This window comes from Populus nigra, chromosome 17, assembly GCF_951802175.1.
Source record: "Populus nigra chromosome 17, ddPopNigr1.1, whole genome shotgun sequence".
NCBI classification, from domain to species: domain Eukaryota; kingdom Viridiplantae; phylum Streptophyta; class Magnoliopsida; order Malpighiales; family Salicaceae; genus Populus; species Populus nigra.
The window spans coordinates 6,751,782-6,815,558 of record NC_084868.1 but is presented as its reverse complement, the minus strand read 5'-3'; the positions used below and the strand labels follow the sequence as shown (position 1 = coordinate 6,815,558).

The window sequence follows — 63,777 nt, the reverse complement described above, 5'->3', positions numbered from 1 at the left end:
GCCACTTGAGTTGCGTTCACCCTCTTTCACTCAAGTACTAGTTAGCATTTGGTTCGACAAGTATAAGATTAAATGTTTTTAAGGATAATTTTAAAGTAGATTTTTGTATTTTAAAAATATGAGGACAAGTTTATAGAGATAATATTTATTGTTTTTGTTTTTAAAATATTTTTATAAAAAGCTTAATTTTAAGTATTATTATTATAATTTTAAAATTATCCAATATTTAGGATATAAAGTATTATTGTTATAATTTTAAAATTTAATTTGAAGAGAACTAAGATTCAAGTTATAAATTAAAAGAATTAGTTTGGGTTATCATTATAATTTTAAAATTTTATATTTTATTTAGAGATATAAAATATCTGAATTATCAGGTGAAAATATTGACCTGATTTGATATGGATATAAATAAAAATAATAATTATTTTAATTTAATTCAAAGATCTGCTGCTCAGATAACTGGGAAGGAGTATGGTTTAAAAAATTGACATGACAGTGCATAAAACGATCAGGGACTTGGGCGTAAAACGATCAACCGCACAAGCAGTCAATTTATTGTTGACATGGACGTTGATTTATTATTATCCTACGAACCGAAAGGCTAGGCTTGCTCCGTAGCTACCACATGCAGGCAAAGCGTCAATGGTTTCGGCTATTGCCGGTTGGTTTTTCTACAGAGAGGTAATCCGATCGATCGGGTTATCATTTTCTTTTCACTAAAGTAAATTAGGGTTATTTTGCGCGATATCACATGGAGGAAGACAACACCTGCGTTGTTCTTTGTCTGACCACTGTTCCCGAACTGACATTCCTCCGGTGCCGTTGATTTTTTGTATTAGACGAGGCCCTCCAAAAGCTATTCCTTTGTGGCTGGCCCCAGTGCGTCAGCTTGCCTCCACATATGAGAAGTAAGCCAGCCGTATCATACATATAGCTCATCAAGTCGCCTTAACGCACTGTCACTATAGAGGGCTGGACAGCCTGGACTTGCGTACGATATCACTTGACTAACGGCTGCCAGAAGCGGAAGTTGTGATGTTGATCGACGTTCTTCTCATCTCCTTGCAAAAGGGGAAATGAGGGAAAAACCAATTGATGATAAATACATATATTTTTTAACATTTTTTTAAAATTTATGACGTAGCAGCTACAAGTAGCAGCTATAAGTATCAAGAGTTTACTAACTAGAAAATAAAAACAAGAAATGAAATGTGACTTGGTAAAGAAGTTTGCAATCTGCAAAGAAAAAGAAACAAAAAGCAGAATAATGGTATTATGCTTGAGATGATGACAAGTTAGACAACAATTGATTTTAATGTGCTTAGTTCGTTTATAAAAAACCGAGTTGTGAGCAATCTGAAAAGAACTCTGGTTGTCACAATACATAGGAGTAGGACGAGAGAGAGAAACTCTCATATCAGCAATTAACCAACGTAACCAAACAATCTATTTGGTAGTGAATGCCATAACACAATATTCTACTTCGGTTGAAGATTGAGAAATAATAGACTGTTTCTTGCTCTTTCAAGAAATAAGAGAATCACCTAGAGATACAAAAACCAGTAATAGACTTGCGATCTGTGGGATCACTACCATGATCAGCATTAGAGTATGCACATAGCTGCAAGGAAGAGGTGGATGAAAGAAAAAGACTCTGAAAGACTGTACCACGAAGATATCGTAAAATACGAAGAACAACTGCTCAGTGAACTGTAGTAGGAGAAGCAACAAACTGACTAACAATATGAACAACATATGCAATATCTAGATGAGTAATAGTGAGATATACCAAGCTCCCAATAATAGTATGATATAAAATAGGATCTGTCAAAGGTAGACCATCAGAAAAAAATACCTTGCGTTTATCTCAATGAGAGTATCTACAGTTTTGTTATCAATAAGTCTAATCCGCTGAAGAATATCTACAAGATATTTCAACTAAGAAGGAAGGTAACCTCTAAGTGAGCAAGTTACCTCAATACCCAGGAAATATTGAAGATAACCCAAATTCTTCATTTCAAACTGTATAGCCAATTCTGTTTTCAAAACTGAAATACCATCAATGTCATCATCAGTAATAATCATATCATCAACATATAAAGACAGAATAATATGACCTGCATTAGTGTACTTAATAAAAAGAGTAGAATCATGACTATTAGAAATAAATTCAAGAGATGAGATCACAATAAAAAATTTCTCAAACCAAGCACAAGGTGTTTGTTTGAGACCATATAACGTTCTTGAGCTTACAAACATACCTAGAGTCATGTAAAACACCAGGAGAGGGTGTCATATAAACATCTTCTTGAAGATCTCGATTCAAAAAGGCATTTTTAACATTTAGGAGATATGTCACTGACGAATCGAAGCCACAACAATAAGAGTACAAATAGTAGTCATTTTTGCAATTGGGGTAAATGTCTCCTCATAATCATACTATACTGTTGAGAGTATCCTTTTGCAACTAACTTAGCTTTGTATCGCTCAATAGACCCATCAAAATTAGTCTTGATCTTATACACCCAATGACAACCAATAACACTCTTACTAGGAGGTAGAGGAACCAAATCCTAAGTATCTGTCTTATGCAAAGTAGAAAGTTTCTCATCCATAGCTTGCTGCCAAATAAAATCAAGAATTGCCTCCTTATAGAAAGAGGGCTTAGAGAGACAATGACCAAAAGCTAAAAAAAAGTAAAGGACAAAGAATAATAAGAGCAAAATCTGGTAGTTTTGTGAACTTACAAATGTGTATGGATTGACGTAGATGTGGATCCACAATTTCAGACGAAGCTTGAGGGGCTATAGATGAGAATGAAGCTTCAGGTGTGCCGTAGAGTAAAGTGTCAATACATGCAGAATAATGAGTAGAAACAGAATGAACATGGGAAGGGGTATCTGAGGTACTAGGAACTTAAGATGATAAACTATCAAAATCTTCAGAAAAGGAATCTATAGGAATAATATTAGGTCTAGTCAAGCTATAAGTAGTGAATGGAATAGAAAAAAAAAAGGTATATGCTCGAGAAAGACAATATGACGAGACATATAAAGTTTCTGAGTTATTGGATCAAAACAAAGATACCCCTTTTTACCTCACCATAACCCATAAAGACACAAATAGCAGATTGAGAGGATAATTTACTGCGTTCTGCACGAGGACGAAGAACAAAACAAGTACAATCAAAAACTTTAAAGGAGAAATAATCAGGAACATACCCATATACCTTTTCAAAAGAAGAAAAATCTTAACTATGATAAGATGAGATTGTATTAATCAAACTTAGAGTAGTACGCACAGCTTATCCCCAAAACTCACTAGGAACTGAAGTAGACAACAAGAGAGAACAAACAGTTTTGACAATATGCCCATGTTTTCTTTCAGCCACATCATTTTACTTAGGAGTATTTGTATACAACATTTAGTGAATGGTTCCATCTAAGGCAAGCAACTCATAAAATTTATTAGAGGTGTATTCCCCCCTAAAATCACACATAAAACATTTAATAACAGTAGAATATTGAGTTTTGATAAGAGCTCGAAAGACTGTATATATCTTAAAGAATTTAGAGCAATGTTTCATTAAATAAACCCAACAATAACGAGTATGATCATCAATAAAAGAAACATATTATCGAGACCCTCCTTTTATGGCAATAAGAGAAGGTCCTCATACATAAGAATGAATCAAGTTAAATGAGGAAGAAGAAATAAAAATACTTCGATTAAAAGATAAAGCAAAAAATTTTGCTAGTTTACATCCACTACAATAAAAAATATCACAAGGTTACAAATTTCCTAAAGCTCTCGTGGATGCAAAAAAATCTCAAATGAGAAGACAAAACATGAACTAGAAGAGAATGCCATAAATAAAGACTAGAAGAGGAATGACTTAAACGAAAAAAAAGACAAATCAACAGTAGCAGCAGCAGCAGCAACAACAACTGACACTTTTAACTCATTCAAAATATATAGTCCATTCTCCCTACAGCCTGTACTAATTAGCTTCTGAGACTGTAGATCCTGTACACAACAAAAAAGAGAGGAAAAAATGACTAAATAATCACCAGAATCACATAATTATCTAACAGAAGTAAGATTCAATCTAAGTTTTGGAATAAGATAAACATTAGGAAGAGTGAGGTGTGACAACAAAACCAACACCTACTAAGGGCATTGAAGTGCCATTAGCAGTCATAACATGAATGGAGGGTGAAGGAGACATAGAGATAAAAGATGAAGAATCTTGAGACATATGATGTGAAGTACCTGAATCCAAGACCCATTCAGAATGTGACATACTTGAGAACCTATGAGGCAACTAACCTATGAAAGAAGAAGCAGACATTGATTGTGGCTGTAAGGAGAGAAACTTTTGAAATTGCTTAGTTAGAATAGTAGGATCAGTGATAGGGCCTGATGAAACTAATGCTGCAATATTATGGTGTGGTGGTTTATAACTCCGAGGTGGTCTATGAGCATTAAATTGTGACTGACTGTCAAACTTCCAAGCTTGATTCTGTTGTCCCAACTTGAGACATTGAGCCTTTCAATGACGTTTCTACTTACAAAAACTGCACTCATCGAAGGCAACCCTTGTGTAAGGCTTATTCTGATGATTAGAGAATGACTTAGAGGGTACTGCTAGTACAAATGGATTCAAAGCAGAAAGAATTCTCTTTTCAAAATAAGATTGGAGACGTATTTCTTCAGCCAATAACTCACTAACAACAGAGTCAATAGAAGACAATGGAGAACAATGTAAAATTGAACCTCTGAGTCCTTTAAAATCACTGCGAAGTGCTGTTAAAAACTGTACCAAACGTTGTTGTTCCCTACGATCAATATAGGCACTACATGCCTTTAATTCTGTCAATTCTGTAAGAGCTATTTGATCTCAAAGATCTGTCATTGTAAAATAGAACTTTTGAATACTTTTATTCTTCTGATGAAGAGCTCGCATGTCATTCTCTAACTGATACTGTTTTGTAAAATTTGATTGCGTGAATAACCTTTGCAGATGATCCCAAATCACATATGTTGTCTCACACTTCGCCAATTATGTACCTATAGAATGCTCAACATAATTGTTAATCCAAATAATAATCTTTGCATTGTTTGCTTCCCATGCATTTATCAAAATAGCATCCCCTTCCTCGGTATTCTTAGGTACTACATAGTTTCCACTGACATATCCCTACATCTTTTTATCCTTGAGAACATTTTGCATTACATAACTCCAATACGAATAATTCTTCCCATCCAACCTCACACTCATATACTGAAGCAAATCATCTCTTTTAGTAGCCATAATCAACAATCACAAAGAACCAGAATGCAAAAGTAGCGAAAAACAAAATACCAAATTGTAGAAACTGAACAGAAATTGCAGAAATTAAACAAATATATTCTTGAAGTTATACGATTACTCCAAAAACAAAAAAATTGCAGAAATACAACGCACATACCAAGTTAAAGAAACTAGAAAGATGACGAAATAGTAGATTAGCAAAAACTGAAGGGAAGAAAAAATACCAAATTTGTAGAAACAAAATGAATATCACTCCAAAAAAATTTAAGCCACATTCCATGAAACCAGTTTTGATACCATGTTAAAGCAATTCAAATTAACAGAAAACAAATACAAACATAAGAGAAAAAGAAGCTAGGGTTTTTATTAATCACAATATTTTGAAAGTGTGTCTTCAACCTAAATACAAAGAGATTATAATAGGTTAAACTGAAAATACTATTCTACCCTTAATAAATAAAACAAGATATATATATATATATATATATATATATATATATATATATATATATATATATATATATATATATATATATATCTTAACAAGATCGACAACCCTTCCATCATATATCCTAGGAAAGGGTGTTTAAAAAAACTAATCAATTGAATAAACCAAGTAAACCAAAAAAATTAACCGAAAACACCTAATCAAGAGATAAAATTCATTTAACTAATTAAACCAATTTTTATAACCATAAAATCCACTCAATTCGGTTCCATTTTATTTTAAAAACTGAAACCATTAAAGTGAACCGAAACTTAAAGAAAACCTAATAGCTTTAAAAACAAATGAAGTATAAATATTAAATACTTACTGGCTAACCTAACCCTAAGATAATCCTCTCCTTTCACAAAACATCAACCAACTAAAGAAACCATTTCTCTCGTTCTTCCTTTTTCTTTTGTATATGGAATACCCGTATCTCATAATCCTCCTCTTTCATTTGCATCTTCCATGTCTCTCTCAAGTGTAACCAATATGCAATTAAGGAATAACATTTGGTTGTAAGCAATGTTTCTCACTTACTTCACAATTCACACTTCACAGTAGCCAAACCAAACCCACTTCCCCATCTCCCCCTAACCTCTCTCTCTCGTCCTCTCTTTTTGATTGAAGGCTTCTCTCAAAGGCAATCTTTTTTAGAATTTACCGGTTACTAGATTTGTAAGGTTTTTAGCCTCTTTTTCTTTTTCTTCTTCCTTTTCCTGAAAGTGTGTCTTCAACCTAAATACAAATAGATTATATATAAGTTAAACTGAAAATACTATTCTACCCTTAATAAATAAAACAAGATATATATATATATATATATATATATATATATATATATATATATATATATATATTTCTTAACAAGATCAACAACCTTTCCATCATATATCCTAGGAAAGGGTGTTTAAAAAAACTAATCAATTGAATAAACCAAGTAAACAAAAAAAATTAACCGAAAACACCTAATTGAGAGATAAAATTGATTAAACTGATTAAACCAATTTTTATAACCATAAAATCCACTCAGTTCGGTTCCATTTTATTTTAAAAACTGAAACCATTAAAGTGAATCAAAACTTAAAAAAAAAACTAATAGCTCTAAAAACAAATGAAGTATAAATATTAAATACTTACTGGCTAACCTAACCCTAAGATAATCCTCCCTTTTCACAAAACATCAACCAACTAAAGAAACCATCTCTCTCGTTCTTCCTTTTTCTTTTGTATATGGAACACCCGTATCTCATAATCCTCCTCTTTCATTTGCATCTTCCATGTGTCTCTCAAGTGTTAACCAATATGCAATTAAGGAATAACATTTGATTGTAAGCAACGTTTCTCACTTACTTCACAATTCACACTTCAAAGTAGCCGAACCAAACCCACTTCCCCATCTCCCCCTAACCTCTCTTTCTCGTCCTCTCTTTTTGATTGAAGGCTTCTCTCAAAGGTAACTTTTTTAGAATTTACCGGTTACTAGATTTGCAAGGTTTTTAGCCTCTTTTTCTTCTTCTTCTTCCTTTTCTTATTGTTCCTTTTCTTCTTAAGGATTTGTTAATTTGATGCAGGAAAATGATGGTTATTCATTGCTTTTAAAAAGCTATTATTTTAAGTAGAATTCATATGAAAAATAATTTATACTTTGATTGTATTGAAATTTAATTCCCCTAGAGACTTATTCCACCAAAAGACAACAAATAGGTTTGAGTTATTACTATATTTGCTTTTGATGTTACTTGTGTTCATGAATCCAATAAGCATTAGTCCTGCTTGATCCTTGAATAAGCAGGGTACTTGTTGTTTGTACTTCTCTAGTGTCCAGTCTCATGAAACGCAATCTATCTCCATGATAATCCAATTTGTTGGGATTAGGTTTCTTGGTTTTATAAAAAAAAAATAGCCTTAATTGAATTAAACCTGTTCGATTTGAACTGGTTTTCAGTTCGGTCTAGTTTGTATTCTCTAAAATTAGTATATCTTGGTTCAGTTGGTTTTTTTGGCCCAAACCAAACCGAACTGTGAACAACCCTAATCATAGGGCTTTCTTTCCAATCCTATGAGTATGTAATAATCCTTAATGAAGGAAGACCTCTCCTCTCTATTCATCCCACCATTGAGGGCCAACCACGGTTGACTCTTAGGTCTTGCCCTGATTTTTTTTTAAAAGAGAATTAAAGGAACCTCATTTCGAGAAAGAAAAACAATTTGAAAAAAGTCAACGATTATTGACCCATGTTTTATTCTAGGTCGACTTAAGTTTTTTATCGAGTTAGGTGAGGTCAATTCTTCTTTTATTTTTTCTTAAACCTAAACTGATCAAGTCCCAGGTTGATCGAGTCCTGGGTCGACCCACATGGCAAGTCCAAGTTTTATAACTAGGGTTTTTATAATATTGTTAATTTCAACATTCAATAAAAACTAATACATATTATGAGTGAAATATAATTTTTTTCCATATATTATTTTGTCTTGTTCATCATAACTAAACATGATACAAAAATAATCATTTTGTCTCGTGTACCACTACCAAACATAATTTTATCTGTCTCTTTTCATGTCTTATTTGCTTTGTCTCCATCTCTTTTGTCCTAAGACAATAACCAAATGTTACTTAAGGGAAGGGAAGGGAATCAATTAGTAACTGAAATTCTTTTAAAAAAATCTGAATTAGTTGGAAACTTTAATTATACGAAGAGAATTGCATTTTGTATTTGTCTAGGTTTTGCAATTGTCATAACTTATTTTTAGCCTTTAATTTTTTAGTATTTAATTTAATTTTTATTATAATAATTTTAAAAAAATTAAAAGAGTTTAGAGAGTGAAATAAGAAGAAGCGAGAACAAGGGACTAAGAAAAGTATGTAATAAAAATAATAATGGGAGATCAAATAAAAATAGAAAAATAAAAATAAATAGGAGGATCAAATAAAATTAGAAAATTATTGAAAGAGATCTTAAACATTAAGAAGATAAAATTTAATTAATTAAGAATCCATGATCAAGAAAGAAACAATATAATTGCTTAATATTATTTTTTTAGTTTAGTTTTTCTTGTTTCACAGGGGGTTCTTAGATAATATATATAAGAGACATTAAAAAAAAAGACACACATTGAAAGAAAAAATTGTATAAACAATTAGAATACCCTAATTTTCAATTCTAGGGTTCATGAAGGAAGTTGAGAAAAAAAGTATACTGTTAGAAATTGATTTAACAATCATGGAATGAGTGTTAATTAGGGTGAAAACAATAAGAAATTATGGAAAATTTTGAAATGAACTGAGAAAGAACTCTCCCTTTTAAAACCAAACATGATGAAGAAAATGAACAAATAATAGAAACTTATTTAAAACTTATGAATATGTGTGGTCTTGTCATGAGTATGAATGGAAGATTGTGTTAAAATGAGTTTTTAGTTGTGTTGAAAAAATATATGTTCTTTGTATGAGAAGAAAATGTTAGTGTTTTATGTCAGGAACACATTAACTTGAATTTATATGTAGAGGCAGTTTCAATAACCTAAAATAGTACAAATATGGGATTTCATGACCATTATGAATGCATGAAATTAAGGGCTATAATTGAATTGAATTGTTTCGACATTTTGTCTTAAAGATTATTGTGCGAAAAAAAATTAGAAGAAAACTTATGTCCCCTTTAAATGTTGTGTTCAACCAACCATAGATAATAGGGGAGGGTTGAATTGTGTCTTGAATCATTTTGATGTTTGTCTAAAATTATATTAATTAGAGTAATTGGTAATCAGATTTAGACATTGAAAATTCATTAACAAAAAATCAAGTCATTGGACATTTTAAATTTGTTGATGAAAATTTAAAGCATTTGGATATTGACAAAATGTGTGGATATGAAAATGACTTCTGAAAATGAATAACAAAACATCCAAACATTAAATTAAAAGATATGAAAAATATGTATGTGTATAAGATTTTAAGAAATATTTCTTGTTAAGGTTTGAGAATACTGGTTTTATTGTTTGTGATAACAATATCCCTAATGATACAGGGGAGGTTACAAGGACAAGACAACAATAGGGAGCATGAGCTCATTCATAGACTCCAGGTAGATGCTTGTCACCTCATCTTTTTTAATTTATATCAATTTATATAAGTCTATATTTTCAGTATTAAGATAATGATTTGTACATATTTGTTGTGATGAATTGATAAAAACTAATGAAGTCTTAATATGGTGATTATCTTCAGACAAATGTTGTGTGCATGAAGTCGACCACATGACTGGGGCGTGAATTGATAAGTTTCTATTTATATGATGATTGAGTTGTATGAAAAGTCAACCATATGAATGAGGCTTAGGTTGAGAGACTTGAATTGGAAAACGAGATACACATGGTTTATGTGCATAATAATTGGTCATATATATGGGGCTAGGGTCTAGGTCCTTTGAAGGACATTTTTGATGTATTTTTATGTATAGGAGTCGCTCACAAGAGTGGGGCTCTAAATTGTTAACTTTAAAAGATGTTCAATCAATTAGCTTCTTTATTTATGCATTAACTTTTAAATTTAAGGTCCTAAATGTGTATTACTTCTTGAATATAAAAAACTAAGGATATAACATGGATTGATACTTAACATTTATAGTATTAGTGACTAATGCTATCAATTGATACTAGGATAAAATTGATTAGTATGTGAGACTGATGGTATCAGTTGATACCAGAATGAAATTGATTAGTATGTGAGATTAATGGTATTGGTTGATACATGGATATAAATGATTATCCTATGAGACTAATGGTATCAATTCATACCCGGATAAAATCGATTGGCCTATAAGACTAATGATATCAAGTCATGTAGGGATAAAATTGATTAGTCCTTTATGAAGTGGAAGCTAATTTTGTGATCTTATATGTTTCAGTTTTTTGGGAGGTCGTTTTTTAAGGGGAAACTGCTGAAATTCCATTGAACATGGAATGTATAATACATAATAATCGGATGTCATTCTAGGATCTAGACCAATGATATGAGTAGTTTTCCATCTCGGATGGAGACCAAGGAAACGTATGGTCTACCATCTTGGACGAAGACCCGTGAATTAATACAATATTATAGTTGATGTTGAAATGTAATTATTAATACAAAAGGATGAATAAATGGTCCTTGGTAAGAATGTGAATATAATTGAATTGAAAATTAGTGAAATTATATGAAGGCGTGAATTTGAAAGCTATAATATAAATGCTTATGTTGAAGAACTACTGGTCATGTCTTTTAATGATTGTATTTGAATTATGAAATTTAATAATATTATGCAAGTCATATCAGTAGAGTAGAGAAAAATATTAAGATTTGTTATATGTGTGGTGATTATAAAATGATCCGTATTAATCCAAAAGAAAAGTTTATCAGTGATTGACGAGGAGATATTAAATTGATAAGGACAAATTAATATGCTTGTAGAATGGATTAATGATATTGGTTATGTTCATATAGTTATACAACACAATGATCATGATGAGGTAAGTACTTATGCTAATTTTTTAAATCTTGTATGTTTTACAGGTGTTTCCTTTTAAGGCCCCAGTTCTTATAAAAAGATTGTTGAGTTGTATGGTCCTTCATGTTGGGTTTCCCAAAAACACATGTGGTGCGAAAATGGAAAATTTAAAATTTTTTAGGAGTTCTAAGGTTCATCCATAATTTTTTTATGAAACTAAACTGTTTGATTATCTCATCAAAATGAATACTCCAATTCATTGAAGCTTGTTTGAGCCAACAAATGGATTTTTGTAGCTTGCATACTTTTTTGGTAAATTTTTTAGATTCAAAACCTTTAGGTTGTGTCATCATATATACATCTTCGTGAAGATTTCCATTTGGGAATGCTATTTTGGCATTCATTTGTCAAAACTCATAATCTTGGTATACAGTTATAGCAAGTAAATTCCTTATGGATTTTATCACAGCTAACGACAAGAAGGTTTCATCTAAGTCAATTCCCTGTCTTTATTTGTAACCTTTGGCAACTAGTCTAGCTTTGTACATTTGTACATTGCCATCCATGTTGGTCTTTTTTTTAAAAGACTCACTTACATCTAGTGGGTTTTATCCCTTCAGATGGATCAACCAAAGTCAATACCTAGTTGGTGTACATAGAATCCATTTTAGATTTCATAGCTTCAAGTCATTTCGGAATCAATATTAGATATTGCTTCCATATAATTGGTAGGCAAGCCTTGGGGCTCTTGTTTCATTTGAATGTCTGTTTGTGGTTTTTAAACTTCATTAACTCTTATTTTCCTCTCACTGTTCCTTTCAAAAACAAATTCTTTCTTTATAAATGTAGCATATTTTGAGACAAATATCTTTTGCTCAATATGATGGTAGAAATAATATCCAACATATTCTTTTAGATATCCTACAAACTTACAATTATCTTACTTAACTTCTAGATTTTTAGATATTATATACACTTCACATAAACGTTACATCCCCAAATCATTAAGTATGATAGGTTTGGTCTCTTACTATTTCATATCTCATATGGAGTCTTATCAATAAATTTTGATGGAACCCTATTTAAAAGGTAAGCAGCAATTTACAAGGCATATCACCAAATAAAAGGTGAGAGGTTTGTATAGTTCATCATAGACCATATCATATCCAACAGGGTATGATTTCTCCTTTTAAAAACTCCATTAAGTTGTGATGTTCTAGAAGGTGTTCATTGTGAGAAAATCTCATTATTTTTAAATAATCTTGAAATATTTGACTCAAGTATTCACCACATTGATTCGATCAAAGTATTTTGATACTATTTTCAATTTGTATTTCAACTTCATTTCTTAATTCTTTAAATATTTTAAATGTTCAAACTTGTGTTTCATTAAATACACATAATCATAACCAGAATAGTCATCAGTAAATGTACTAAAATAAATATATCTGCTTTTGGCATAAATTGTCATTGATCGATATATATATTAGACCTTTTACTCTTTATCTAAATACAAGTCTTGGTTTGATAACAAATTGGCTTGGAGAGTGGAGTTGATTTAGTCTATGATAATGATGATCTCATTTTGTATGTGTGCATGCCTGCGATACGACTTGCATAATTTTAATAAAAGATTATAGCATAGGAAATGGTGCAGGTAGCCTTTAAAAAGTAAGGAAAATGATGGAGTTACATTCATGTTAGAAGAACAATAATCATAGTCTACTTTGATTTTTGTAATTCAATTATTGGTTTTCCTTGAAATTACCATTTCCTATTAAATGAAAAGAAACAAAAAAAAAACAAAAAAAAATGACTACTTGGCAAAAGTAGACCGAGAAGGGTTTCAAATGCATGGAGAAATTAAGTTGAAATTTTGTACAAAATTGAAAGCCCAATCCTACCTCAATATGCCCAAGACTGAAGGATAATATAGATTCAAAATCAAATCAAATAATTATTAGATGAATCTGTATAAAAATTAAGTCTGATGACTTAATTAAACCTCTAGCAGGCCAATCTGAATTAATCATGGGCCTAATTAAAGTTTTTGATTAAGTTTAATAATTAATTCGGGTCAAATTAAAAGATTTAATTAAGTGCAAGGACTTAATTGAACTTTTAATGAGTTAAAGTAATTTTTATTAGGGACTTAATTGGTGAGAAATTAAGTTTAGAAGCTTGATTTGGGTTTAATTGAGAAGACAGAAATTTTAGAGGATCAAATTTAATTTTTTTCAAACTCAGTTGGGTGAAATCATGGGTGAAATCACAAGAAGATAAAAGTTTAGGGGTCAATTAAGGTCTAAATTAAAGAGATTCAGAACCAATGACCAACTTGTAAAATGCGCAAGACTTCAGAGATTGAAATTGGCGAAATTAAAGGTTAAATGAAAGAAAATTAAAAGTTAAATGATCAAGTGGGGATCAATTTACATAAATCAAAAAATCAAGGACCAAGATGAAAAAGTCGTTGAACTTCAGGGTTAGTGTTTGAGTTTGGCAGGGGTTAAATTAATATGTTTTAATGTAATTAAGGGTGCAATTAAAAGAAATCAAAAGATCAGGGATTAATTTGACTTTTGGTCAAATTTCAATTTTAGAACTCTAATTAGCCAGGAGTTATCAAAATGATGTCATTTTAATAAATCCAAAATAAATAAATAAAACAAGTAAAAAGAGGGTTGATTGACTTGTTATTTGGCTACTGTAAATCTTCTTCCTTAAAGAACTCAAGAAGGTTGGTTTTATTGCTACCTCCTAAACCTGAAATCCCCCTCATCTCTTTCATGAACAAGACAATGAATATATCCCCTCATACTCTACATGTTGCACTCCTACCTAGATAACATAAAAGCTCTTTTGCATCCCTAAAGACCTATTACAAGAAGCCAAAACCCATGCCCTTACCAGAAAGCTTACTAGTGTACCTGTTTTATAGGCTTTTTGTCGGCTCTGAAACACTACAAATCCTGACCCTTAGCCTCAATGAATAGCTTGGATTGATTCTTCTACATCAATGGGAGATAATGATCTAGCTCATTACCCTTAAAAGGATGTCAATGGCCCTTTAAAAACTCATGCAAAAGGCCATGAAAAAGGGAGAAGTGAAGAGAAAAAGGGGTATAAACATAGATTATATTTTGAACCATCCATCATCATCATTATTACCAAGCTCTCTACCAACTCTCAGACACAACTCCACTTCCACACACATCATCACAACTCAAGGAAAGATAATAAGGAAGCAATATCCTTAGATAAGGTAAGTTTTTAACTTTGATGAAGGGGTGTACCTTAATGAGCATACCCCCTTTCTTTCCATTATGTTTTCATTGTTATCTTCTGCATTAAGTGTTCATTATGCTTTCTCTTAAAGTCTTTTGTTAGTTTAAATGCAATAAGTGTTTGCTTTTTATGGTAGCATGTTTCGAAGTTTGATTGTTGTTTTGTTTATGTTGTTCTTAGGCTATTGTTAGTGTTTTGATGGACTTGCCTGGGCCAAATACATGTTGTTTATGATTAAAAATGTGAAAGACAATCAATGTAACAGTGCTTATACATAGAAATAGGTGTTTTGGTAGCCTAGGTTATGTTTATTGTTTTCCTCTTAATCTCTATGTTTTTTTTGTTGGAAGGTCTAAGGCAATTATAGGTGTTTGGGCCTTGGTTGCTAGGTTTAGGTTGTTTTTCTTGAGTTTTAGTGTTGTTTTTTGGATTGACGTCATTTCTAGGTTATTCTCTGTATTTTTTCTATATTTTGTCTAGGCAATGTTCTTGAAAAAAACATTTTTTTGCTACATGATTTGGACCCATTTTGATTAATTTCTTTGCACTGGCAGCTTTGCATGACCCTTTTAGCCAACAATCTAGGTTTCTTTTGCATCAATAACATGTATTTTAAAGTTTTAATTTTAGAGTTTTGGTTTTTGAACTAAAACCTTCTCTGACCAAATCGTAACGATTCAATGATAATAAAAGTGAATAAACGTGAAATTTTTTATCCTTGCATGATTTCTAACCTCCGTATACCCGTCGATTCTCCATATATGGTCTGGTTTAGAACCCACATTTCTGCATTCTTCAATGATGTTCTTCGTTAGATTCAAGCAAAAATATTTGTTTGATCTTCGCTTGTGTTGTTTCTGTTATGGATTATAATTATGGGCTGCCTACGTGGCTAGGTTGAGCCTCTTTTAAGTTTTGTCTCTGAGCTTGGGCTTTAGGCCAGGAGGCCCAACCCATGTAGTTGGGCCGAGCTAATTTCAACCATAAAGGCATGTTTGGCTAGACAAGTTTTTAGCAAAGGAAAACACATATTTTGTGTTCTTAAGGCAAGTTTTTCAAACACACCCTGAAGATATTTTTTGTGCCTCTGATTTTTAATTAAGAGCCTATTTGGCAAACATGCTATAGTGATTTTCCAGCAAGGTTTATATTTTTGTGTGCTTTTAACAATCAGTCTAAAACATTTTCTAAAAATTCTAAAAAAAATCAAGGACCATTTCAGAATTTTTTTGGGTCCCTCATATTTTTTATTCAATTTTTTGACTTAATATTGGAGCTATAGACTTATACTGTAAGATACTGATCTAGTATTAAAAGTACCTGTTTTTCACTGAAATTTCAAAAAATTCCAAAAATTTCTAAAACGTTTCTTCATTTCAAAAATTCAAATTTTGTCTGCATACAACAAAATTCTAAAACTTTCAGTATATTTTATACAAAAAAATAAAAATTGCATTTTCATTATACTTTGAAAGAATACAAAAACAATCGAATCAATTAATAAGTATCACGAAAAATTTGTGATTATCTATTAGGATTTGGTCAAAATTTCAAACAAATAACCTTGTTTTTTCTAGGATTGTAGATTGTTTAGTTTTTAACCTGGTAAGATAAGAATCTCCTTACTAAAAAGAACTTTTCTTAAACTTTAGACAGACTTAGCTAGGTTTTTTAGAATGACTAGGTTTTAACCTGATGAAATAAGAACCTCCTTACTGAAGAAGACTTTTCTCGAACCTTAGATAGACTAATGAATAAAAACACGACTTAAAACAAACAACAAAACAACTTACCATAAGTAGGATACATTGAGAGTGATACGTCTTCTCCTTGCACAACTAATCTCCTTATCCAGACTCTCAAAAATCATGACAAACACCATAATGCTGCACACATTCTAAACTGATGCTAAAGGAAGCCAAACTTGTTTTTAGTCTTGATTTTTTTTTCCCGTTTGCTTTATGCAATTACATTGTTTAATCATGTGGCATTTGTTTATTGCAGTTTTTTTTGGTTATGTCTGTGGCTGGCCATGGTGCACTTTTCTACAGAGGCTCCAAGTTCTTCACTAGAGGCAAGAATGATAAGAAGGAAGAGGCACTTTGCATAATTAAATAGCTTTCGTACCTAGTTAATATTTGATCATTGCCAACCATATAATAATTAAATCATGTTAATCACTATATGGAAAATTTACTATGAAAGCTCAATTATGATTTGATCTTTTGTATTATTTACTCAACTAACTGTATGTATTGATTTAAAATAAGTTAATTTTTAATATAATAAGAGAATGTGTTAATATTGCAAGTGTATTTTATTTTATCATATTGTTTTCTGATTGAAATACTCAAAGATGTTTATGTTTCATAAACTAAATTTTAAAAAATATATGAAAAAATAAACTAAAAAAATGTGTTAGTGTTAATTAACACTAAAATAAAAGGCTAATATTTCTTCTAAAATCAAAATGATAGATAAATAAATAAATATTTAACATTAAGTTTTCCTTTAATTAAATTTGCACTTATTTTTATTTTTTTTCAAGGCTCATTAAATTAAAACCTGTTAAAAATAGTCCAACCAATTTAATTTCTTAAAACATAAAACCCAGCTGAATGAATTGATTGGATATTTTTATCCAGACCGAACCGTGTTTAAATAATTGCCATCAGATAGTCCACGGCGCTACAGGCAATTGTTTTCTTTCTATGAATTGCCGGTAGTTTTCAATCTGAAGTACTCGCAGTCCACCTTTCAACCAGACTAAAAACAATATTCAAGCATATCAAGGTTGTAATTTCTTTCTTGTTTTGCACCTTCTTTTTTTAATGTTATTCAAAGCATTTAGACGTGTTATTTCTAGATTGTACCCCGTGTGTGTACGAATATAAATGAAAAAAATAAAAATAAAAAAACTTCAAGTCAATTGGATGGCTTTTAAACTTGTGATATAGATGATAAAATTGTGATAACCATAAAAAATCAAACCATAATATATTATAATATTCAATCTTCAATAAATTAAGTGTTAAATGATGAAATTAGAAGAAGAAAAACATAGAAATGTTTTTAAAAAAACACTATTTAAGTAATAGACAAAATGAAACTAAAATATAAAATTAGTTAAGAAATCTAGAATGAAGTGAGATTTAAAATGAGATAAATTTATTTTATTTTATTTTATTTTTTAAAATAGAAAAATATATTTCAAATAAAATTGAATTAACAAATTTGGTTAAGTAAAGCAAGATCAGCTAACCCACGGCTCCTTAAACTTATCGCTCCCCCTTATCGGTATATACCAAGGGAATTGCAATGAAAAATGAAGGAATAAAAAAAATCAGAAAAGTACGATGAGGAGTAACTTTTACCAACGATGTTACCATCAAAATTAACCCGATGATAAAGTGTGTCCTTAGATATACTGACAAAAATAATCCCTCGGTATATACTGATGGAATTACATATGGTATTACAATGGGGTTAAAATGGCAAATCGTATGGTGACATGACACTTTTTACCGACAAAATGACCGATGAAATGACCAACAAAATAATTATGTCAGTAAATCCATCGATATTATTTAATTTATGACCTGACAATCGATCTTCCTCACCCCTCCCCCATTTCTCCTTGTGCATTTTTTTCTGTAACAAACAGCAGAAAAAGCCACCCCCTCCCCTCAATCTCAATCTCAACACAACTTAACCTCTCACAACAATGTTAATTGTTTTTACATATTTTTGTAGTAAATGTATTTTGTTTGAGTGTTTACTCGTTTTATAATTTTTTTTTCATACAAATTTGTTGTATGGATTTGTTATTTGTACATGTTAGGGTTTGTTTTAGATTTTGTAAAATTATATTTGTTTGTAAATTGATGAAACTTATATCAAGTTTTTGACTTTGGTGTTTTGTGATGAAATAAATAATGACTTATTTAACGAGTTCGTTTTATGTCCTTGTCAATTTTATTGTTGAGTTGAAATTTTCAATATATATATAGAAATTTAAATTTATATAGATAATTGATAATGAAATAATATTATTAAAACAGATTGAATAAGTTTGAACTAAACTAATATTTTTTTATAAATTTATTTAGTTAATATAGTTAATTAATACATGTTGTCATCATTATTTAAATAGATTTAATATAAGTAATGGATGATCATTTATAGATATATCGAGATTCACCCTAAGAGTTGGGGAGGATGGATTATTGTAATGGGATTCAGGGTTTTATTAATTACACACCATCTAATCCAAGAAATATTAGTAGAGACGATATTAAATGTTCATGTAAGAGGTGTAAGAAAAAAAAATTTCTAGTTCTAGATGTTGTAACGATGCATCTTTTACAATAGAGTTCATGAAGAAATACTTGTGCTGGCGATGAGAGTTGTTCCCCTTCTTTCTATCATTGTTCATGGTGTCAATTACACATGAATATACTAACATAAAGTTATCGTCGGTATATTCCAGTAGCGATGAGAAATGTTCCCCTTCTCCCTGACATTGTTCATGGTATCAATTACAAACGAGTATACCGATAAAATGTTTTTGTCGGTATATTCCAGTGGCGATGGAACTATTCCCCTTATCCTTACACTCTTAATGGAGTCAATTACAAATGGGTATACTGATGGAATGTTTCCATCAATATATTCCAGTGGCAATGGAAATTATTTCCCTTCTTCCTGGCACTCTCCATGGTGTCAATTACAAACGGCTATACCGATGAAATGTTTCTGTAAGTATATTCCAGTGGTGATGAGAATTGTTTCCCTTCTCCCTTAAATTGTTCATGGTGTTAATTACAAACTAACATACCGATGGAATGTTTTCGTCAATATATTCCAATAGTGATGGGAACTGTTCCTCTGCTCCTTGACATTGTTTAGTGATAATTAATATTTTTTCCCCAATAGAATAACCAACGAAATGGAAACTCCAAAACTCTGAAAATTAATGCTCTTTTTGATTGGGGTACACTTTCCCCAACGAAATCACCAACAATAGGTATTCCAAGGCAATGGTAATTAATGCTCTTTTTGATAGTTGATTGGTTACTTTTTTACCGATGGACTCACCAACGGAATGAAAAACTATCGGTAATATTTGGAGGGTATCTGAGAATTTTCGTGCGAATTGAAAATCTCAACTTGACTTCACCGATGGAAGAATCAACAAAGATTTTAAAAATATTAATATTTAATATTCCATCAGTAATTCTGTCGATATAAACATAATATAAAAGACTATGGGCACAGCAAACACGACTTCATCTTCTTTATTTTTCTCCTTTCTTGCTCTTTCTTCTTCTATCTTATATTCTCTTATTTGCTATGTCTCAACTATGCACATTATTTTTTCTCTTCTCACCAAGCATCATCTTCTCTTCTCGTCCCAAGATATGTTGTTTTTCTTCTTTTTTTTTCTTTTGGTTTTTTTAAGAATCTCTTTTTTCTTTTTTCTTTTAACTGAAACTAAACATACAATAAATGTAAGAATTTTTCATTCCTTTTTCTTCTTTATGTGTTTTTTTTTTGTTTTGCATTATTTTTGTTCAATTTTGTGATCTTAATAATTAATTGAAGTTAATAGTTGTGTTGAATATTAGTTGCTATTGAAAAAGGGCAAAAAACAATATGTGAGAAAAAACGAGCTTCCAGCTTGGAATGACATTATGGTTTGGAAGGATTTTAAACTGCCATATATCTTGAAGGCTATATAGATGGAGTACATTCAACACATGATGTCCGCATGATTCACATGATAGTCACAGTCTGGTGCAGAGAACCAGAACCGGCATGTTCACGGATTCGTTACCATCAACATTGGCAGTTTCGTTCCATTCATTTCACATGTGAAGTGAATGATAAGATTTTTTTTCTTCCATTTTTTTAATTTGTTATTTCTTATAAATATATTTAATTGACAACATTTTTATCTTGCATGTTATGGTTCTTAGAGCCAAGCCTGATGAAGCTTTTCATTGAAATGCATGTGCGGAGTGATGACTGCTAAAAAGGGGTGCATCAAGTCATGGATAGTCGAGCTCAGCACTTTGTGGTATGTTAGTTTTCAACCATTAATTTTATTAAGTTATGATTTCCTTCAATTTGATGAATTTATTTTTTCTTTCCAAGATACATATAACAGTCTCTTGAAGGAGAGATACATGGACAACCTTTCAACCCATCCGGATCTCGATCTGAATTTGTGATTGGAGACAGGATCGTTTGGTGGCCTGGTAGTAATCGAGTGTACGGACTCTCTAACATTACGATCAAGAACTTGTGGATGACATGTAGTGTTTCGACCATTGGATGCTTGCAATAGGTCTCGAGCACTCAAACTCCAGAGTTTAAAGCGGTGTTAGACCAACGAGTACATGATCAGACGGCTCATCTCAATAAAAAATATGAACGACTCACTACGAAATATGAAGAACTCCACCAAGTGGTAATGAAGATGAAATCACACATATGTGGTCTTTATGCTCCTTTTTATTGGCCCCACGATCTCGGCAATGACCAGTCTCCTCCTCTTCCTTCAGCGTCGCCTATGTTTTAGATTTATTGTATTTGAACGTAAATCACACATGGGTGGTCTATGTGATCCTCTTTATTGGCCCCACGATCCCGGCAGTGACTAGCCTCCTCTTCCTCCAGCGTTGCTTTCGTTTTAGATTTATTGTATTTGAACGTGTAAATGTTTAAATTTGTAAAAAAATATTTAATTTTTATATTATTTTAATTTATTTTTATATATTTGATTTTAATTATCTTACTACTTCTGTTCAATATAGTTTTTTAAAAATATTACGGACAGGGTTACTAAGGGATCACGTCCGTCTGTATATTCCAGAGAGTTGAAAAAGAATTACTGTCAATGTCACTGCTACTGTTATCTCTCCAATGGAATTACAGATGGTATTATATATGTGATATGTTATATTTATAGATGGATACATTGACATAAAAATACAAACACTAGTGAAATTGCATACGGTATTTTTATCGGTTATATAGCAAACTTTTCAAGGGAAATACCGACAAAAATAAAGCTGGTAAAAAAAATTGGCATGCTTTGTCTTTTTGTAAATCTATTAGTAAATTTATTATATATAGACTCACCGATAAACTAAAAATTACTAATGAGAGTTTTTTTTATAGACTAGTTTTGTCTATGTGCTCGTCGGTAAAATATATATTATTGTACTATAAGTTTAGATAGTTAAAAAAAAATTATGTCGGTAAAATTATTAAATTTAAGAGGAAATCTGCTTACAAGAATAATTCAGTGGTAGAAGCCAAATTTCTACTGTATATTGTTTTTCGTCGGATTGTGAGTGGATAAATCTCATGCATGAAATTACAAGCTTTTTTTTTGTTTTATATAGTTCGATATTTAATTTAACGCTCAGTCGAGGTAATGTACAGGATTCGACGGCTTGTATAAGCGTGTCAGATTGTGGATAAATGATGAGGTAAGTAGGTGGCATGGCATGCATGGCGTAGAACCAAGACTCGTCTTTATGGACCTACCGTCCAACACCTCCTCCTCCTCTCCAGCTGGCGTGTCTTTTATTTTATATATAAATCACTATGATAATGATTGATTGGCCAATTGAATTGAAGTGTTCAAAAATCTATGAGCAGTGGAGACTGTGGGAGCGTTGGACATCATCAGCTTTCACTTGTAAGCTTTGATGGTTTCTTCTGAAAGTCTGCTGGTTTTTTCTACTTCTAACAAGTCTTATCCACACCATATAAAAACATTATTTCGAGAGAGATGTAAATCTCATGTCATTATAACAATTATAAAAATAATAACAAAAAAACAAATAATAATTATAAAAATTAAATTTTAAAAAATGAAATTAAAAAATAAATATTCAAAATAATATATATATATATATATAGCAATCAAAAGTTTGAGGATCAAATTTGATATAATCAAAAAATAATATGATATTTCTAAATTTTTCACAACTTCCGGAAAGTGTTTTCCGTCAAAAATATCAGGCTAAATTTTCCGTTGACCAGAAAATGTTTTTTGTTGACCGAAAAGTGTTTTCTATTAACTAACTTTTCTAATAACAAATAAATACAAAAAAATTTTAAAAATAATTTTTTCATAAATCATTTTTTATGAAACAAACACCTTCTAAATTACATCTCTTTGTTTCATCTTTTAATTTATTTGATATGCTATTAATATATGTCATTATTTCCATCTCTGATTGGATATCTCTTTGTATCACGATCCTATGTTTTGAACGTGGCAATTTCGTCGTAAGCTGGGCTTTCTCTCAGCCACCCCCATGGGAAAAATAGACGGATGTTTTTATTTTTTCACCGAATATTTGTTTCTTGATAAGATATACCATATTGACTGTATCCGAATATTAGTTTCTTAAAATTATACAAATAATATTCTTATCCTAAACCATTTCATTAATTAAATCCACAACTTTAATTTCAAGAGCTTTTATTGTAATTGTTTCAACCTTAATATTACATCTATTTGATAACCTTAATTTCTACATCAATAGTAAAATTAAAACACACAAACAAAAGAAATATAATAATGAGAAATTAAATTTATGATTCACTTCAAAAAAAGAAAAGGATCGAAGAACGTAAATTTTCGAGGAAGGACAGACTTGAAGGACTTCGTAGTTAGTACTCTTTTCTTTCTACAAGAATTTATTAAGCCCGAGTTCACAATTCAAACCTAATAAAAATAAAAATAAAAATAAAAAACCCTTCTCCTCCTCTACACTCCTAAAAGATATTCTAGCGCAGCCTTCATTTTGATCTAATTTTATTATTATCATTATTAAGCTGACACATAAAGTTGATAGGTTAGTAGTTCATATATACTTTATACTTTCAAAATTTACAAAGAATGAAAATATTTTGATAACTAAAAATATTGTTTCATAATTAAGGGTTTAAATTCGAAGTTATTGAAACTCACGAAGGTTAAATTAGGTGGAGTTATGTTGTGTCCCGATCGAGGAGGACATTTTAATTGTTTAATCTTAATATATTTAAAACATAAATAAAAAAAATACTTACTTAAAATAGACTCTAATATCATGGAAAACTATCTCTCTTTTTTCATAAATGAAATTTCCTAGTTGATTTTAATAGAAATATAACAAAAACAAAGTGGGATCCTTGCTGAATCCAATACTCAGAAAAGAAAAAAAAAATTAGTTCTTTTATTCAAAATCAATATTAACCAGTACATTTTGCTTTATTGTCTTTCATTATATATGTTTGGAGAAAACATTATAATATTTGACATTTTCCCTTTACATAAGGAATTACATATATATATATATATATATATATATAGGCTTATTTCATGAAAATATACATTTTTCACCTCCAAAAATTACTTATAATCCAACAATTATCATTAGTTTATTTTAATTTGAAAGCACTAGCTAGTATTCTGTGTTATTAGCACCCGCATTCCTACCACTCCAGTACCACTGGTTCCCTTCTTAAATAAACAACATCATTACTTGTGTGTGTACATATTAGGGTTTGAAAAATTATTTTTTAAAATATAAAAAATATTTAGGTATTCTTAATATTTTTTAATGTAATTCAGTTAATTTGATAAGTCTAAAAACAACTCGAATGACAGCTAAACATATAGTTTGACTCAAGACAACAACACAATAAAAAGTAAATCAAAACAAATTATGAGATCCAATTTTCAATAATAAGCACAATGTTGAAATATGAAATTGAAAGAAAAAATTAATTAAAACAAAAAATAACTCGATTCAATCTAGGTTAACTTGTCAAACTCATGACCCAAGTTAACTTGACAAACCTGTAACCTGGGTCATCAAATCAGGATAATCAATAGAAAAAAATTAAAATAAATTATGAAATACAACCTCCAATAAATCTAATGTTGAATGATGCAATTAAAATTTAAAAAAACTAATTAAAGAAAGGACATAAAAAAACAACTCGAATTAGCCCAGATTAACCTATCAAACCATGACCCAAGTCATGAGATATGGATAACCTCATAGAAAATAAATTAAAACAAATCACGAAACCTAATTCTCAATTAACTCAATGTTGAAGGATGTAATTAAAGAAGAAAGTCAATTAAAAAATAAAAACTCGAGTCAACTAAATTAATCGGTCAAACTCATGGTTTAAATTCTGAGATTGAGATAATCTTATAAAAACTATAAAATTCAATTTTAAATAATCTAATATTGAAGGATAAAATTAAAAAATAAAAAAGAAATAAAAAAAGATATTATTCAAGTAAATAGTGTTATGGAAAGAGAAGTTTCTCTTTTAATTTTTTTTGGGTTAATAAATAAATAAAATCAGAGACTTACAAGAATCTTACTGTTATAAAGAAATAAGAATTTAATTAACAAGACTAAATTACGAGTATAAGTAATGATATAGACCGATAGAGATCCGGATATTATGGTAACATATTTCCACTCACTGTATTTCCATAATGTAAATTATTATATTATATTATAGAAAACACTAAAAAATATGGGTTTTTCACCTTACATATGTGTATTGTCCAGTCTCTCGTATTTTACTGTGATTCATTGCTAAAATTTTCTTTATTTTATCTTAGTATGTTTACCATTTAATTTTAATATAAAGTTTAATTTTATTTTTATTTTTTCAGTTTTTATTTTAAGAGTAGAGAGAAAAAGGAATGGCTAGATTTTGAATGGAAAGAAAATTAGTTTCAACACCAATTCTAGACACCAACATAGTTAATTTTATTATTAACAAATTTTATTTGATTAAAAAAATTTTATTTAGATGTTTGTTCATCTTGAAATTGCATAAAAAACCTAAATTTAAACTCAAAAAGAATTTTAATTTCAAGTTGGATTGAATTTTTATTTATTTATTTATTAAGGTCATTTATAAGTTTGTTAATATAATTTTTCTAGGTGTTTTTGAATAAAAAAAACATAAATTATATTTTTTCAGCCGTTAAAGTGACTATGGTAACCAAACAACACATCATCTAGAATTTGTTTTTCAAAAAATAAACCAATCGTTTTTTTTTAAATATAACCTATTTTTTTTTATTCATGTGGGGTGTCCAGACCAGCTTGCGCGCACCACGACTATTCTCACGGGCCCTAACAATATTTAATTTAGAAAAGAAAAAAGAAAAAAAAGGACTCAGTCAAGTCTGTAATAAAGCGTGGGTCAATAAGAATCGTGTTGGATCACTAAATATGAGCGGCGGAGTTCTTGGCAGGTCAAACAATTCCAACGCACAGGATGGAATATTTTAGTTTCTCATGCACCACGATCAAATCTCGTTCATGTGCTCCTATCAAGTTGTAGATATATAGCATTTATAAATACCTTTGTTTATAAGGGATTATGCAAGGTTTAATTTAGTGTAAAAAAGTTTATATTTGAAGGAAAGTGCCAGGTATTAATATAAAATTCGTCATGAAACTTCACCAAAAAAACATAAACTTTGAGTTGAGATATTTAGTTTTGACGCAAGACAACTTCATGCCTAATTAACTGTAAATAATTATTTGAACAAGAATTGAGATAAGTTGTGGGCGTCCGTCGTGATTTATATATGAATTAGGATGAGTTGAAGAGTAGATAATGAGAGGAAAAACAAACTAGTAATTAATCACATGACTGCTACAACTACCAAGCCCACTAATAATTCAAGGGCATCTTCCTGGTAGGTATGTATATATTTTCGCTGGAGGCGAGACTCGTTCAAATAATAATTATAAAAAAAAACTATTTAGGTGGTGTTCGGTGATAAAAATTTAAGATTAAAAGGTTTATTTTTTCTATGGTTTCAAGTTTAAGCTTTATGATTGCTTATATGATGGCCACTGGAGATTTACATGGTCGTTAACTTCAGGGCCCGTGAGATTAGTTGAGGTGCGCACAAGCTGGTCCGGACACCTACGTTAAACTAAAAAAAAATAATTATAAAAGAAACATTGAATGATATAGTTAAGCTGATTACATTTTAATTTGTTTTTTAAGGTTATTAATTTAATTTTTATAAATTTTAGAGTCATTAGAAACTTATATTATCGTTAACTTCGTAACTCATAAAATTAATTAAAGTTCTAGAAAAAAGAAATGATAAAAGAAGAGCATTTCCACATTCAGACAGACATAACTATACAACCATTCTTAACCATCAACATGATGTCGTATATACCGAACATTGCTTTGCTTAAGTAGCCTGTGTAGAATAATATGTAATAATGTTGGTGGAAACGATTAATTACACCTCCTTTTAATTTATGAGATCCCCTTAATTTTCCTTGGCTTGAATCCGGCAGTACTAATTAAATACTAGCCAGCCATGTTGTTGATGAACATGCAATCATCAGTATACTTGCCTCTCCAACCTCTATATATATATTGCTTTGTTTTTTCTTAAATAGCAATATTTCGTTAGCTGGGAACTAGTCGCACGTTTATTTTAGGTTGCTGACTGATTCTAGGTAATAATATCATCACACGGCATGGACAATGATTATATATGACTTGAATTAAATATCCAAGAGATAGATTATTTGTTGGGGTGTAAGAGAATTTCACTCGTGAGAATTACCGATGATCATGACGACATGGGAGCCCAAGTCAAGGATTCAAGCCATTTGGTGAAAGAAAAATGCATGATTATTAGGTGGATCCATATGGTATTTGCTTTACAGCCCCGCGAGACTATGTACTTTATGGACACCAATATTATTCATTTTACATGGCAATACGAAGTTTCCCGTTTCTCACCAACCAAAACCTCGCCACCATGCACCCCTCCCACGAGTCAAATTTACCCTTCTAAGCCAATCGCCAATATTGATCCACAAAGACTCCACGCTCCGTGATTTGTACCCTTAGATTGTTCCATATCAATGGCCACAATTCAGTCTCAACAAACCCACTTTGTCACCTCTTGCCGGCCCTCATGCTTACCTACCATCTCCTGTGCATGATATTCAAGACTCCCAAGTCCCACCCCTCTATTTAAACCCCCTACACCTCCCCTCTATTTCTCTCAGGAAATCCCGTACTCCAGAACTCAAGATTTCCTCTACAGCAACTCCTCTTCCTCCATTCTTCAAGACTCCTTCTCTCTCATTTAAGCTTTTCTTTGGTCTAACATATATATAAATAAGAAATGGAGACAGTCACCAAGAATGGCTACCAAAATGGTTCTTTGGAGAGTTTGTGCGTCCACCAACTTGATCCACTCAGCTGGGGAGTTGCTGCCGAGGCAATGAAAGGAAGCCACTTAGATGAAGTCAAACGTATGGTGGCTGATTATAGAAAGCCTGTTGTCAAGCTTGGAGGTGAGACCTTGACCATTGCTCAGGTTGCATCCATTGCTGGTCATGATACTGGTGATGTCAAGGTGGAGCTTTCTGAGTCTGCAAGGCCTGGTGTCAAGGCTAGCAGTGACTGGGTCATGGATAGCATGGACAAGGGAACTGATAGTTATGGCGTTACTACTGGTTTTGGTGCCACTTCTCACAGAAGAACCAAACAAGGCGGTGCTCTTCAGAAGGAACTTATTAGGTGAGCAGATTTAAAAACCTCCAAACCTAAGTAAATGTTTGTTACTTCAAGTACGGTTTTCCTTTTCCTCTACCTTTTTTGCCTTTTTCACTGACGTGGTTGGTGTGAGGGTAGAGACTTGTTCACTCGAAGAGTTGAGTCTTCACTTTCACCATAAGAGAATACAGAAAAGGAGAGAGTTGGTAGCTAGGTCGAATTGACGCTATTATGACTTTTAAATGATCTCTTATATCATGAGAAATCCATGATATTTTGAAGAAGAGGTAGGTGGGCATCGAGTGGTGGTGGGCTATGGCCGTCCATTCAATGAGTTGTCTAGTAGAGAGAGACCGATGTTCCCATTTATAGACTTTCTACGACCCCATCTGACAACTCATCATCAAGTTCCATGAAAGTGGGGGAAAATATTTATGGACCGGAGTTCCTTATTTATAAGATCGGTAGTTAAAACTGATCAAGAATTATTTTGTTTTGGTGAGGAGTATTATGAATTTTTAATACAAGCAATCTAACTTTAAATAAGAGCTAGGAACTTCAATTTTTATCTTCTCACATGCCAACAAGCACCTTCATATTTAGGAATATTCAATTGGAAAGTTTAGGCGAAATTGGTCACCAGAACTGCATTGAGATTTCCGTTTCAACTTTATTTTATTCTTCCAATATCTGTTTACATCTTTTTGGTTAACCTTCTCTAGCTACCAGGTAAAATGGTCAATGCATGCTTTGACTGCTTAGCTTCGTGTGGAACTCATTGTTTAATCTTTTTTATATCTGACAGATTGATACTCACCAGTTTCCTTCTTGTGAGTTTGTGCTTTTGAAGCATTAACATAAAAACGTAATTGATTTGTTTATGGTGTTTTCTTCTTTCCCTCTTCAGATTCTTGAATGCTGGGATCTTTGGCAATGGAACGGAAACATGCCACACACTGCCTCACTCAGCAACTAGAGCAGCAATGCTTGTCAGAATCAACACTCTCCTCCAAGGTTACTCTGGCATCAGATTTGAAATCTTGGAAGCTATTACCAGGCTCCTCAACAACAACATCACTCCATGCTTGCCACTACGAGGCACAATCACTGCTTCAGGTGATTTAGTTCCACTATCCTACATTGCTGGATTGCTGACTGGCAGGCCCAATTCCAAGGCCACTGGTCCCACCGGAGAAGTGCTAGATGCAGCTGAAGCCTTTAAAGCAGCTGGCATTGAATCTGGATTCTTTGAGTTGCAGCCTAAAGAAGGCCTTGCTCTAGTTAATGGAACTGCAGTTGGTTCTGGCTTGGCTTCTATGGTTCTTTTCGAGACCAACGTTCTTGCTGTCTTATCGGAACTCTTGTCAGCGATTTTTGCTGAGGTTATGAATGGTAAACCTGAATTCACTGACCATTTGACACACAAATTGAAGCACCATCCAGGTCAAATTGAGGCTGCAGCTATAATGGAGCACATTTTAGATGGCAGCGCTTACATGAAGGCAGCTAAGAAGTTGCATGAAACGGACCCCTTGCAGAAACCAAAGCAGGATCGCTATGCTCTAAGGACTTCACCCCAATGGCTTGGTCCCCAGATTGAAGTAATCCGATTCTCGACCAAGTCAATTGAAAGAGAGATTAATTCAGTGAATGACAACCCTCTAATTGATGTTTCAAGGAACAAGGCTTTACATGGTGGTAACTTCCAGGGAACTCCAATTGGAGTCTCAATGGATAATGTACGTTTGGCTATTGCATCAATAGGCAAGCTGCTATTTGCTCAATTCAGTGAGCTCGTAAATGATTTCTACAACAATGGATTGCCATCGAATCTCACTGCTAGCAGGAATCCAAGTTTGGATTATGGCTTCAAGGGAGCTGAAATAGCAATGGCCTCCTACTGTTCTGAGCTTCAGTATCTCGCCAATCCAGTCACCACCCATGTGCAAAGTGCCGAGCAGCACAATCAAGATGTTAACTCGTTGGGGCTTATCTCTTCAAGAAAGACAGCAGAAGCTGTCGATATCTTGAAGCTCATGTCCACAACCTTCTTAGTGGCTCTTTGCCAAGCTATCGACTTGAGGCACTTGGAAGAGAACTTGAAGAGCGCAGTCAAGAACACAGTTAGTCAGGTATCCAAGAGGGTTTTAACTACAGGTGCCAACGGAGAACTTCACCCATCAAGGTTCTGTGAGAAGGAGTTGCTCAAGGTGGTTGATCGTGAATATGTCTTTGCCTATGTGGATGACCCCTGCAGTGCTACCTATCCATTGATGCAGAAACTAAGGCAAGTTTTTGTTGACCATGCGTTGGAAAATGGAGAGAACGAGAAGAATCTTAGCACTTCAGTCTTCCAAAAGATTGAAGCTTTCGAGGAAGAACTGAAGGCTCTTTTGCCAAAAGAAGTTGAGAGCGCAAGAGCAGCATATGATAGTGGGAATTCAGCAATTGACAACAAGATCAAGGAATGTAGGTCTTATCCACTGTACAAGTTTGTGAGGGAGGAGTTGGGAACTGTATTGCTCACTGGCGAAAAGGTCCAATCGCCCGGCGAGGAGTTCGACAAGGTGTTTACAGCTATGTGCCAGGGGAAGATCATTGACCCAATGCTGGAGTGCCTTGGGGAATGGAATGGTTCCCCTCTTCCTATCTGTTAAGTGTTTTCTTTTACCAATAAATTTGTTGCATTTTTTTGACATTTGTTTCGACGGCTTTTCTGTCCTTACAGTTTCTTGGCTATGTAATATATATATATATATATATATATATATATATATATATATAATGTCATGGAAAGGAAAAATCAGTTCCGAATATTTCTATTTCAATATATCTTGTCTCTTAAGGTTTTGTTTTGAAAGGGAGATCAAGGTGGTTAAATTCCCCACTGCCATGGATGCCTGTGGAATGAATATAAATAGCATGCCTGTGTTAGTTGTCGAAGCAATTTCACCGGAAAAAGCATCTCAGATGAGAATTCACAACTGATTCTCTCTTCTCTTGGGATATGAATAAATAGTTTTATTGCTAAAACTATATATACTTGGCAGATAAATATTCCTTTAACAAAAACTTTCCTACAGTTGTGAGTGGTTGCAGATCAGCATTGCAATCCTCTGTTTATCTGGCAATACCAGAGGTCATGGATGCACTTTAATGATGTCCACACATAATGTAATTTAAGTCAACTAATTGGGAGGTGACTGTTATTGTATATCTTGAATGGCAAACTGGTAGTTAGTTGTACAGGAAACTAGCTTCATTCGTGTAAAATATATATCTTTATATACAAAGATATTTTTTTATTTTAATATTCATTAAAATTTGATTACCGAGTCTTTAGCATAGTTATCAAACCTGATCTAAAAATTGACTCGGCTAAGAGGGTGGGTCCCGAGTTATACAGGTCAACTCGAAAAAATTAAAAAAAAAATATTTAAAATTTTAATATTTCATATGAAAAAATTAAAAAATAATTCATATGAATATATACTATACATGTTATAAATAATGAAGTTTAAAAAATTATTTCAAAAGGACTTTTATCTCACATTGAAAAAACATAACTTTTTTTTCTTGTGAACATAGAGTATATATACTAGAGGGCATAGTTTTTAAACCCGACCCGGCGGTCGACCCGGTATAATAACTGGGTCACGGGTCAGATGGGTTGACTCGGGTCAACCCAAAAAAATCTATTATTTATGGGTATAGTTTAATTTTCTCTCAATTTGTTGTTAACATAAACAAAAATAGTGCAAGAAACAGAACCTAGATTCAAGCAAAACGCTGGCAAGAAACAGAAAAGGTGTTAAGCTCAGCATAGAAAGAATAGAAAGAAAAGAGAACAGCAATTGAGAAAGAACAGAACAAGAGAGAGCAGAGGAGAATGAGCAGAGAATTGAGAAGAGAAAGGAGAACAGAGGGGTAAGCAGAGATCGAGAATAATATTCTGTATTTTTCTTCCCCCTCACACGTTTCCATACACCAGTTTATATACAAGCTTTTATTCTTCTACTGACTGTAACTATATTCAAGCCTTTAGTGTTATTGTTGTTTCTTGTTGCTCTCCTTCCAGCCTTCATCATGTCTCCTGGTTCGTAACAAAAGGATTGACATAGAACTTACATCCATGAAGAGAAACGAAACCAGTGAATACAAAAAGGAAAACTCATTTTAAACAGGTATGGATCAACATCCAATAATATGGTAGATCATCTTCTTAATTTTCAAATACAAAAAGAAAAACATGAATTACCCATGTAATTAAATACAACAAATTAAAAACCAGAAAACCCAGAAATCAGAAAAACCAAAAAGCCACAATGGAGAAAAAATTGGTAAAGAAGAAAAGGATATATAGTTTACCTACAAAACGCGGTTCTCCAAGTGTATAGTTACTGGTTTGCTTCATCAATCAGTAAAGAACAAAAATTTGAGAGAGAAAAAAACTGAAGAGAAACAACAAAAGTTAGTTTGTTAAGGGCCTTTTCTTGTTATTATAACCAAAAGAGAGACGGGAACTTACCAGCTATGGCTTGCCTTGAAGTTTTTTGTGGGTGGAGATTCATCTGCAACTGATATAGCTTGAACTTTGAAGAGATTAGGTTTATGTGAATTGTGAATTTGTGATTCTGTCTTCACTTTGTAATGCAAATGGTTTGATAATTAGACAGTGAAAAGATAAAACGATGACGTTTTATTTTTATTTATATGCTGGGTTTCATCCGGGTTTACCCGGGTCGACCGGGTTTCTCCGGGCCAATTCCCAAGCGGGTTTTTGCCTCCACCCGGACCGGTCCCAGGCCCGGGTCGGCCGGGTCCCGGGTCAACCCGCCGGGCCGGGCCGGGTTTTAAAACTCTGCTAGAGGGTTTCAAATCTCATATTTGAAAAATAAAAAAGGTCTCCACGGGGTTTTGCCGGGTCAACCCGAACCCGGGTTCCGAGTTGATTAACAGGTCAAACAGTTTTCTATGAGCCAATTGTTCGCCCGAGTTTTGAATGAAATAGACCCGACTAAGGCCCCGGGTCCTGAGTTGACCCACCGGGCCATGTTTGATAACTATGGTCTTGAGTAAAGATAAAGTCATTTGGATAAAAATATTTTGCAAAGAATACTATAAAAATGATTATAATTATGAAGATTTCTATTACATCAAAGCATTATTCAAAAATATTCATGGTTAATGCGCTCTTTTAAGATTAAATATTAATTAGAATTGTTGAGATTAATACATATTATATTATTATTATTATTATTAAATAGAGCAGTTGTTCCCATAAATTGAGGTATGAGGGATATCCGAAACTAATATGTGATTGCTTATTAAATGACAAGTACAATGAACCAACCCAAATGAGAATTCTATATGAAGAGATTGTTCATGCCTATGGAAATACTCACAAAGTTATGTAGATGATTCTTAGACTTGAGATCCTCAAGTTATTTTATATAAGAAATGTTATATTTTGATTATAACTGCACGTTTCTTGGATCAACGGTAACAAATGAGTAGATATTTGATATAGCATATCAAAGGTAACAAATCGGTAAATATTTGGCATAACATAAACTAAATAAAGGTATTTGAGTAGTTAAGAGAAGATTTATTATCCTAGATGAATTAGAAATATTATTTCATATGTTTTTAAATAGTATTGATTGATAAATTCTTGCGCAATGTAAAAAGTATCAAATTTTATTTAAATAATTAATGATTATGATATTGAGAAGAAACATGATTTGATAAAAATAAACACCTTTAATGCTCAAATATTTAAATCAATCAATTCTTGATAAAAAGATAATGGTTACATTGAGAATCTAGTAACTGAAAATTTAAGTCAACCTACATATAACCTTTCTAATATTTGGGGGATCATGAGACATTACTAAACAATGTACTTGATCTTTAAATATAAATAAATCAATTTATTGAATTGATAATAAGTTAAATTATTTAATTTATTTAATCATATTTTAATTATGATTATGATTTATATTTGGATCAATATATTAGAAATTTAGTGAGTCACATGTACTAAGAAACATTAGTAAGAAATTAAAATATGAGGACTAATCAAGTATGAGTTAATTGTAAATAAATTTTAGAAATTAAGGATTAAAGTGTAATTAATACATGAAATTACAATCTAGACTTTGAAAAATCAAGCATAAACTTGATTGCATAAATTTTTAATAATTGCTCTGAGATAAAATATGTTATATTTTTTAGGTGACAAAGTGATATTTTACAATTAATAGGATTATTAGGTTTTTCCCTTATATTTTTCTCTACAATATATAATGCATAGAAAAACATTAAAAGAGCTAGCTCTCAAGACATAACACTCAATCCCTCTCTTATAAAAGAATTTAGGAGATTTTTGATTTAGTGATTCATGTGTATTACTATTAGATATTGGAAATTAAATGATTTTTTGTTTGATCAAACTCCAAAAAAAATGATATTTAGATAATTTTCATTGAAACCCTATAACTTTATATTATGTAAATGGATTCGTAAAGGTTTTAAAAAAATTAAAATTATTATTTGTTTGTGTTCATGGTTTTTGCTAAACTCAATATAACATCCATGTTAAGCAATCCATATGTTTGTAGCAAACAAAGGATAATATATTAGGACATAGATGTACATTTTGTTGTAGGCTCCGCACAATCTTTTCTTTTCTTTTAATTACATGTGCTAGCAATCATGTTCTTCTTGATCATCCAGCGTATCTTGAAATAGATGCACATCATGAAAGTCTGCTAAAAACAAGTGTTAGAAATAATAGTTTTATAACTAAATTTAAAAGTAAAACGAGAAAATTCTTTACATTAAATGTTATTTGTTCAATTAAGGTCAAATAACGGTTATAACTCTCATCAGTTATCATTAAGATGTGTGATGGAATGATGTGAATCTTCTCCAGCAGTCTCACCACCTTAAAACTATTCTTTCTAAAACCTAACCTTTCGTCAACAACAGTCTCCATAAGTTACTACTCGTCATCAATCAACGTGATGAAATTAAAAAGAGCTCAACTAAGAATTATGTTTGCAAAAGCACCCTTAAATTTAATTTATACTTGTCTCAATCTAAAAAAAGTATAAAAAAAACAGATTTTTATTATTAAGTATTAAATAGTAAAATAATGGTCTTATGGAGGCAGAGATATTTATACTCAATGAGTGAGTCAGCGTGGGTAGCACCAGTCTTGATTGACTTTCCTTCTTTCAAGTCAGAATGTGTTCCTGCTGCAAGAGTGGCAGAAAAGGGCCGTTGTCTACACTGATGTCAGGAGAAGAGGGGCCCGGAGAAGACGAAGAAGCGCCCTTTTTTTTTTTTTATTGAATTTAGTACCGGAGCGGAGGACAAGGCCTCTCTTTCTTAGAGCTCTACCACTTCTAGAGGATGAGCATCTTTTTCCACTGATTGGGAGAAAGCATCAGCCGCTTCGGATACGTAAGCTGCTATTGACAAATATAGCTATTCCTTAGCTCAGTTTTAATTTTAATCCAAGTATGACCTAAACTTTAATTATTCATGCATTTGATTCAAGCCATTTTGAATTAATTGGATCTTTTTTAAAATAAAATTATAAGTTTAATGGTGAATTATAAATATTATATGAGATTATTTTTCACAACTAAGATAAAAAAAAACTTTAATTATTAAAAAATGTATTAAAATAAATAATATAATATTTTAAATTAAGGGATGAAGTGAGAAATAAGAAATGGTGAATTAAATGTTTATATATTATAATAATTTTGAAAATGTTATAAAAAAATTTATGTAACTTTAAGTATACGTGAAATAAAATTAAAAATAATTAATTATTGTTAAAACAACATTTAATTTCATTATGTGTTTTAAGGAAAAAGTAAAAATATATCATATTTATCTATTTAAAATAGATTGAAGGGAGATAAATAATTTCAAAAATCTGCAAAGATCAAATCAAATAATAATGAATAAAAAAGAAGAAGAAAAGAGAAACAAAGCAGGAAGAAGGAAAAAAGGGAGAACAAGAAAAGATAAAAAGCAAAAGGTGAGGCGGGCCTGGCTTATATTTTAGGCCTTCACTTGTAGGCTTGATTTTTGGGCCATCACTGTGAGGCTGCGCATGCCTAGGCCCAGTGTGTCAAGCCCAACACAAAAATAATAATTATATACCACATCTAGAAGGTTAGACAAAATAACAAATCATGGATAAATTATTAAAATATATTTTTTATATATTTAATCACACTTATTTTATTATTTTTAAATATGGAAATTATGAGTATCAATAATATGTATCAAAGATAAATATATTAAGTTAATCTACAAATTACTCCAACAGCGAAAATGATTGAAATTATGCTTTATTAATAAAAACATGCATGAGGGGTATTTGCGTAAAATATTATATAACAATATTTTCTAACTATTTTCGTAAACTACAGCTAGCACTCCCGTCGTCATCCGTATCACTAAACCCCTGCTGCTTCACTATTTTTGTAGCTGTCATCGTCACAAGTCACAACACTGTCTCATAATCATAATATATCATTATTACTTTAATTCTATCATATTTTTTCATATTATTAATTACTAAACATGGTAAATTTGTTTCACATGAAATATTTTACATAGAAAATAATTATGGCAAAGTATCATAAAGGAATAATCTTACGTTGTAGTGTTATTTTTTATTTAAAAATTTATCTAAATAATATTTTTTATTTTGTTTTTAACATTACTATATTAAAAAAATTAAAAAATAATAAAATAATTTAAACTAAACAAATTTAATTTTTTAAAAAAACCAAGTGTCACCAAACACTCTATAAGAAGGTGTTTAGATATGCTGGTGTGGCTCCGGCTGAAAGTAAAATCAATTTACACATGTTTGATTAACACCTGCCATAATTTTTTTTAAGTGGGTCCCAGTCCAAACTGAGTTTGAACTGCTATATGTGAAAAGTGTTAAATAATATTTATGTAGTCTTATTTATTACCATGTGCAGCTACTGTGTAAATATTGGTTTGTTTTCTTTTCTGCCGTGAGGTGATGGGAGTTGCTGCCTTGTTTGTCCAGCTGTATTCATTAATATACTATGTGCAACTACTGTGTACTTGTGAGGTGTAAAATCTGTATTTGTTTTCTTTTCTGCCATGAGGATTAACGGAAGTTGCTGCCTTGTTTGTCAATGCTATTCATTGCTGTTAAAATGCTTGTTTCAGCTACTGTGTGCATATGAGTTGTGAATATTGTTTCAGCAATTGTGTGCATGGGAGCCAGTGTATGAAATATATGTATATGCTACTCTAACTGTTGTTTCAGCTACTAGATTTGTCACCGATTCAATTGGAATATATGTTTTCTTTGGTGCAGTTGTTGTTGGAGTTCTTATCCCAAAATTATGTTTATTATGTGAGGTGTGAATTGTAGTTCAGTTACTGTTGTTTTTTAGATGATTTCGGTACATGTTGCAGTTCTTTCACTGAGTTTTATAATTTGTGAATTGCTGAAACTATCATGGTCTGTTATGGTGAAAAGTAAAGAAAAAAAAGTGGGCCAAGGAATCTTAAATAATATAATGAGAACAATACAAATGAAAGAATACATGTTAGAATGTTGTCCATGTATGAGCTGTAATATTAACATTATATGTTACTTTTACAGTCTATACATGTGATAATGTACTTATGTTGAAAGCTGAATAACTTGTAAAAGAGACGTAAACAACATTAAATTTTTTCTATATAAAAAGTAATGTTTGTAAGCCAACTTTCAATGAGCTATTTTTCTTCATAACAAACCTCAACTGCATTTTATACAAGTAAGTGGAACACTCTGTTTTTGTTGGCTGTACAGGTATGGAAAAGCTTATGTCGCACCAACTTTTTAATAGTTTTTTTTATTAAATAATATTTAATTATTTAAATATTTTTATTAACAACATATAATTTTTTTTTGTTTACATGTAATTGAAGTTATGGATGATTCACGGTTTAATGACATATTTAATGGGGATTTCGATGGCAATTATGATAATGTAATGAATCGCATTGTAGACCACATTAATTATCCTAATTATGAAGATAGTGGTGCCTCAATTGTTGGTGTCGGAGATGACGGAGATGGAAACGACGCCGACGACAGTAATGATGATGATGATGGTGGTGACGATGACAGTGATGATGACGATGAATTTATTTTAAGGAGGCATTTTGATATGAAAAAATTAATTATATACACAGTTGGAGCTATAAACATGTATTATATTAATTATATGTATAAAGAACCATGTATGGTTTCGTATAACACAGGGATGCGTTGGTTGACGGAGGTTTTAAGAGTCATTGGAAACGAAGTGTTAACATGTTTAGGATGGACGCAACCACTTTATTGAGTTTGTGCACTGAATTAGAAACGCACCATGACTTAAAATCATCAAGAAAAATGAACGTTATTGAAAAGGTGGCAATGTTTCTATTTACAATAGCAGTTGGGGAGTCAAATAAACAAGTGTAGGAAAGATTTCAGCATTCAGGTGAAACTATTAGTAGATGTTTTAAAGAAGTGCTTAAATCATTATATTTGTTTGTTGTGGAAGTCATAAAACTATTAGATCTATAATTTACGAGCACACCAAGAGAAATTGCTATGAATCCAAGATTTATACACATTTCAAGGTAACATGAATTTTTGTTTAATTAAGTTGTTTAAATGAGTATGAAATATGTTATAAATGTTTATGAGTACTTAATGTTTTTGTGGCCTGTAGAATTGTGTCGGTGCAATTGATGGCACACATGTTCGTGCTTGCATATCATCTGAAAATCAAATTCCATTTATTAGAAGAAAAGATGTATCAACACAAAATGTCATGGTCGCTTGTAGTTTCGACATGCAATTCATGTTTGTGTGGGCAGGATGGGAAGACAGTGCACACAATATTCGTATTTTTCTTGAGACTATTGACAATAGCAATATAAAATTTCCCAAACCTCTAGAAAGTTGTGATTTTGAATAAATTAAGGATTTGGTAATTGAAGAAATATAATTTGTTTTTTTAGTTTTGTTAAAAATTACCATATTGTTATTATTTGCAGGAAAATATTATTTGGTTGATGCTGGATATCCAAATGAGTATGAGTATTTGAGTCCCTACAAAGGCGAGAGGTATCACTTCCAAGAATTTAGGCATCGTGGACAACCAAGTGGTCGGAAAGAAGTGTTTAATCGTGCACACTCATCACTACGTAACGTGATTGAATGTTCTTTTGGGGTATGGAAACAGAGGTGGAAAATTTTACAAAACATGTCTGCTTATCAATACAAAACACAAGTTGAGATTGTAGTTGCATCAATGGCACCACATAACTATATTAGAAGAAGATAGAAAGATGATACGGTTTTTTCTGAGTATGATCGCAATCTCAATTTAAGTCTAAATGACTTTTTACTTGATATTGTTCATCGCTCGGTCGTTCAAGAATCACAGAAGCCTTCATGTATGGATTTTGAATGCGATGGAATTGCAAATAGTTTGATGGAACAATAAATGAGTACATTAATGTATAAGGATTTTTTATTTCGTTATGTAATTATAATTACAAAACACCTATGTTTTGCAATTATATACGTGTGTATATATATGTTCTTTTAAGTAATTCTAAAATCAAATCTAAAACACAAAGCATATTAACCAACACAAGAAACTATTTTTTTTACAACAATTTCAATCACAATTTTAACCAAACACAAAACTGTTTTTTTCCACCACAATTTTAACCATAGTTTTAACCAAGCACAAGAAACTATTTTTTTAAAACCACAATATTAACCACAGTTTTAATCAAATACTAATTTTTTTTTAAAATAAACCTTATAAAAAAAATATTTTTTATTAAACTGTTTTTATCAAATCTCAACCATAAAAACTATTATAATACAAAACTCACGCTCGGCTGCAGCACGTCAAAACAAAATTTCATAAATAACAGCAGCAACAACAACAAATCAAAGTCACAGCCTCGACTTTAACAGTATTAAACAAAATTGAAAAGTCTGCGGCGTTATATTATAATAATATTCCCTTTGGCCTTTCATTTTATTTTATATTTTTGTTAGTAATAACAAAGGAAAGAAAGGAGGAGCAGCGCTTACAGAATCAATCAATCAATCAATGGCCCTTGTGCAGGTGTTGAGGCGCGTTCTTGGTGCAAGCGGCTCCACCCAGATCTCCTCAACGGCTAGGGCTTTCTCTTCTGCTCCGGCTCCCATCATAGCCACTCTCTTTCCCGGTGACGGTATCGGCCCCGAGATCGCCGAGTCCGTCAAACAGGTCCGATTGAACACTATTTATCTCCCTCTCTCTATCTCATAGTATTCTTGTTTTTCTCAAGTAATGTTTGCATGTTATGTGTTTTGTTAACGATGATGGCACCCGAATTCTCTGTTAAATAATTCGCTGTAGTAGCAGACTGCAGTCACCTCTTTTGCGCAAAATGTTTTAATGTATTATTTTCATCACCGTTTTCGGAATTCGGTGTCTTAGTCTTGTTGATGTTTATGGAGAAAAGAAAGGGTTTTGTATTGATCTGAATAAAGGGGTAATGACCAAATCTTTAGTTTCTTCTTCGATATTTTTAGTACATAATAAATAAGGGTTCAGATATAAAATTCAAGATAAATGTTCATGTTTCTGCGTGTAATTGTTCTGTTTATTTATTGTATAGCCATGGCTATTTATCTTAATTTCCACCATCACAGGTGTTTCAAGCAGCTGAGGTGCCAATTGAGTGGGAAGAGCACTATGTTGGGGATCAAATAGATCCAAGAACCCAGAGTTTTCTGACATGGGAAAGTCTGGAATCTGTCCGAAGAAACAGGGTTGGCTTAAAAGGGCCAATGGCCACACCGGTTGGAAAAGGCCATCGTTCCTTGAACCTTACTCTTAGGAAAGAGCTTAATTTGTATGCCAACGTTAGGCCTTGCTATAGCCTCCCTGGTTATAAAACTCGGTATGATAATGTTAATCTTATCACTATTCGTGAGAATACGGAAGGAGAATACAGTGGACTTGAACACCAAGTAAGTTTCTTTAGAGAGTTTTCAGATGTGCATTAACGAGTATACAAGGTGTATAAAGTTAATGGATTGGTTCATTTAATGCTGGTGCTAGGTGGTGAGAGGTGTAGTTGAAAGTCTCAAAATCATTACTCGTCAGGCAAGTTTGAGAGTTGCTGAATATGCTTTTCACTATGCAAAGACCCACGGACGAGAGAGAGTATCAGCTATACACAAAGCTAATATTATGCAGAAAACTGATGGTCTTTTCCTCAAGGTAATCTTGTTTTAGCTGCTTCTCACATCACATATTACATTGTTATTTACCAAGTATCTCCGTATTAAGTTGATTTAATTTCCTGCAGTGCTGTCGTGAGGTTGCAGAGAAGTACCCTGAAATCACATATGAAGAAGTTGTTATTGACAACTGCTGTATGATGGTATCGTAAATTTCTTTCTTAAAGTTTTATAAATTAATTACTGTGAATGAATAAGTGGGAGTTTGGGGGTGTTTAAACTATGAAATTTTCTGTTTCACTCACCCACATGATGTCCCGAGCTGTTAACATGGGGGTCTCTTTTCTTACACTATCACTGTTGTCAAGGATAATCTTCTGTTGGAGAAGATGGAAGTGTCATTTCTGATTTTTGTTTCTCATGCTCAGCTTGTGAAGAATCCAGCTCTTTTTGATGTACTGGTGATGCCTAACCTCTATGGTGACATTATCAGTGACCTTTGTGCGGGGTTGGTTGGTGGTTTGGGCTTAACACCAAGGTATTTGAAGATCTTCATTCGTGCACAGTAGTACAATTCAGTTTTTCTGACAGCATTTGAATTCTTCTGCAGCTGCAATATTGGTGAAGCAGGGATTGCCCTTGCTGAAGCTGTGCATGGTTCTGCACCTGATATTGCTGGCAAGGTTAGCATTCACAGCTAATTTACGTGTTTTCTTTGTTCTATCCAGAGTTTCTCAACATGCAACCATGCAATGTGCATGGATGCCTATTCATTTTTATGTTGTCCTGCTTTCAACTTGAATAGCTGGTCTTCCTAAATTTCTCTCTGATGGTTTTTTTCATCTGTCTATATTAACCTCTTGTGTGGTTGAATGTGCATAGAATTTGGCAAACCCCACTGCTCTACTGTTAAGTGCTGTCACAATGTTACGCCATTTAGAGCTCTATGACAAAGCGGAGAGGATCCAGGATGCCATTCTTAACACAATTGCCGAGGGAAAGTATAGGACTGCAGACCTTGGTGGTTCTTCATCGACAACTGATTTTACAAAGGCAATCTGTGGTCACCTTTGAAAATACTGATGGCGGATTTTAGTGCTGCAAATATTTTTGATTTAATTGTCTTGTTATTATTCTCGTTGTAATAACAGAACGATGTGGCCCTTTTTAGCCCTTGTTCGGATTTGCATTCCATTTCCAACACTTTCAGGCACGCCCCTGTTGTCGTACTCTTTTCTTTTTCTTTGTTTTTGTTTTTGTTTTTGCTATAATAATTAAAGTTGACAAAGGACTCTATTGACTAATTTATTCACAATTAATTATTCAACTATTTAAATCGCTCTCATATTCTTGTTCAAATTACTCTTGCACGAGATTCAACACCCCAAGTACAGGCAGAATGCCATTCCACAGCATCAGTATGATTTCTTTAAAAAACAACACTGTCACGCTCAAAATAATATATTTTATGAGTTCTGGCCTCTTGATCAGCAAGACAATGGCATGGGATGTTTTCCTTAGTTTGCAGAACGCCATTCAACACCATCATCATCAGTATGATTTCTTTCATCCAAGTAAGAATTTGGCAGATCGCAACTTACGAAGTCTCAAAATGACATCAGTGCTGGTGTTTCTCACAGATTGCAGAAAGCAGCATCGATCGCCTCTTCCCAGGACCGTGAACCATCATAGAATCGGATCTCTAATAGTCAACCAAAAGATGTTGTATAAGGAAGATCTTAGCTGCTACATCGCGATGTTGTTGAAGAAGAAACAATCTGAGCTACTACATGGAATCGAAATCAATCTAGGCTTTTTAATTGATTTCTCCCTTCCTGCAATCTCTCCTGCGTTGTTAGAATCTTGCTCTCTTCTCGTTTGAAACTCACTGCGTTTTGTAACAGGTATCTTACAATTGTTTTTCGAATCGAGATATCAAAACGTGTTGCTAGTGTGTTTTGCTTTTGTTAAATACGGTTAATCAATCACAATATAGGTTGTTTTGACTTGATTTAATCAAACTTGGAAAAAAATTTAACTGTTGAAATGTTAATCCTAAAGCTTCAGAAATCCTAAAAAATTCAGTTTTTGTTTGAATACCAACAATACTCAAAATCCCATACATGTTTTAGCTATTGTTAACCTTTTATTGAAAACCATTATAAACCCTAAAATTAAAGCTCACAGTTTACTATTCATATAACCTTGATTGTTTGAATTATTTTTTTTTAAAGAGAGAAAAGTTTTCCGTTATTTAAGTTATTCCAAAATTTATAAAAATTAAAAATTAAAAAAAGAAGAAGATCAAATTGTAAAATTAGGTTGATTAAAACAGATTTTGTTAAAATCACCAGCCTTGGATAAATTACTTGTGGAAATTTATTTGATTGATTTGGGTTTGTTGAAATTTTAGATTGTGGGGTGTGAAATTGATATTTTAAAAGATTTGGTTTTGTTTTGTTGGTATAAATTTCATATTAAATTCGAGTTTTGTTGAGTTATTTTGAAATTTATTTTTATTTTCTTGGTTGTCTTATATTTTTACATTCATTGATTGAACTTTATAAGTTTAAATTTTTTGATTGATTTTTATTTAGTTCAATAAAAAACTAAAAAAAAGAGTTAAGAGTGGTGAAAGACAAGAAGATATGAGAATAATATCAAGAAATGTCAAGTTAAGAGTGAAACACGAGTGAAGATATATATTTGAGTGCAAACAAGTAATGAAGTGTGTGATATTTATTACTAATATCTTTTATAACTTTTGAATATGTCTTTCAAACATAAGTCAACATCTAATTAAGATGATGATTTGAGGTTACATCATTTAAAGGAGACAAGAAAAATGATAAGAATTATTAAACACCAACACATGATCCATTACATATATCAATTGGGCCTATTACAAGGTCAAAAGCTAAAATGACTAAAAAGTCATTTAATTGGATAATTCGAGATATTTAAGTCTTATTTCTTACAATATTTACATATTCAACTTTTTAACCTATTTACATATCAATTGAGCTTATTTTTTTAATGTGTAATTTTATATTAATGGACATAATTTTCAATCTAATTATTAGATTAAATTAAAATTTTAATTATAAAGACCTTGTATTTGATAGGGTTAAAATTTCATAGTGATAAGATATGAAAAGACTTTGCAATAAAGCCTATAATTTATTGTTCAAGATTGCAATGTTTTCTTAATTGATTTATGATTTTTCTCCTATTTTCTAAGAACTATGTTGTTATTTCCAACTTTTTTTAGGATGTATTAACTAGTATAAATAAATTTATTTAACTTGTATTAGGATTTGGAGTATTTTGATTTCAAAAATAATATCGTGTGTGCAAGGTTGTTCATACTTTTAATTTTTCATTGAACTCTTCAGAATTTATCAAAAATTATTTTTTGTGGCATTCATCCTTATATTTTTTCAAATATGATTTCATATAAAATTACAATTATATTATTCTTATAATTTCTTAATACATTCACATCACAATAATAAAAATATATTTTTAAAAATTTTCTTTTATAATTTTAATAATTTTTTTTCTTCAATAAATAGATACTGAATAAAAAAGTTGCCAAAAAGGAATTGTACTAATAGGATAAAGAGTTTTTTTTAATTAAAATGATGTCTTTTCTATTCTTATTTTGAATTATTCCGGGTCTTTTGAATATTTATTCCAATTGTCTTCTAGTTTTATTAATAAAGTACATGCTAAAGAAAAATTCTATTTTTTGGATTGAGAAAATAAATTCATAAGAAAAAGTACTATACTAACAAATTATTTTATTTCAACAAAATTTAAATTATTCCTTTTCTTATAAAAAATCATCGACATATAATTAAATAAAAAAACTAAATAACTCCCCACAACATAAAAATAAATATCTTAAACTATATATATTTCTTAAATTTCTAATTTAATTTTTAATTTACATGAACATTTTTTTTTCTAATATTTATTTATATTTATAATTTATTTAATTAAGCATATGTGTCAACTTTTCAATTCTGAATAAAAATATTCTTCAAGCTAGAAAATGAATTGACATCACTCGATTCATTTTTTTCATTGAAAATGAGACTCGTGACACAAGTAAATTGTCTGGTAATAATTCTATAAATTATTAATAGGATTCAAATTATTTAGTAAATTGAATTCAATTTAATATTTGGTTGCACATAAGGTGTAAGGTGCTTTTATATTACAAATATAAGTTATTCCATTTAATATTAAGGATGCATTCACTTCATTTTATATATATATATATATATATATATAATTCAAAAATAATTTGCTTGTGAAAATATTAGGATTAAATTTTTAGCAATCTATCACGTGTTTTTATTTTTAACAAGTTAAAATTTACTATTCATCCTTAAATGCAATTAAATTTCACTTCATGCTGCTGCTGTTGTTTAACTAACTGAAAATGAAGAAGCGTTTAGTCACCACCTCCGTTTCCATCGCGTGAAGAAACTAACCCACCCCCTCCTCCTCCTCAACTCAACCCCTCCTTGTCAACGACACCCAAAAAGAAAAGAAAAAAAATGACCGATCAGTCGTCCCGTCTGAGCATCACCAACCTTCGGACAGCCTCGAAGCTAATCAAACAGGCTGCCTCAACCTTCTCCTCCAATCTCTTCACCTTACTCTTCCTCTCTTTGTTGCTTTTCTCTTTCCGTACATTCTTCGAAAATGGGGCCCACGTCTTCTCTTCTTTCATCGACCGCGACCCTTCTCTCAAATCACTCCTCTCCCGTCTCGACCTTGCCGGCCGCCACCACCACCGCATTCACCATCCCCTCCCTCGCCGTCACCGTCCCTTCCTCCACCTTACTCGTGTCGGTACCCTAGATGATGATTTCTTTTCTGCTGATGAAGAATCTGATTCCCCCCTCTTCCCAAAGTTCCCTCCCAATAGGAGTTTCGTGATTCTCCACAACTTCGATCCCGAATTCGGATTTTCCGATGCCGTCATCGATAACGGGATTAAAGTCCCGGAAATTGTCCGGTCCGGTATTCAGTTCAAGGCTGCGGAAGAAATTCATTCGTATGTTGATAATACAAATCATGATAACGATGAGGATAGTGAAAGAAGCCGCGAAGATTTTAGTAAAGAGAATGGAGAGGAGAAGATAGTGGATTTGCAGTTTCTAGTGAAGGGGTTGGAATTGGGGAGACGCGACGCAGCTGCCTTGTTTTTTCTAGTAAGTTTTCTATCTGCTGCTTATGGTTGGGTCATTTTAGGATTTACTGCAATATATTCGTGGGTTTTAGGTATTGTTTTTGTTGTTGTTGTTAATGATTTGTTAGGGAGGTATGGTTCGTTTATTGGGGTTGTTTGGGATGGGTCTAGATTAGGGAGTAAGAGATTAGCTGGGTTTATTTTGATGAGGTGGGCAGTGAGGGATGCTTTGACTCAGTTGGTGGGCTTGTGGTTTTTTGGTGAAATTGAGGATCAGTATTCATTTTTTAAGCTTTTCATCAGGTTGAAGTTGATGCCGTTTTCGATTATGTTACCATGGATTAATGGGTTTGAGAAGGAGATTTCGAGGTTTTTGGTTATTTGGATGTTGTTGGATTTGGTCGTGGGGTTTATATTTGCTGTGGATGCTTGGGTTACAGTTGTGGATACAAGAAGAACTGGGAGAGAAATTTTGAAAGAAGGCTGTTATTTGATATCCACTATGTTTAATCAGGCATTACAGATTAAATGTTACGAGGAAATACTTTGTGGGTCAGCTGCGAGATGGGTTTTTTCTCGGGTTTTTGGGAAGTTTTTGGCCACCCTTTTGCAGTCAACATTTGAGGTTTACTTTATGGTGGCTTGGCTCATTTTTTACTTCGTGGCGAGGTGTAAGGAAGCTGATTCTGATGGAAGGAGGTTTGGGAGGAGAGAATTAGAGGGGTTGATTGATGGCTTAAGATGATAACCATAGATGATGAGATTTCTGCTCTTTCATTTGCAGGCTAATTCAACAACGATGCTTAAATAGCAAGTGCGATACTCTGTCAGTACGCTATTTTTGAATTCCCAATGAGTCAGCACTGCCACTGGCTGCTGTAGCCACCAAAATTGTTGTATGTATTTTTATTGCGAGGCAATATACTACTTGTGGATAAACTCACAAGTGCTTCATGTGTATATTTGTTGCAATCATTGTTCTAAATGCCTTTCAATACTGTTGCTGCTGTTGATCATGATATGGATGAAGGTATTTACTTACATCACCCTGAGTATTTCTTATGCGCATTTAACTCCAGAAGTTTGTGATTTTTTGTCTTGTGCTCCCTTTTTTTTTTCATCTAAGCTAGACAGCGGGGTTTGGTTCTGTTGTGCATTTCATGTGGACTTTTTCTTGATTCTCCTTGCTGCTTGTTAGAAGAAAGAATCTTGACTGTGTTATTCTTGCAATAAATTAAGTATCTTAATCCGAAACAAATTGATAGAAACTTTTATTACTAACAGTAAGGACTGATGCGGCAAGGATTGCCGTGATGCTGACTCATCTCCTTGTTAAATTTTGGTAGACATAAAACCAACTTGAGGTATTTCAAAAGGTTGTCATCCCTTGGTAGCATTCAGATGCTGTCCCATTTAACTTCCATCCCGGACACAATCGAAACTCTACCTTTAAATCTACATATTCCTGTGTTGTTGAGCTAATACAGAGAGTTACATAAACGTAAATAGATTTCATCTAAAATATATATAAAATTTATCCACAACTTTTGTCAAAAAGCTATGGTGAGATTACTTTGTTCCAGTCTTTTTTTTTACCGGTACACATAGATGGTGATGTATTGTTAGTACATTTGATAGAAGACGTGTTAGTATGTACTCGATTTCATCTGTCCTAAATTTTCAGTTCTCATAATTATTTTGCATAGATGCTCGTCAAGAAGTTAGTGGTGAAGGATTCTTCGTTGCCCATGCTGGGGTAAGAGAACTGATTGAGATATTCTCTTAGTTTCCTTGTTTACTTTGTGACTTCATCCGAAGAATTGTGAGATCTTAGGAAGAGTTATCTATCTTGAGTGTTTGATGAAGTCTATTAGAATAGAGGCATTACTGTTATGAACAATGATTCTGGTTTGAGAAAGGCTGGCATAGTTGATGTGCAAATATTTAGACATTTGAGATCTGTAAATGAGGTTACTTGTTTCAGTTCTTCCGATGCTTTCTCTGTTTTCAGTGGTATACACAGATAGTGACCTGGAGCTCATGTGTTTGAAGAGGTAGTAGTGCATATTCTTTATTATATTTTAGCAAAAATGTTGAAGAGATGCTCACAAAATATAAGAGAATTTAAGTTGATAAGTTTAGTGATGGATTCTTAGATTATCTTAACATGGTGAGGATATTAGAAGGTGCATTAGGTGTAAAGCTTTCGAGGAATATATCTTCTGGCGAGAAAAAACACTTTTGAGGGGAGGGGGGGGGTGTTATTTCCAAGTCTTCCCCTTATTTGCCTGCAAGGGTGGGATAAATTTCTCTGTAGTTTTCCTTTGAACAATCATGGAGATCTGTTTTCAACATATGCATTGAACAGGTAATGGGCATACATGCAGCTTGGGGTGAGCAAAAAAACCAGGAAAAATATAACCAGAAAAATTGAACCATGAAAAAAACCGATTAAAATTTTGAAAAAAGTGGCCAGTTTGGTTTTGGTTTTATAAACCTAAAACCGAACTGAACCCAAACTAAAAAAAACCGAGTCAAACCGAAAAAACCAAGCCAAACTATAAAAACTGAGCCAAACTGGTTTGAACCGGTTTTGGTTCTAAAAAAACCGAACTGAACTGAAATTGATTGGTTTGACCCGGTTTTGGTTTTTTTTAAAAAAATTTCAGTTTGGTTATTTTTTTTGATAAAAACCGAACCGAACTGAAAATAATTACCCTACCTGCAACATATTTCAATAGGCCCCAAATACTTAATTTTTTTATATATAATTTTATTGGACTCTCATGGAGCGTTTCGTGTTTTCAAAAAATTCAATGAGCTCAAAAATGATTTTAAAAAAATTTAAAAAAATTAATTTTAATGTATTTCAGCATAAAAAATACTTTGATAAACAACCGCGCATGACTTTTAGGCACCGTGTCATGTTGTTTGATTCTATACAATATGCTTTCTCCAATTCTCCTGGATGTGAGTAAGTAATCCAATATACACTCTCCTTTTTAACTTTTTGATTATATTAACTTCTTTCTCACCCAATCTCTTTGACGTTTCAAAAGAATTGAGTTTAGTTTTGCATGTAATGTGTACTTTCCTTTGATGGACCTTGCCTTTTATTACGATCAGCAATCTTGGTTATGTCACTCTTACAGTGGATCAATTATCTGAATGAGAAACAAATTACCCTCTTCAATTATCTAGCAAGTGCTTGCTGATGCTGAGTCACTGTATCAATCCCTTGTTAATTGGTTTGTTTAACATTTAAAAAAAAAAGGAGTTTAGCATTCCAAAAGATGGTGCAAAGCAGCCGTTCCTTACTGTTGACTTCTGAGAGGAAAAACTAAAAGATTTGATCTGATCAAGGACATTCTTGAAAGAGCTATGATGAAGGGAAGATTAAGGTGAGGTTACTTGTTTTTGTTATTTTTCCTTCTGCTTTCTCTATCATTTATTATGTGCATGAATAGGGGGAATGTTCTTCTATCTCGTTTCAAGTAAGTGTAGCTAGTATATTGTCAATTTCATTTGTTTAAGCTTTTCAATTTTAGCTATTATTCTTAACAGATGCTTACATTTGTTGAAAGTTGAGAAGTTTGAATACTACTGATTGAGAAATTCTCAGTTTCTTTCTGATTTCATCTCAGAACATTGAGAATTTTAGGAAGAGTTATGAAGAAGGTGTTTGAATAAAGTATAGAACGGGGTCATCAGTGCTGTAATTCATGCCTTAGATTTACAGAAGGCTGGTGTATTGGGTGTGCGGTATTTCAGGCATTGAAGTCCTGAGGAGAAAACTGAAAGATAATTATTGCAGAGTTTTTATCATTTAGATCGAGTTTGGCAATTTTTGGTTTCTCCCATTTTGATCGAGTAGGCAATTTTAGGGTAAATTTGACGTTTTACTTTCCTAAAGCCTGATGTCCTGTGCTTGTTACTTTCCTAAACTCCTTGGACATCGGTACATAGAGGTGTTCATGGTTTGGTTTGGTTTGGGTTAAAAAATTTAACCAAACTAGAAGTTGTGATTTCTGAAAAATTTGACCCGGATTTAACCGAAAACCAGTTCAAACTGAATTATTTTGAAAACCGGAAAAACAGATAGCTCCCATAAAGTTATACCAGTATAAAGAAAAAATAACCATGTAGAGAGAGAAGATACTAACAATAAAACAAAAATTACAAATAACTAGAGTAGAGTGAACAAACACCAACATCAGACTAGGGATTACCAAAAGTTCTTGTTATTGACAGTAGCAAAAACTCAAACTATGTACTCTTAAAATCAACAATAAATATTAAATAATCACAAGCAAGACTTATTCATTAGAAGCAAAAACACTTTTTCAAAGGAAAAAGAACAGAACAACAAACCAATCAAATAGTTTATTACTTTGAAATTTTAAAATGGAGATACATGTTCTTAAAATATAAACCATTCAACCTCCTTGTCTTTTTTGGCTGTGATTCAAGATGTGCTCCAACTTGTTTTGTTATTAAAACAAAGAAGGTAAATGATTGAACCTATCTTTTTTGACTTTGTAATGTAGAAGTACAATATTTGACTTTGCAAGAGAATGAACAGAACAAAGGGAAAGAGAGACCAGAAAAACGAGTCACAGGAGAGAATGAGAGGGGGGAGGGGCGGCTGAAACAAAATCTTTAGGGTTAAAATGTTTTTAATTTTCTATTCATACCTGTTTTGTATTAGTTGGTTTAAATTTGATTCAATTGGTTTTAGTTTTCTAAAACAAAAACTGAACTGAAACAAGTGATTTTTCTAGTTTTTAAATAGGTTTTTTCGGTTATTTCTCTTAGTTTGGTTTTTTTTTTTGTTAATATTTTTTTATTTTCTTAGTTTATTAGGTTTTTTTTTTTAAGTATTGATATGGACCATAGCTGTAGCACTAAGAAAGTAGTGGAAAGTAGTGACCTATCAACCATGCATGGTGCAGCAAAATAACTTTAATATGAAAATAGAGTAAGAAAGGAGTTAATTCAAGGGGCTGGAGGCTGGAGGCTGGAGGCAGGGGAGGGTAGAATTCTCTATCTTTATTCCCTTTTCCCTGTTGTATCATGTCTCTTTGCATCACCAAGTCATCATATGCTCTGCTAGAGGTTTCAATTGGAGCTATAACGCATTTTTAACTTCCGGTGGAAAGGTGAGTGGGAGCTAATTCTCTTCGATTCTCAGGTGATGAACATGATCCCATGCAACTGTTTCCTTGCTGACCTGGAGACACTTGTTTCAAATCCAATAATATGAAGTCTAATAATCTGTCCATCATATTAAAAGTTCTGGCTTCACCAATCACCATGCATGGTGATGCCTTCAAATTCTTTATGATGCCTCTTCTTGTAAGAAGTGCATCCATTGACCTTAATTTCTTTCAATTTTATTGCGTAGCCTGGCCATCAACTTGCAAGGAGCAAGTTTAGACCGAATAGAGATACAAAATGTTTTGAAAGAAGTATGATACCGTAGAAGATTGGCGAAGATTGGCCATGGTCGAGTTTGTACATACTCTGTTTAGCTATGCAAGATTGCAAGGTATCATGACACAACATGCTAGGCCAATTTGCTTTGGAGGTCAAATTGCTGACTTGTGAAAGCTATAGGCTTATCAAACTCCAAATTTGTCGTCACTTGAAAGCTGTCATAATGCAGTTAGTAACTTTAGTACTGTACAGGGCTCATGGCCCTCATCTCATCTAGTAGGTGTAGCAGGTTCCATATTCACTCAGCTTGCTTAAGCCTTTTTCCCCTAGGAAGCAGGATGGGAAAGCAGAACAGAATTACCCTACTTTGAATTGAATTGCAATTATGAGCTAGACAATCTGTATGTTACAATCCTACAAAGTGTACAGCAATATCATGTCTACATATTAGCATTAGTGTAACCCTCATGAATCAATTAATTTTTTTCTTCAAAACTCAACAGATGAATTATTAAAGACACAAACACATCTTTCGATCCCGTGGGGAGCCAGCACAGCGAACAACATCAAGGAAAATGTTCTCATCGCAAGGAATGCATAGTTTGGAGCCAGCAGTGAAATCATATTCATCCTGAGCTTGATCCAGCAGTGCCTTGAAGAGTGGATGCTTGAGTAAGGTAATCTTGATTACAAACCGCTTATTGTTCTCGCCTACATAGACCACTAAATGACCCTTTGGGACATCTCTTGGAATCGACTTCCCTTCATGCGTGGAAGGCCACAAACCCCAATATTGGTACTCGCAGCAAGGCATGACTTTACTTCCCGTCTTTCTCCATTTGCTAAGGGATGCCACAAGAAAGTTCCTCTTAGTATTCTTCATATTAATTGTTTAGACGCGAAAAAGATGGGAGAAAGAAAAAGAGAAAGAGAAAGTGTTGTTGAAGTATATATAAAAGGGAGCAGAAGAGGTGGGGGTGGAGGTATGACAGTGAAAGAAGCTTATATATAAATGTAGAATCGGGAAGAGGAAGCCACTCTTTTGGAGCATTAAACGGTTGACAAAATGGGCAGCTAAGAGGATGAGTAATGAAATATTTTAAGCGTATATGTACTTAGTTATACACTACTTAGAGTGGGTACAAAAATACATATATAATATACTGTAGTTGCTGGTGCTCTTTGCCGTGCTGTACCGCTCTTTGGTTTTTCAAAAAGTAATGCATCTTGATACGAAGGTGTACGAACATGCATCTTATGATTTAAAGCGATTAAATTATTGTTCATATATATATATATATATATATATAGAGAGAGAGAGAGAGAGAGAGAGAGAGCAAAGATAAGTTACGACCCCACAAGTTGAGAGAGCGGAAAAGATAAGATATGAAGGAAGGGAAGAAGGGGTAGGTTTCTTGGGCAAAGTGCGATCCCACTCTTTTTTTTTTTATAATAGATAAATGTTCTAATGAATATAGTAAGATATATACATCAGTTTGCTCTGAATTCTGATGAGAGAGAGAGAGAGATAACTTTTCGAGCTCAGTTATGTAAATTAATGTTAAGAGAACTGAATACAAAACCTGTTCAAATGAGTGAGAGATCACTACTCTATAAATGGTTTTATTGCAAGAAAATGGGGTTTAAATAATTAATCAAGTTCCATTAAGCATGATGGTTCTTTCAGTAGAGTTACGTAACCAGCCAACTAATGAAATTGATTATGTGGTTAGCTCTGCTGGAACTCACGTTTGGTGAATGGCTTACATATTGCAATATGACCAGTGGCCGGCTTTGCCTTTGCAATGCTTTCCTCTGTCATCTATATCAGCTCGCCTTACCCTATATTCAACTCATCCTAATTCATGATCCTTAGAGTTGAAGTTGTGTGCTTTCCGTACAATGGTGTTGTTTTGCAAGGGAGGAGTATTTTGGAATCTCTGCAACGCATGCAGGAAATGGGCTATATGCTTTCTGCACTGCAAAATGGACGGAATGAACATATCTTAGATATTTTAGCATAATTCTCTTAATTTGACTCCATCCCTGTTCTCTTACCTACCAAAATCACTTCCTCGAGGGTTTTAGATTCATCCCTTTTCAAATGAACTGCATGTAATAGTTTTTAGTTCTGTTTACTTGTTAATGCCTGGATGTTTAAATCTCATGTGCCTATGGGTGGTCTTATTTTTAATTCTTAGGAAATCAAAGTCATATAAATGATACCTCATTTAGTACAAGATAGCACGAGTTTCGAGTTCAAAAACATTTCATATCAGAAAATCATATCTTAAAACTTCATCCGGCACATCCTTCACTGAATTTTATCTATGATCATATATACACACCATCCCAGGACTCAAATCCCTAGATGATAACTCGGAGATTGAAGAGTGAATCCATTCAATGAACATTCGAGCTAAGCCTCCAAGGATTGATCTCTCCATACACACAGAAAAAATAGAGAAACTAGAAAATAAATCGCTCTTATTGCTGCAGTGAGGAAGGGGGTGTGGTATATAGTTTTGAAGTGGTTGTTGAAGGAAGTAGTATGGTGAGAGACGATTGAAAGCCAGCACATTGGATGTCTATCTATGGCTTAATTCAAACATTTTGAGGTTGAATATTTGTGTCTGTCTTTTAAGTGAAGTAGACAAGAGAACTGGCTTGATGTCTCTGTTGTCAAGGAGACTTCTAGACTATTAATCAGGTCTGATCAAGGTGGAAGCTCACCATTGAATCATGGTAGATATATAAAGCTTTGAGAAGGAGGGGCTAAAAAGTTTGACTCGCCTTGGAAACTCTTGTGACCTTGTGTCAGTGTGAATAACAAGTAATGAGAGGAACAATTGTCCTCGGAAAATCCTCGTAGAATAATGCTATTTATATGTTGTAATAGAGAATTATAGCTGTGAGAATTGAGATTACTCACATTTCACATAAAAAAGGCAACCAGAGGATCCACACACACACACACTGTATTGTTATACTATAAAACTAAATTATCCTTTTATTTTGCTGTCGTTTCGTTACTGTACACTAACACACAATAATCAACGGTGAATTGCGTTGTTACCACTTACCATACACTGTGTAATCTATAAAAACTTAGTTTGGTTTTTTTTTTTAAAAAAAAAAAATTAATTTATTCCTTAAAGTTTTTTATTTTTATATTTTTAAACCCAGGTGTTCATGCTTTGGTTCTAAAATTTTATTTTCTCATATTTTAGTCCCTAGACGTTGACAAAGTCCAATTTGGTCCTCAAATCTTTTGCAAAAGTTCATTTTGGTCCCTAAAGTTTTTTATTTTTATATTTTATCTCCCAATAATTTTAAGTATTTATGTTTTGATCCTAAAAACTCATTTCCCTCGGGTTCTAGTCCTTTGATGTTAGGAGAGGAGAGAGAAAGATTTTGATTGTTCACATTTCAACCACATAAAAAAGAAGGATCTTGATGTTAATGGATTCATCTTAGAAAAGAGAGTTTAATAAATTTGATTTTCTCCTTTAACTTTACTGAAAAAAAGTAGAGCGGAGTTCATAAAGTTTTTTTTTATTTGGTTTGCGTTATTGTAAAGATCAATTAAAGTTATATTAACAAAACAAAAACAACTTTAAAATATTACATCAATGTAAAAAAAAATCTTATTTTTGTGCTTTTTTAAACCTAATAATATCCATCTATTTTTGTTATATGTTTTTGGGTTTAAGGTGTATTTTTGGGGGGTTTGAATTTAGTGTTAATAATGTTTAGGGATTAAAGGTTTGTGTTTAGAATTTGAGGTTTGAATTTAAAAGTTTGGAGTTTATGGTTTGGGGTATGAATTTAAGAGTGGAGTTTAAGGTTAAGAATTAGGAGTCTAGGGTTTGGATTTAAGAGTTGGGGGTTTGGATTTAAGAGTTGGGGGTTTTAGATTGGAGATTAAGGGTTTGAGATTTGGATTTAAGAGTTTAGAAGGATTATGGGTTTAAGATTTGGTTTTAAGATTTTAGGGTTTGAAATTAGGGTTAATGTTAATAGTTAGGGATTAGTATTTTGAGGTTAATTTAGGGTAGTTTAGAATTTGTATTGGAGGTTAATTTAAGGTTGAATTTCTTTGGCCTATTTTACATAGAGACACGAATTAGATTAGCTTGTTTTAATCAAAGACGCAAATGAGATTCGTGCCTCTGTCAATTCCACACTATTTTTTTCAAATAATTTTTTTTTTCCATCCTATTTTGCCAAAATTTTAAGTCTTTGGCAAAAGGAATAAAACCCCAGAAAAAATCAGCAGCAATCCCTCTGAGAGTTATGAGACAAAAGCTTTTGAATAATTGCACGCTCTTCCATTTTGTCTGCCGCAATAAAATATTGTTGGATATAAATTTTTTAAATTAACATATTAAAACAATTTAAAAATAATAAAATAAATAAATTTTAACTAACAAGCAGTCAGCGTCGTTACCAAATATTGTTGAATGATTTTTAGCTGTGTGGAAGTGACAGATGCTTAGATCTTAAATAATAGAAAACCGGGATATCTTGAGTTTATCAAAGGACTTCTTGCTTCTTGGTATTCCGTCTCCCCTTTGTTAATCAATAATCCATTCTAAAGTAAAACATAGATCAATACATACATTCGCATGTCGCAAATTCAAGACAATTTCTCCATTTTGGCAAAACATATCATTCAATCAGTCAGCAGCCTTTTGATTCAATCAATCAAAAGATATTTTCTGTAGGTACATGATATTTCATTCAATCAGGCGCCTTTTGATTTTCTGTGTCCATATCCCATTCTTCACCCAAGAAATTACTTGCCAAATACGATTAGTTTTTAAAAAATTACATGATATTTTGATCAGGAAACTGAAATTTGCAGTGTACAATCGACGATTTCTCCATTGGAGGATTCTAAAAGATGTAATTTAATGCATGACAAGTCCATAAAACGGCTCTGTTTCTATCTACTTCCAAGTAGCTAATCACATTATAATTAAGTCATTGGCAATTTAGAAGGAAACTTAGTTTCAGATAGTATCAGTAATAATCTTTCAAAATAAGATAACATGTTCAATTTTGACTTGAAAGGAGTCAAAGGAAGTGTTCAATTTTGAAAATCGCAAGGCCAATTTGGTCACAATAATAAAAATCCCCAGGAACTTCCAGTAAACATGCATGGATTTAACCAGATACACATATTAGGGCCCAAATCTATAAGCCTAGACATTTTACGATAACTTAACTGTAAAGGTCATCTTCATCAGCTCCGCCAGCAGAAGCTGCAAACGGATCGGACCCAGCACTAGCTTCAGCAAACCTGAATTCAGTTCCAAACCCTCTTGACTGTTGCAGTGTTTGAGCAAATGCCTGATACTTCCGGATGTCAGCATCACTAACACTCCGACGGGCATATTTCATGGATTCCTCAAAATGTGCTGCCTTGATCTCTGCCACCTCATCCTCAACATCTTCCTCCATAGCCTCAGGGTTCTCTTTTTGCCTCCTCTCCTTCTCAATATCCTACAAAATACAGATCCAAAATAAGTATCCGTGTAACAAGACAGCTAACTAGGGAAAACATAAGAAGACGGTAGCATTAAAAAAATCTGAAGCATACTTTCTCAATGTTCTCTCTTATGGCATATTTGCAAGCACGCTGGCATATTTCTGTAATATCAGCACCACTGAAACCCTGTGTGTACTTGGCAAGTGCTCTGAGGTCAACATCTTTGGAGACTGGTGATTTCCTCAAGCAAGATTTGAATATTTGAAAGCGTGACTCCTCATCAGGAAGAGGGATATAGATCAACTGATCAAGACGCCCAGGACGCAATAGGGCAGGGTCTATGATGTCGGGTCTGTTTGTGGCCCCAATTATGAAAACAGTTTTCTTTGCAGTCATGCCATCCATCTCCGTCAGCAGCTGGTTCAAAACTCTATCAGCAGCACCCCCAGCATCTCCTACACTGCTTCCTCTCTGCAAGTGAGGTATAGAACAGCATAAGAAAGAGGCAAAATAAAATACATCTCCATGACTTGCTAGATTAACCCTAGAATCATACATGCATGCTTAATGAATAACAATCTTATCAAATGCCAGTTGATCGCCATGATCTTGAAAAGGGTAACACATTCGAATGCACTCTAGATAAATTAATATACCTGAGTTGCAATTGAGTCAAGTTCATCAAAGAACAAGACACAAGGAGCAGATTGGCGAGCTTTGTCAAAAATTTCTCGTACGTTGGCCTCACTCTCACCAAACCACATTGTAAGCAATTCAGGACCCTTGACACTAATGAAGTTTGCCTGGCATTCATTGGCAATAGCTTTAGCCAGAAGGGTTTTCCCACATCCTGGAGGGCCATAGAACAGAACTCCCTTTGATGGTGACATTCCAAACTTCTCAAATTTCTCAGGGTGCTCCACTGGATATTGAACAGTCTAAATCACAGAGCACAATAGTTACATTTAGTTATAAAAGTTAACACAAAAAACACTAACAATTGCACACTGTTGAAATACAGCAATTACCTCCTGGAGCTCCCTCTTAACATTTTCAAGACCACCAATATCTTCCCAACTAACATTAGGAACTTCAACAACCTGATCAAAAGTTCTTAGTCAGAGACAAGAAAACAAATGGTACCCACACCAAGCATCTCAAGGTCAATACTTACTGTTTCACGCAATGCAGATGGGTTGCTTATTCCAAGAGCAGTCTTGAAGTGTTCGTCAGTCACTGCCATTGAGTTGAGTATTTCAGCATCTATTGTCTCATCTTCCAAGTCAATCACGTCCATCTTTTCTCTGATGCATTGAAGCGCAGCCTCGGTGCAAAGAGCTGCTAAGTCAGCACCAACATAACCATGGGTATCCTTGGCTATTCTTTCCAAATCAACCTGCATAAAAACCCAGAATTTCGGTGAAAAAATAGAAAAACAGAAAAGGAATGCATGGAAGGTTATTGTGTTTGTTGCTTACATCCTCAGCAAGCTTCATGTTCTTAGTATGAATACGAAGAACCTCAAGGCGCCCAACTTCATCTGGAACACCAATATCAATTTCCCTATCAAATCTCCCAAACCTCCTCAGAGCAGGGTCAATGCTATTAGGCCGATTTGTAGCCCCCATGACAATAACATGTGCACGGGATTTTAGTCCATCCATGAGTGTCAAAAGTTGGGAAACAATTCTCCTCTCAACCTCTCCATTTGTTTTCTCTCGCTTGGGGGCAATTGAATCTATTTCGTCAATAAATATAATTGAAGGTGCATTTTTCTCTGCTTCCTCAAATGCTTTTCTGAGATTACTTTCACTCTCTCCAGCCAACTTTGACATAATTTCAGGTCCATTAATACAGAAGAAAAAAGCACCAGTTTCATTTGCAACAGCTCGGGCAATTAGAGTCTTCCCAGAACCAGGAGGTCCATACAGCAGAATTCCTTTTGGTGGTTTAACACCAATTGATTTGAATAGTTGTGGGTGTCTCAAAGGAAGCTCCACTAACTCCCGAATCTGAGCCATTTGTTTTCTAACACCACCAACATCATCATAACCAACTTCATCCAATCTATCCTCATCCTCTCTTCTCACGGGCTCTCCCTCACAGAAGATCTCAGTGTCTGGAGCAACCACACAGTACTCCGGAGGGTCAGTTTCAATAACTTTGAATTCCACACTTCTCATTCCCCCTCGTACAAGGAAGAGGTCACCCTTCCTCACTGGGCGATATGCTTCCAAGAAATAAGCTGCATCATTTGCACAAAAAGAATTTAACACGTAATCGTATGTAGGATATCATAACTATAAAACAAAAGAATGACTAATAACAAGAACCATGTTTGCAGTTTCCACAAAAGAACTAGCAGTGTAAACTTTTCTTATCGCAATTTAAATACCAAGAAAAAAATGAAAACGTTATGTTATGAGACTAGAAAAATGGACAATGATATTTTATAGATTCAACAATCTCAAAAAAGTTCTACATTAACAATCAAGTGCAGTAAGAGATAGCTGCAGAAATCATTAGCCATTGGGTTTTCCACATGCATATATCAAGTAGTACTCCTTCACAAACTGCTGATAGCAGCAAAATTCACATTAAAAAATGAATGAAGAAAAATGAAGAAGGTACCCTCCATTTCTTTCACACATCACAACTATCATCTCATACATGCAAAACAAAATAACAAAGCTATCTACACACAGGCACACAAAAAGAGATTTTGAGCATGGTTGGTTAGGGGGATTGCAAAAATTAATCAGAGACAGGTCGTCAATAAGACAATTTTTAGTAGAAAGAGCAGACCAAAAATTTAAAACATGTGCAAAACTAGGACCCCACATAGAAATTAAAACCTTTACAAAAAGAAAAGTGATTTGAGCGAGTGCACGTAACACAAAAACATATCAAGTTCAGATGCCAAAATATTATAATTAAACAAGGACAAATTAAAGCAATCATAGGAGACATGTTTAAAAGGATAGCAACTTTCAGGACAAACTCAAACTTGAGAAGATAAAAAAAAAAAATTGTTTTGTAAACATGAGGAAACTTTCCCTAATGAATTCCAAATGTAGAGCTTATAAGCCTTTAAGTACAATCCATCATTAAGGACTAGTTGTAGTATCACAGTTTAACTACTGATATTGGCTGAAAATAAAAGGCTTAAGAAAACACTCACGCTTCAAGTATGCATCAAAGAGATTTCCAGTGACCCCTTCAATTGTGTCATCAATGGGCAAGATATGCACGCGTTTTCCATACTTGACATCAGGACACTGGTGTACAGATACCACGTCTCCAAGCCTAACCCTCAGGTTTGACCTCACAACCTTGTTCATCCTGATCTTTGGTTCATCGCATGAGTCATCAGCAAGGGCAATGCAAATAGTATCTTTCCTTTTCTTTCCCTGAACACCCCTCGTGCAACAAAGAACACCATTACCACAATGTCATAAAAAATTCAAGCAAAATCACGTTATTACATAACAAATACAAGTAGAGAGAGAACAAGAGTAATATACCCATGCATCCCTCATGGAAAAGAGAAGTGAATGTGCTCCTAATACATCTTATAAACTAAATTTGAAATCTTCAAAATAATAAGAACAAGAAATCATAACAATATGTAGTCCCCAAAGAAAGCTAATTCCATATTCAACATACATATACATCCTCCATTCAATCTCCTTGATTTAGTAATAAAACAAACCAAAAATACGAAATTTGACAAAGTATTCGCTCATTAGAAAACTACTAAACCCCCAGCTCACTAAAACACAGTTTCATCTGCAACAACCCTAACAAAATATCGATATAAGCGACGCCAAAGACACCCAATTCACAGATCCTAAAAGCCAACATAAAACATCATAAACCCGTATACAAATACAAGTGAAAAAAAAATTTCAACCTCAATCAGCCCCAAACAGATCAGAAACATAAATAAGAAAATACCCAACCCCAACAAGAAAGAACCCTGAAAGATTAATCCTGGATCGAAAAATCGAACCTTGATTAAGATGGTGTCACCCCGAAAGAGCTGGAGCTTCTCCATAGTCTCAGGATGAAGGGAAACGACAGAGTTATCATCATTAATAGCCTCATCAACAACAAGCCGATTCAAAGCCTTCTTTCTCTCCAAAATCGCGGTACTAAAATCCCTCTTTGTTCCTTTACTGCAAAACACAAATTAAGAAAGAAAAAGAGATAAATTAAAGATTTTAACTTTACAATCGAAATCGAAAGATACAAAAGATAAGAAGTGTAGATCTGTGCAAGTAATGATGTACTTACGAGTCAGAGGATTCAGCTTGGTTAGACATGGTCGAGAGACAGAGGTTAAACTCAGAGGGATAGAAAATATCTGTTTTCCTTTCCGAAAATTAATATTAATAATGGGATCTAATTCTAGATGACTGGCTGGGTGTTTGGTCTTTTATAGAGTGGTTAACTTCGTTTCTTGTTTAGAAAGAAAAGTTTATATTCTATTTTACCTTTTACTCTACTCCAAAAATCTATTTTACTTTTCTAATTTGGATTTGGATATTAGGCAAAAAAAAATAAAAATAGTCCCAGTTTACTGCGGTCATTTTAATTATATCTGCTGTATTTTCTTTTCCAATTATATTTTTAATTTATCAATTGAAATTCTCAATTAATAAAATTATTAAGTATTCAAGTGAAACTTATGTGATATTATTTTTTCAAACAAAGCCATCAAATTCCTTATAACCTTTTGGATCATGTAAAACTCACATCATAGATTCAATTATATAAAGAACATGGAACCCTTTTTTATTATATAATATGTTTTATCATTATTTTTCATAAATGCATTGATTTTTTTTATGAAAAAAAAAGATTATACATGTTTTAAGTGTTTGTTTAAAACTAAAAAAAAAGATTTGATTGATAATATATATATATATACCTCGAATGTTTGTGTTGAGACTTGATTCTGTTTATTTTTATGTTTCAAAAATATTTTAAAAAAAATTAAATTTTTTTTCTTAACTTTAAATTAATATTTTTTAGTGTTTTCAAATTATTTTGATGTGTTAATGTCAAAAATAATTTTTAAAAAATAAAAAATATATATTATTTTAATACATTTTTAAATGAAAAATATTTTGAAAAGCAACCGCAGTCATATTTTTAAATACAGTATAAATTGAAATTTCTCTTGTAACTTGGTATTCAAATTGTTGAGGTTTGTCCTTGAATTGTTTTTGGTTTATGAAGAAATTGTATTAACTTATTATTTCATCTGTATTTGAATTGTGTGTCAATTAATAAAAAAATTGATATTATAAGAAAACGGGATGATTGGTAGTATAAAAAGAAAATATATATTTTTTATTTTATAATAAGGCATATATTTAAATCAGTTTGTTTGTTAATTGATATTAAACACTTTCCTGATATCATTTTAAAAGCATACTTTCCACATTAGCCTGGTATACTATACTTTGAAGAATTAAAAAATAAAATATATATTTTTAGAGTTTTTTTAAAATAAACCGCAGATCTCTAGCTTTGAGAGGCTCGTTTTTTGCAAGGGGCTATTAATCATATATTTGAATATTTGAGTAAACATTTATCATTTTCATATAATTTCTTGAATTATTCAAAATCTTTTCCATATATTTGAATTTAGAGATTTATTCTTCAAATCATATTTTAGGTAATTCACCTGGATTACCCAAAACTTTAACTCACTGCCCCTTTAATCTATTTTTAAAATTCCTCAATAAATTTCAATAACTATATAAAATTAGGCCCAAAACTTTTTTGACTATACCAAATTAAATTAATTGGGATAACTTAAGTAACTTGATTTTTTTTTCTTTTAATCAAATTATCCAAAATTTTCCAAATTAACCATTTTTAAAATTTTATTACCTAGATTATCTTGGATGATTTGGTAATTCAAAGTTTTTTTTAATAGTGTTCGCCCTTGAATCACACAAAATAATTATAATTTTAATTTATTTTCTAAACCAAGAAATATAAATTTTGGAATCAATCTATAGAAACAAACAAGTCTTGAGCTCACGCTTCAATGCATATCATATAAAAAGTATATAACCACATTAAAAAAATATAAATGGTGTTGTTTTTGCTTTTATGATGAAATATTTGAAACAATAATTAAAAAC

At 32.5% G+C, this 63,777-nt stretch overlaps 5 protein-coding genes and 2 long non-coding RNA genes across 7 annotated transcripts; 4 read left to right on the top strand and 3 right to left on the bottom strand.

The window, feature by feature from the left end:
* The first annotated feature begins 22,153 nt into the window (after positions 1-22,153).
* On the top strand, positions 22,154-47,729 carry LOC133676500 (uncharacterized). Its single transcript, XM_062098171.1, has 2 exons — positions 22,154-22,157; positions 45,987-47,729. Exon 2 carries the CDS (start codon positions 46,049-46,051, stop codon positions 47,429-47,431), a length of 1,383 nt encoding a protein of 460 aa, XP_061954155.1. The 5' UTR covers positions 22,154-22,157; positions 45,987-46,048; the 3' UTR covers positions 47,432-47,729.
* Positions 27,665-30,867, top strand: LOC133677693 (phenylalanine ammonia-lyase). The gene is made up of 2 exons (XM_062099821.1): positions 27,665-28,195; positions 29,079-30,867. The coding sequence occupies exons 1-2, from the start codon at positions 27,798-27,800 to the stop codon at positions 30,826-30,828; spliced, it is 2,148 nt and encodes a 715-aa protein (XP_061955805.1). The 5' UTR covers positions 27,665-27,797; the 3' UTR covers positions 30,829-30,867.
* LOC133677695 (uncharacterized) lies at positions 31,828-32,879 on the top strand. Its single transcript, XR_009835820.1, has 2 exons — positions 31,828-32,098; positions 32,250-32,879. It is a non-coding gene; the product is annotated as an uncharacterized LOC133677695 (long non-coding RNA).
* Positions 32,100-32,844, bottom strand: LOC133677694 (uncharacterized). Its single transcript, XR_009835819.1, has 3 exons — positions 32,700-32,844; positions 32,540-32,622; positions 32,100-32,264 (listed from the first exon to the last, which is right to left on the bottom strand). It is a non-coding gene; the product is annotated as an uncharacterized LOC133677694 (long non-coding RNA).
* LOC133676477 (isocitrate dehydrogenase [NAD] catalytic subunit 5, mitochondrial) lies at positions 40,245-42,784 on the top strand. Its single transcript, XM_062098142.1, has 7 exons — positions 40,245-40,518; positions 40,947-41,267; positions 41,359-41,520; positions 41,609-41,683; positions 41,909-42,018; positions 42,091-42,163; positions 42,363-42,784. The coding sequence occupies exons 1-7, from the start codon at positions 40,360-40,362 to the stop codon at positions 42,552-42,554; spliced, it is 1,092 nt and encodes a 363-aa protein (XP_061954126.1). The 5' UTR covers positions 40,245-40,359; the 3' UTR covers positions 42,555-42,784.
* A 4,732-nt stretch (positions 47,730-52,461) lies between the features above and the next one.
* On the bottom strand, positions 52,462-53,389 carry LOC133677204 (protein SMALL AUXIN UP-REGULATED RNA 12-like). The gene has a single exon (XM_062099092.1). It carries the CDS (start codon positions 53,003-53,005, stop codon positions 52,634-52,636), a length of 372 nt encoding a protein of 123 aa, XP_061955076.1. The 5' UTR covers positions 53,006-53,389; the 3' UTR covers positions 52,462-52,633.
* A 3,729-nt stretch (positions 53,390-57,118) lies between these two features.
* On the bottom strand, positions 57,119-62,067 carry LOC133676448 (cell division cycle protein 48 homolog). Its single transcript, XM_062098090.1, has 9 exons — positions 61,913-62,067; positions 61,629-61,794; positions 60,798-61,026; positions 59,095-59,861; positions 58,791-59,012; positions 58,645-58,716; positions 58,273-58,554; positions 57,728-58,087; positions 57,119-57,630 (listed from the first exon to the last, which is right to left on the bottom strand). The coding sequence occupies exons 1-9, from the start codon at positions 61,939-61,941 to the stop codon at positions 57,349-57,351; spliced, it is 2,409 nt and encodes an 802-aa protein (XP_061954074.1). The 5' UTR covers positions 61,942-62,067; the 3' UTR covers positions 57,119-57,348.
* Between the last annotated feature and the right edge of the window lie 1,710 nt (positions 62,068-63,777).

What these genes read in the sequence shown, in the direction of transcription:
- LOC133677693 (XM_062099821.1), top strand. Translation starts at nt 27,798, where the DNA reads ATGGAGACAGTCACCAAGAATGGCTACCAAAATGGTTCTTTGGAGAGT. An exon ending in CTTCAGAAGGAACTTATTAG is followed by an intron (nt 28,196 to 29,078) that starts GTGAGCAGATTT and finishes TTCCCTCTTCAG; the next exon opens with ATTCTTGAATGCTGGGATCT.
- LOC133676477 (XM_062098142.1), top strand. Translation starts at nt 40,360, where the DNA reads ATGGCCCTTGTGCAGGTGTTGAGGCGCGTTCTTGGTGCAAGCGGCTCC. An exon ending in CTGATGGTCTTTTCCTCAAG is followed by an intron (nt 41,521 to 41,608) that starts GTAATCTTGTTT and finishes AATTTCCTGCAG; the next exon opens with TGCTGTCGTGAGGTTGCAGA. An exon ending in CACCTGATATTGCTGGCAAG is followed by an intron (nt 42,164 to 42,362) that starts GTTAGCATTCAC and finishes GAATGTGCATAG; the next exon opens with AATTTGGCAAACCCCACTGC.
- LOC133676500 (XM_062098171.1), top strand. Translation starts at nt 46,049, where the DNA reads ATGACCGATCAGTCGTCCCGTCTGAGCATCACCAACCTTCGGACAGCC.
- LOC133677204 (XM_062099092.1), bottom strand. Translation starts at nt 53,005, where the DNA reads ATGAAGAATACTAAGAGGAACTTTCTTGTGGCATCCCTTAGCAAATGG.
- LOC133676448 (XM_062098090.1), bottom strand. Translation starts at nt 61,941, where the DNA reads ATGTCTAACCAAGCTGAATCCTCTGACTC. An exon ending in CTTTGATGCATACTTGAAGC is followed by an intron (nt 59,862 to 60,797) that starts GTGAGTGTTTTC and finishes CAAATGATGCAG; the next exon opens with CTTATTTCTTGGAAGCATAT. An exon ending in TTAAGAGGGAGCTCCAGGAG is followed by an intron (nt 58,555 to 58,644) that starts GTAATTGCTGTA and finishes TCTGTGATTTAG; the next exon opens with ACTGTTCAATATCCAGTGGA.